The 60,948-nt window shown below is 46.5% G+C and overlaps 1 protein-coding gene across 1 annotated transcript; it reads left to right on the plus strand.

The window, feature by feature from the left end:
• Window positions 1-40,835: 40,835 nt before the first annotated feature.
• Window positions 40,836-59,398, plus strand: EXOC3L4 (exocyst complex component 3 like 4). Its single transcript, XM_030950254.1, has 11 exons — window positions 40,836-41,169; window positions 43,818-44,469; window positions 46,993-47,110; window positions 48,062-48,187; window positions 49,452-49,552; window positions 50,927-51,022; window positions 53,018-53,132; window positions 55,085-55,207; window positions 55,487-55,639; window positions 57,051-57,172; window positions 59,236-59,398. Exons 1-11 carry the CDS (start codon window positions 40,836-40,838, stop codon window positions 59,396-59,398), a joined length of 2,103 nt encoding a protein of 700 aa, XP_030806114.1.
• The last annotated feature ends 1,550 nt before the right edge of the window (window positions 59,399-60,948 follow it).

A 60,948-nucleotide genomic window follows, 5' to 3' on the forward strand; every position in this document is an offset into this window, starting at 1 on the left:
TGACTCCTTCTCACCATTCTCCCACCTTCTTAGCTGAGATAAAAATCCCAGGGCACACAGGAATGAAGGCACCTGATAAATCAGGGACCAAACTGGATGTGCAGAGACATCAGGAACAAATAAAGGCATTACCCACAGATAAGAAGAGAAGTGCCCCTTTTCCAGGGTTCCTGCCTTGACCCATGGAATCACCAGTGGGAAAGTCCAAGAGGCAGGGAAGACTCTGCCAGGCTGACAGAGTCACACTCAGAAGAGAAGCCTTGCAGCTCCAATTTTTCCCTAACCACTCCTCCTTGACTTGACACAAGGCACAGCACTTGGTTTGCAGATACAAAGCAATATAAGACATGAAGTGAAAAATCTCTTTGCTGGCTCTGTTTGAAGAAAACATCTGCTCCTGCTGGATCCTGAGGGAAGCTCCAGACGGGATCCAGAGCTGTGGTGATGTGCAGAAATGATTGTGAGGAACTGAGGCTGCAATACTGCTTTGAGACAGCCTCCCCTGCAGTGCACAGATGTTGTGGAATGGAGAGGTTTGAAGAAATCACCTGTGAAATACAGGAAATCTTTTCCTGTGCAAACTGTGAATATTTGAAAGTTCACTCATTTGGCTTCATTTAGGGGAATTTTTCACAGAGTAATACCATCTTGATACAAGACACCCATCAAATTTCAAATCACTCCTGCCATTCTTTCACAAAATGGGCAAAACTTTATGCTTTCTTCTGCTTTCTTCTCAGAAACTGCTACTTTAGGCTAACATTTTTAGGTATACAGTAAATATATTCTGACCTGTCTCAGTCAGAACACTCTTAATGTTACATTTTAGCCTAAACAGGAAAAGACTGCAGACTAGACAAAAAGAAAAAAAGGGTCTTATAATCAGAAGCTTCAGCCAAGCAGCTTGAATAAAGGGTAGCCTTAGCAGGACAGCCCAGAACAGAATGCTGGTGGGCCTTTCCAAAGAAAATGCTCTCAGCAAAAGTATTGCTTAACCTCCTGTAGGAGTATAAGAGCAAGAAGGAGGAACCTGACATTATTAATAAATTCTACTTATTTGGCTATTACATTCTCTTCCTGTATTCTACCAGAAATGCATAGGTATTGGTAAGACACTGAAAAATATCTTACTGTGTACCTGCTGGGAAGGACTAGTCCTACTTTTAAATAATTTTCCAGTGGTGTTGGGATCAGACTGGTTGTATAAGGGATGTTATATGTCGGCACCAACCCCACCAGCCCACCTTAAATTTATTTTATATAAAATAGACAAAATCTGTGGAAAGGGAGACTGAAAGCAGAAAGAGATCAGCATCTAACCTGTGAAACTCAACCAGTTTCAAACCCAGTTGGATCCACATTGCTGCTATGGGTCACTGTGCAAAGTTATTACTCCCCATTTGACCGTCCTGCTGATACCAGTTGGGGTTTTTGTAGAATTTAAGCAGTAATGAGCAGCAGACAGATCTTCAATAAAGACTGGGTCTTCTATTAACCCTTCCAGAGGTTATGACAAATTCTTGCTTTGCTGCTTGATCCCAAGATGTTTTCAGGAATTATCTGCAAGGGAATCTGGCTCAGGCAACACTGATCTCAGATTTGACCTGCTTGCCTTTGGTTACTTCACATCCTTATTTTATCATTCTTCGAAGGCAAGTGTATTTTCCCTGTAACAAGACCATCTTGTGCAGGGTTAGCACACAAAGGGCAGATTATGGGAGAATGAGGAGCAAAGCCTCTTGAGACACTTGTGCAAATTGCAGCTGAGGCAGATGGTATTTAAACAGAACGTGTGGGCACAATTAGGGGGAGAAGAGAAGGCACAGAGGACCTGGAAGGCAGACTGACAATACCTTGTAGCCTTGGCAACACCTTTTCCTGATTGCCCACATCAAATGCCGAGGATAGGGCATAAAGGGGGTTGCTAATCAAGTACCATCTTTGACAATCTTCTTAATTTCTGCTCTGAAGGGCTCCTGCCTTCCTCCCAGATGAAGGAGAAATGCTGTGCACTTGCCCAAAGGAGCATCAAGCAGCTTAACTACCACAACAAATAACTCTGAACCTCCAAGTTGCTCCATTAAATATACAGGACACACAAAACAAAGTTTTCAGATATATCTGTGGGCAGGGAGGGTTTCCTTCCACCTTGTTTGCTCACTCCTTGACCCATGGTGATATGCCAGGTGACATGAGGCTATTCTCTTTGAAGTCAGTGGGAAAAACCAGAGGTTTCTAGAAGAAAAATAATTTAATTTTTTCAGACTTTGGATGTTTAAAATTAAGATAAAGCATCTCACTGCATAAGAGTGAAACCACATGGAAAACTTGTGGCATTTAGGGTCATGAGGGATTTTCACAAAAAATGAAAAGAACATAGAAATATTTTCTCTCTACCTTCTCTGGAAAAATCACATTGGATATTGCATGGAAAAGCATTCATTTAGATGACAAAGAGATGATGTTTTTAATTTGATGTCACTACATTTCACCTGCCAACTTATCTAAAATGTGAAGCTTCAGTATTTTATCTAGGAAAGTGCTTCTAAGGTTTCTCAGCTAAAGAAAGCAGTGAAAAAAACAACCTGAACTCTAATGTAAGCAATTCTTATTACCCTGGAATTGTAGGAGGAGTAAATAAAAAGGAATATCTACTGCAAGGGTAATAAGCATTTCAGGGGAAAATGGGTAAATATGGAGCTGAAAAATCTGAAAGGAAAAAAAATACAGTTATTTTCAAAATCCTCCTCAACTTGCACAAAGCAATTGCAGGGTATATGAATTCAGCTCCCTTTTGCAGGCTGTAGTCCCTGCAGGACCAAGCAGCCACTGCTCCTTACCTCTGCTCTGGTACTTATGGTCCAGAACCTTCTGCCTAGCACAAAGATAAACCTCTTGCCTGAGATTTCCCCAGACATCTGTCTTTTGTCCTTCAGTGACATCTGCCCCGATCTGCTCCTTCTCCTCCATAAGCAGCACTTTCTCAGCAGTATGGATGAGCACCTTTTACATTCCACAAGTCCCAGTCAGGAAACCTTGGTTGGCATCTGAGCTCTGATCTTCATTGGGCACTTTGGCCTCACCTTTTAGGACTCTCCTGCAGCTCTAGTTTCACATGTGCCTTGCAGGGGCTGGGGGATGCTCTGAGCACACCTGTACCCCTCACCCCCTCAATACTTTAATGCTGTGCAGCCAGCTTCTAACAAAGCCTGTGAACATTCTCTAAGAGCCAATATGGCTGTTAACAATTCTTTTTCTCTCCCATTATGGACTATTGACACAGCTGTTCTCTTTCATCACTCAGACTATAGAGAAGAAGTACAATTTCCACATGAAAAGAATGTTAATAAAATTTTCACCTCTCCTCACAAAACTGCTCTCCCATGTTAATGATCTGTAGGGAGAGATTTGAACAAGTGTCAGTGCTTGCAACATCTGGAGCTTGGGAGACACAGGGATCCCTCCACAGGCAGCTGGGAAGTGATGGGCAGGACAGCATGGGAGCAGGAACAGAGGAGGAAAGTCTCAGAATATCTCCTGCAGCTCAGGGCCTGGCAGTGCTGGGCTTTTTGTGGCTTAAAACCCAGGGGTGAACTGAGGGGTGCTGCAAACCCCACTTTGATGTGGAAGCTCAACTTCTCCCTGGCAGGAGTGTCCTGGGGCTGTCTCAGGGGACAGGGTGAGGGCATGAGCCGTGTCAGGAGAGGGTGCTTGGCTGGCAGGAGGAGCTGCCCAGACACACCACACAGCTCATGGTCACTGTGGTGAGGCCAGGCCTGGCCACCACACAGCTCACGGTCACTGTGGCGAGGCCAAACCACAGCTCCTCTTCTGCAGGAGGATGATCCAAGGGCCTCCATGCATCCCACTGTGCCTTCACTGTCACAGCAGCTCCCTGGCAGAGAACATCCCTTCAGTCCTGGGCACCTGCCCTGCCACACTCAGTGCAACATCTGAGTCTCTGTCCCCAGGCTGGGGTAACGTGCTGCATCCCCCGGCAGTGGGAGCAGGGCCGAACCGGCACCATTTCCTTGATATCTTATCAGACTTTGTATTTTTAAAAGATGAGAATAATATTTCTCTTTGCCTGTGTCGTGAGCGTTCTGGGTGGGTTTGCAGCAGTGCTTCTGGGAGAGCATCCAATGTCCTCCGCCGTGTTTGGAAAGGGTGGCTCCCGCCAGCCCTGTGTTGATGACATTGGCAGCTGCGGCAGATTTGGCCCACGGACCTTGTTCTCCTCGCTGATTTTCATCCCATCTCTCGTGGTTTTTTCCACCCGACCTCCTCCCTGCAGGACAAAGACAATCATTTCCCTGACTGCTCCTTGCGGTTCCCTCGCTGTCCCCCCACAGCAGCTGGTGCCACATGTCCCCAGCTCAGCCACCACAGGCCCTGTTTCCAGCGCTGCCACTGCCGAGGGACGCACGGAGCTCGCTCCTGTGCCCATCCCTCCCCAGCCAGGAGTCTCCTGCTTTCAGCGGCTTTTGCAAGGCCGTGAAGGTAAAGCACAGCCTCTCCCCAGCCCAGGGCTGGTTCGGGAGTGCCCCAGTCTCTGGCTATAATGGTGTGGAAATGCTCCTAGGCTGGAGGCTCACGGCAGCCAGAGCAGCCCTATCCAGGCAGTGCTTGGCAGGGACACACCGTCCCTGAGGCTCTGCGAGGAGCCAGGGGAGCAAACTCTGGTGGAGAACCTGCAGCCTGCTCCTCCTGTTTGCTTCTCTCCCCCTCCTGTTCGCACCAAGAACACCTCTTTTGCAGCTCTGTTCGTGGCCTGTCGCATGCACTGAGAAAGGCATGGCAAAAGGAGCAGAAGAATTCCAAGCCCTACTGAAAAGCTGTTTTCAAAAGTTCCTTCCACAATGGTGAAAGGTTAAAGAAATGAGACAAACCCTTCAAATTCCAGCGCAATTGCCGTGACGAGGAGCAGCAGGGAAATATGGAGATGTGCTCCCTGCAGGTACAGTGCAGGGAGAAACACCAGGAAAAGTGGGTTAGCTCCTACACCAATGGCTCTGCAAGCCCCCTGTGAGAGCATGAACATGCTGCCTTCCCCAGGGGATGCAGTTGTCCAGGCAAGCACACACAGGGTGTCCAAGCCAGCTCTGACCGTGCCCATGCTGGTGGCAGAAGTGTCCTTGCAGCCTGATTGCTCATGGGGCTCCCAGCCACCCCTGTCAGACCTGTCTCCACTGGTGCCAGTGCCTCTCATGATAGACATGAGTCAGACAAATCTTGGAAGGACCCACCCTGCCCTTTTCCCCATCCTGAGCTCTACAAATACACAAAATTTGAGAGCCGGGTTTTGTGAGCAGAAGAGAACACAAACCCCTTCAGCGTGGAAGAAAATCAAAATTAGTCAGCATAGAAGTAAATTATCTTTTCAGTTCAGACTGCTCCTGCAAAGATGGTTTTTCTCCCTGGGTTTCTCCAGCCCAGCTGTGTCTTGCTGCATGGAGACCAATGATTTCCGGGGATCAGCCCTCTCTCTTCATCACCTCCAAGGCTGGGCTGTGTGTTATCCCTGCCCGTATCAGGCAAAGAGAAAACTCTGCCCTGTGCCCTCCCTTATACAATTTATAGGACTATGATAGGGGAACAGGCAATTCTCTATGAAAAGACCATAAATCTCCTGTCATATCTTTGCTGCACCTCAGCACAGATTTAGCCTGATACCTCCTGGTGTCTGAGTCTCCTCATCAGTGTAAGCAGTTTCCTGCATTTGCTGCTGCTGTGAAAGCACCTAGTTCTCAGATATTTGTATTTCCCATTACAGCAAACCCAGCTGCTTTCTTTCCCCACTTTGGCACTCAGAGCTGAACTAATCTATTGTCCAAACAGCTGAAGTCAGCATTGCTGTCCCCCTGTTTGAGGGGCAGCCACTTCTTGCCAACTGCTCAGAGCAGCTCAGCACCTCCAGGCTCATTCCCATTTGATGTGCAACAGCAGCAACACTGAAAGTCCCAAATCTGTCCTTCAGAACTGTGGAGGTGGCTTGGAAAAGTCAAGATATGCTACACTGGGTGTGATTCAAATATACATTTAAGTTCTTTTAAGTTTCATTTGAAAAGAAATTAAGCTTCTGCATCTAAGATCTGAGATTTTAAGAAAACAATGAATATTAAAATCACAGCAAGGCTGTCATTATTAACAGCCATTTTCTGAGAACATCAAGTGGCTGAGCAGCCACAGGCCAGGTTATGAGATCTGTGTAGCAAAGACATCACCCTACCCATAAAAACATGTCTTTCATAATTCCTTTTTGTGTGCCAGTTGGAAGAATGCTCTTGTAAGGAAGATACCTGGATTACTCTACAGCTCAGGATTTGATTTCCAGCTCTGCTGTGGTTTTTGTCCTTGGGCTCAAAGAACTGATGTTCAAATGCTCTCTGCTTCAGTTTCCCCATTTGAAAACTAAGGAAGTCACTGATCTCTCAAAATGGCCAAAGATTCTAGAACTTTCTTTTCTTTTATTCAAGCTTCCAAAGAACTTAGAAAAGTCACATAAACAGAACTGTAAATTACAAAGTATTATTTTTAAATTAACTTTGTCTTGAACCAAACTCTCCTCTTTGACTCACAGTCCTTAATTGACACTGGCACGTTCTTTCCTTCATGCCTTTAATTGCTTCAACATAAATTAATTAAAATGTAAATTAAATGATAGCTTGAGGGGAGATTGCAATTACCATGATTTCATCTTTCACTGCTACATCCCGTGGTACCAACAAGTTTGTGCAACAGGTATACCAATTAATAGCAGACAATAAAGATGTCTGCAGTCCCTTCCCTCTCTGCTGCAGGTTATTCAGTAAATGTTGTCTTGCACAATTAGTATATGAGTATCTATCCCAAATCTCCAGCTCCATCAGATTGAGAAGTGAGAGGATGAGTTCTTCATTCAGCAAGAAAAAAAAGAAAAAAGATGCCCAAAACGTTGGGCAAACCTTTAAGAAGCCGTAAAAAATGCTTTCCATGTGATAAACAGATTGTCATTGAGATAGTTAAATGAAGCAAAATATTTAAAGTTTTTGTTTTTAACTGTGCCTTCACCAGGGTCTACCTGAGAATGGAGCAGCAGCCTCTCCACTGTCCCTGTGTGTTCAGAGCCTTCAATGTCAGAATGTCTTTAGGCTGAAAATACCAAGTGTTATAAAGAATGTCAGTAATTAACTTGATTATTCCAAATCTGAAGACAGAGATGGGAGAGTTATGTTTGTGCTTGCTTACCTAGAAAAGGAAAACAAATTATTTCTAACAGCAACATGAAGAAAAATCACCAAGGCATTTCCAACAACTCTGAAATAAGTGCAGTTTATCAACAACCATCATAAAATGCATCAGTTTGTTTGAAAAGAAAAGGTAGTGGACACTCAAGTTGTTTATTGTCAGAAAAGCCCAGAGCTTATGATCTTCTCTGTCTGATAAGCCCTGGGAACAGCCACAGATCTGGCAGTGAGCCTTCAGCAGGGCAACAGCCACAGCCAGGGCACAGAAACTGTGTTGCTCAGGGCCACTCAGGTCCTGAATATCTCCAAGGATGGAAACACCACCACCACCTGAGCAACCTCTTCTGGTTTTCAGTCACAGTCAAGGCTGAAATCATGGGAGAGTGGGAAGAAGCAGCTGCCTTGTGTTCAAGACATGAAGAATGATAGAATCACAGAACAGTTTGGGTTGGAAGAGGTCCTAAAGATCACCTTGTTTCAACACCTGCCATAGGCAAGGACCCCTTCCGGTAGGTCAGTTGCTCCAAGGCCCATCTAGGTTGGCCTGGAACATTTCCAGGGATGGGACATGACAGCTTCTCTGGGTAACCTGTGCCAGGGCCTCACCACACTCACTGTAATGAATTTCTTCCTGTTTCAATGTGGCAAGAGGGTCTTGAAATCTTGCTGCCCCCTCAAGTCATCCTTGGAGCCAGGGAAGTGTGGTGAGTGTTCCCTTGTTCCCTGTGGGATGTGGGTTGTAGGCACAGCTGCAGCCTCTGGAGCAGGGCATGCAGGCAGCTCCAGCCACATCTCCAATGGCTCACCCAAAATAAGCCCTTGGTGTCTCTGGGTGCATGTGGAAAATCAGTATTTGTGCCATGGTGCTACCTACATATGCTGCAATTTGTCCAGTTCCTGCAGTCAAACAAGCCTATTTTTGTAGGGCTGCTGAAAACATGGCCCTTAATTACTGCCTTCAGCAGGGAGGGGGATTATCCAGCAGATGAGAGAAGCAGCCTTGCTGCTCTCTGGGATGACACATTGGCCAGCTGAACTCCAGTCAGCAGTCCTGCTCTGAGTCACAATTTGTGCCCTCTCCAAAAGTAATAGTGCTGTATTTTAAATTTATGGAAGAGTTTATCCCTTGTACTTTTGTAATCAGTTCATTCTTGGCTCTATACATGAAATGTCAAGGAAGAAAAAAAAAAAAAGGATTGGCTTTCATCCTGAAAATGAAAAATTCTTACTCCTGCTATGGTATGAAAATGATGTACCTAGTCCTACAGAGATGGGACAGAAAGCCACAGAGGGCCTCAGACCTGTCTGTGGCACCCCCATGAGAAGCAGAACCAGACTGAGGAGATACAGCCCATCAGAAAAACCTGCCCAGGGCAAAGGAAGGCAGGAAGAAGGGAGATTATCAACCCTTTTCAGATCGTGAATGTGTTTAGGCTTTGCCAACTCAGAGCAGAACATCTCCTTTTTGCAGCCTTTTAATGCATTTTGCTTTTGCAGTGCTTTCCCTTCTTCCCTGGTGCTTGCTCTTGGCCACTGAGTGACATTAATGTTAGTTTTTCTTAACTAGGATTCTCCTCCTTGTGTCCCTGCACAAGAGAGGCTCCACACATGCCCTAGAAAAATCAGCAATTTTTGTTTACACACGGTTTTTTTTCCATTCTTTAACTTTTTCAAATTGAAGTCTTGAAAGGTTAGACAGTGGAAAAAGGAAGATTTGGAAAAAATATCTGAACATTGTACTTTCCCTGGCAAGCATATGGAGGAAAAGTTGAGAGGAGGTGGTGATGAGGGTAGGGAGTGGAAAAGAAAAACTTGACTGAAAGGAAAAAAAAAGAAGAATTTTTTATTTTGAAAATTGACAATTGGAGACAAAATCAATAGTTTCACATTTCCTGAAATTTCTCATGAAATTGCTGTTTTGCCAAAAATGAAACTTTCCAGTGAGTGCCCTCCCTTTTGTCACAGTTATTTCACAAGTATGTTTCCATTGGAAAATATATGTGTATCAAATCCAGGATGAAGAACAAACTGGTGCTGGAGTGCCATGTCCAGGACACAGGGTGGGAGTAGTGGGGAGCTGGGATAGAAAAGATCCTTATTATATTTGCAAATAGCTCCAGCATGGGACACGCAAATCCGTGCTGGATCATAAATGAGTGTTAAGTTACCCCCTGAAATCATTAGAAAGATAAATATTCTGAAAAAAGTAGAATGAAATTTAATTAGGACAAGTTTGAACTCTCAGCTAGAGGGAGGAACAGGCTTTCCTGCTTATGGGAGATAAGAAGCTACTTTGGTATCAGCTGCGTAGGAAAGGACCTGAAGGTTTTAGTGGGTCACACCTTGACTGCAAATCAACATCGCTGCTGTAAAAAAGCCAGATACTGTACTGTGACATACAAACAGGATTGCAGCTGATAAGACACATGAAGTAATTCGAGTCTGTTTAACATCAGTAAAATTTTAGCTTCAACTACTGCATTCAGCTGGGAGACATTTTAAGGTCTTTAATTCACTGGAGGGAGTTCAGAGGAGACAACAGCTGGGGTGAGCAAGGACCCAAAACCACGACTTGACCTTGGGAAGGTCAGAAGAGGTGGGTATGTTCTTCTGGAAAAGGGAAGAAGAATTCAAAGGATGTGAAGAAAAGAAAAAAACCCACATTTTTCCCCATTACAGCTGTGGGTAGGACAAAAATAATGTGCTCAAGTTACAACAGGGGAGATTCACACTAAACCCCGCAGAGCTTTGGGTTGGTGCAGCTGGAGCTGCTGAGCAGAGGCACGTGGGGTCTCTGTCTCTGGATATTTAACAAGAGATTGGACAAGTACTTTAAGAAATGGCACAGCCATGGCATCTTGACAGTGCCCTTCCACCCAGTTTTCTGGGATTTTTAACAGTTCAGCAAGTAATGATTTTTAAAACAGCTCCCAAAAGACTTGGAGCTTCCTGAAGACGCCCAAACCCTCTCTCTTTCTGCAACCTTTTCCCACTGTCTTGTGTTTCCACTGGCTTCAGTGAAATGAGGATTTGCTGGCTGCAGCTCTTGGACCACATCAATGACTTCTCACAGTCAAACATTTAATTTACCTCCCAGCCATGTTCAGAGCCTTGGGAGTGAACAGCTATTTTTAAAGCTACCAGTCTGCCACACTGGAACATTTGGTCATCAGTAGAGAGTGTGCTCGAAGAAATAATGACTGCCTTTTTATCCAGAGACTATTACAATTTATGTTTAAAGTACACTAAAAAGCATGTTTCTGTGTATTGCTATGGAAGGTATATTTAAGGCAAATGTCCCTCCAATTCTACTCAATAAGCAAAGAGCAAACAGCAATACTCCACTCCTGACATTTTAAAAGCTCTCTGATGTGCTTTTCTTCCTTTAACAATGGGGCCAATTTTCCTTTCCTGGCTGCCAGCCTGCCCTTACTTTTTCTTTTAGCATCTCTTGAAATTACCTTGACCTCACCTTCAAACACTCCCTTCTCCAGGACACTGAGCTCAGTTGGTGTGGGAGGTGTTGCTGATGGAGGAATGAAAGAGCAGACATCACCATAAGCATGAGAATATTATCAGCACTTGCTCTAATGAGGACCCAGCAACCCCCTGGGGCTATCATTAATATAGATCCTGGGTCTCTCATCTGCTCTGTCCCTTCCCAGGACTGCAAATCTGTGATGCTTTCTGGCCATGGCTCTCCACAAAGGACTGACTGACTGCTCCTGTGTTTGGGAGGGGACAGAGTACTGACCACATTCAGTCTAAGCACCTTTCCAGCCATCATGGCACAGCTCAGTCTCTTGGTGTTTTGCTGCTGGCCTGACAGAGACAGATATTGATTGCTGCTGCCACACACATCCTCACCAAGGAGAGGGTATCCCCTTTCTCACAGCTGAAAAATAAGCAGTCTTCTCCTCTCACCTAGAGGTTTAAATGTACACACAAAAAATAATTAAGAGCCTCCCCTTTATAAAAAATAGAAAAGTCATCTACCAGCCCAAACCTGTGAGTGTGTCTGTGCCAGGGGAATTGCATTCCCAGTTTGTAGGTACAGGGCCAGAACAGCTCTCCAGCTGCATCAGCTTTATTTCAGGCCAGGTCTAACACAAGTTTGTCACTGCCCAGGACACCTGGATGATGGACTTTGAGACCAGGAGCAACCAGCCATGCTCTACCTGTAACTGCTTCAGTAAATCACTGCACTGAGTTCATCTTCTCATCAGTAAGCCCTGAGGGAACTAAAAAAAAAAAGGCTTCTGAAAAAAAATGGCATAGCCCTGAAGCTGGTGAAAGACTTCTCCTTTACAATCACTGTGAATGAAAGCCTCTATTTCTCTCTCTGACAGCAAACACCACTGATCCAACCCCACCAGGCAGCTCAGTCCTGCTACAGCAAAAGCTTCCCTCTGGTGCAACCATCCCCACTGGCTCCTAGACTGATTTTTGGGCCATGCCGACACTTGAAAGACAAATCAGATTCAAGTAGGGTGTTACTTGTAAGTGCAATCCCCATTCTTAAATAACTCATCTGAAGTTTCTTATGCTAAAACAAAGTAGGACATTCAACACAGAATAAAATGTCTCATACATAAAACCAGGTAACTGCTATGGAAAAAGCTATTCCTGGGTAATTCCAGACCAGCTCTGAGCACACCAGTGGCCTTGGAAAATGGCACATTTGTGAGGTGTCAGGAGACCCAGCCCATATCCATGAGACTGAAGAAACTTTGTAGGCCTGGAGGAAAAAGGTTCTGCACCCTGTTAACTCACAGGCAGTGCACTTCTGAAGGCTCTCTCCTCAGAGTAATTAGCAATTCCCACCTTGTCAAGGCTCAGACAAGTCAGGTATTCATTCATTTGAACATCCTGGCCCTTCGGAATTACTGCCTAGGGACACTGTCTACAGGCAGCTCCTACAGCTGGTTCACCTTCCAGCTGGCTCAAAGGAGGAAGGAGAGCTGGAAAAGCAGCAAAGCCACTTTGCTTCAGCTGGTTCTGTAGCTGTGGTGTGCCAGCAGTGGGACCAGGGCTAGCTGCCTCCTTTCTAGTGGGAAATCCCTGCAGGTGTGGCTGCCAGTGATCTGGGCAACTTTTAGAGGCAAGTCAGCTGCAGAGGGTCTGGATCTGTTCTCATGTGAGATGTGTGCCAGCAGCCAGCACAACCATGGAACTACAGACAACGATGGAAGAGGAGAGAGGACAGAGCCAGAGATCCAGACAGGACTTTCCCAGCTGCACAGTCACTTTGCCATGCCCTCAGCTCTCATGGAGTGCAAACACAAGCACTGCCCAACATGCACAGGGGCAGTAGTGCCACAGATAGGAAGGAGGCAGACAACCTTGAGAGACTGGCAGATCCACACAGGATGTGTGCTGTGGGGTAATGTTACGCCGTGGGTGACAGCAGAGACATGTTTTGAGGAGATTTGAGCAATGAGACTTCTGTAGGTTGATGAATCATCTCTCTTTCCAGTAGAGAGAGGCAACACCCCACTCCTGAGAGCTCAAATTAGGGCTGAGAAAATAGCTGAGGGTTTTTGGCTTTAATCCCAAATCAAAATATTTTAAGAAATCAGAACAACCCAAAAAAAATTGTTATTCTTTTGGGCTAAGTAGGCTGGGTTGAGCCACCCATCCCTCTCCTTCTGTATGGTGATACTGCAGAAATATTTGTGTATAGAAGCACTTATTTTGGTTCGCTTGAAGAAAAAGGAAAGAAAAATTAAAGAAATAAAGAAAAGAAAGGGCTGTCTTCCCCCTTGCTACAAATAACTTCAGGAGACTTCCCTCCCTGAGCTCTTCACAGCAAGTGGTTGGTGTCCTGGAGCTCTTGGCCCTACCAAGATGTTACCACAGTGCAGATCAGTGTCAGGAGCACCCGAGGCAGGGCTAAACTCACAAGTACACAGAAGGTAATGGCAACCTTGTAGGGCATCCAGAGAGGGGGAGAAATTGAGACTGACCCCATGCCTTAAAGGAATCCCTTGCTCACTCATCCAAAGACCAACAAGGTTTGTACTGCCGTGACCAGGAGCCATCACAAGGGGATGATACAGGAGCACTGCTGTGAAGAAGTCACAATTGAGACACCTGACACCTTGTCAGTACTGGGCAGGAAACCAAAATTCTTCTTCACAGCAAACATCCTATTTAAAAATCTCAAAAATAGGCCAGATTTCAATAAAAAATGTGAGTCAAATTCTCAAGAAAGAATTTTAAGGCATCTGTTTTGATATAAAAGCCAAATTTGAGAACAAAGCCTTTCTGACCTCTTCTCTATCGTCATCAATTTCACTCAAGTAATATCAGTAAGATTATCAAGATATAGTCATTTAAAAAAACCCTTTTCCTGCACAAAAATTAAATTTTCTGGTGGAAAATCATCTATTAGTACTTTCCCCGTCTTGTTCTAGAGCTAGGAGTTATTTGGTGTTCTCAGTGATGAACTGGGAACCCATGACAAATGCATGCATATGACCAAGTCCACAGGAAAATATTACTAGGAAGAGGGAAAAACAGTTACAATTTTTATTTGTTTTATCATGAGTTCTGGTTATTTTTATGGAGTAATAGGATGCTGGCAACATTAGTTTTTTTTTACATTATTAAAACAAAATTCAGAAAACAGTCCTTAACTAGTATTTATTAAAACTTGTTTTAAGCTTCTCCTTTAAAATGCAATTGAGTTTTCAAATTGAGGTCCCTCAAAGAGGCAAAAAGCTCTTCAAAAGCTATTTAGATTGTTTTCAGAGAAGTGTGATTTCTACCCTGTCAGCAGGCCCTTATGCTCTCAGGCAAGGCTTGCTCCAGCTGGAGCTTTGCAGTCCTGTCACTGCAAGACTGAAAAAGAGCAGTTTCTTCCCTTCTCACCATTCCAGTTGTGGCAATGGATGGTTAAAACTAAGGGAACAAAATCATTTTTCTTCTAAAACCCATCATACTCTGGTGCAGGAGACTGGTGTGAGGAGCACAAACAGCTTCATGCCTTCCCCCAAAGCAGTGTTCCTCTGCTTTGGTTAAATTTATTGACTCCTCTGGGACCTTTTCAACTGCAAATCCATCACCTCCTCTTCTCCTAAGCATTGCTGTTCCCCTTAGATACCTTGAATGGTCCCTGTACCTCCTCCCTGGGCACCAAAACTCCTTCCTGACCCTTAATTTCCTCACCTGGAACCCCCATCTACAATCTGCCCAACCTGGCCTCCTTGGTGTTGCTGTGCTTGGGTCTGCCCATGTACGCCACAGCCATCTGTCCCTCTTTTTGGTCCTTGTGGGACCATTTTGGGGAGGGCACATCCCAGCTGGGGCCATCTCAGCTCCTGGCTCCTCTCCCCTCACAGGCAGCCTGGCCCTGGCTGCCCCCAAACACGGGGAACACATTAGGAATGCCTTTCTGTCAGGAGACTGCCATACACAGCACCAATACAGTCTGAGTTACAGATAATTTTGAATTGGAGGAGAAAGGAAAAATATTTAGCAAAATTATGTAACTGAAGTTCAAAAATAGCCTATTGCCATCTGGTTGAGCTATTTTGACAACCAAAAAAACCCTTAAGTCTTTATAGAGCTAGATGTACTGTTTGCAAACTCAGCCAAATTTTTTACAAAATCTCAAATTTCACATGCTTGATTTACCTCTGGAGGGTTTTTTTTGAACCAGCTTTGCCTGTGCACGAGCCATGCCTAGTCATACATCTCCATTCCAAGTCTGCCATTAATATTTAAATGCTCTGTCATATTCCTGTGAAAGCAAGTACAAAATGTCAGGAGACTGCAGAGAAAAAAAAAAAACTTCAAGTAGAGTAAAATATAAAACAAAATACAAAAAAATAAAATGCAACCCTCTCAAACACTGTGGATTAATCCCAAACCTGCTGCCCTGCCTCCATTGGCCATCAGGAAACAGCTATTTTAGCAGCCCAAGTTGTAATGGAAACATCATTCTCAAGCTGTTCCATTTGCTAAAGCAACTGGGAATTGCAGAGAGCCTGAAACAGTGCCCAGACATGACCTTCCCTGTTAAACAGAGGACAAGTTGGTGCCATCTGCACCCAGCTGAAATGTCAGCAGGGAAGGGAGCGTCGCCCTTACACTCCCCCAGGCCACAGGATGGGGACAGAGCAGTGTGACAATGTGCCAGGAGCTGTGGTCACCCAGCCTGTCCCAGCTCAGCCACACAGCAGCACTGCTTAGGTCTGCCATTCCAGTGACTGCTGGCCTTACCAGCAAATCCCAGGAAACTGCCTTCCCACAGCTGCAACTGAATCTCAAAAGTTGTGCCTCAGCGAGAGCGACTTGTGTGGAAACCTTTAGAATTCAACATCAATTGTGTATTCTCCAGTACATGGAAGAAAATAAAAATGCTTTCAAATGGATTCCCTGTCATCTAGCATGAACCTGGTCCCTGCAGCAGGGATAAGGGGCAGCAGCCTACCTGCTCAGCTCTCAGACTTGCCCCTACAGTGCTGAGACAATGATTTCCTCAACCCATACAGCAGGGAAAGACTCTTTCCCTTCAGCAGTTTTATGTGCATTGCCTTTCAGCCTCACTGCGTAAGGTTAATTATCCCTGAGTTGCTTCCCCTGCACCACCTGGCATCACACACCTACTGCCTGCCCTGGTGCTTTACAGTCCTGAGCCCTTCTCACACTTGCTTTCTCTAGGGACATGGGGTGGTCCCAGCACACACCTCTGTCACCTCTGCAGACATCATCCATCTCCACTGATGCTCACAGGTGCCCAAACCTGGCCTGAGGCAAAGCCTGGGACCCATCCATTTGACTCCAGGAGCCTGCCTGAGGTGGCAAGGTCAAGATGACAATTCCAGCTGACAAGAAGTTTTAAAAAAGAACAAGGGTTTTAAACTGGAATTTCTGAAAACAAGCACTAAGCAGCATTTTTTGTTTTAAACAGATTTTTTTTCTTGAAAAGAAAAAGTCAAGAGGTGAAGAACGACACGGTCAGACAGAAGTTCCCCTCCCTCCATCTGTCTCCACATCATGCAGCCTTCACAGTACATCACCCTAAAGGCAGAAGAGGGGAGAATCTCAGTTACTCAATAAAATATTAAAATTAAGCAACCAAGAACTGACAAAGCACATAATGTGCTCATGGAACACCATCTTCCCAGCAAATGCTTCACTGCTGGTGGGGATTATTAAAATTTTTGATGAAGTTTCTCCTTTGGTCCAGGACAAAATCTCCCATCAAAGCCAAACAGCTTGGTTACTCTCAGAGCTTTCTAGTCCCCTCTGCTTTTAAAGGGCTTGATTTTGTTTCAGAAGGGTTTCCCTCTGGTTTCAGGCCAGCTGGAGTGCACATCAGCCCCATGCTCTGTCAGCACTGTGTACAGCTCTGTAAGGCACCGTCAGCTCCTGTGTGTGTAATTAAGACAAAGGAGCAGCAGTTAGCAGGGCAGAGGTTAATGGCAATTCAATTCACAGTACACCATGGGCAGTGGGGTGAGAAATGTAGCCACACTCTCATCCATCACCTCCAGCCTGCTCCCAGGGAAGGTGGCTGTGCAGAGATCCTGTCTTCCCTCAACTGCTTTGAGTGCTTCAGGATGGGGGCTGAGCAGGGTGCCACAGCCAGAGTTAGGGCTGAGCAGAGGGGGATCCCTCTCTCTTAACCAACTATACAAGGAACCCTGCTCCTACTTTCAAGACCACAGTTTGGTGACTAATAGCAGGCAGGATGACCTCAGGCCATGCACAAGGCTCAGTGTCCTATCTCCTATTTCCCAGCAGGCAGGATAGATCAGGAAACCCAACATTTAACTTGCAAGCTGTCAAGTTTTACTCTACAAGCTGCTCAGAAAGGACAGGTCTCCAGGACTGTTGTTGTAATGTAGTTACCAAGGTGATTTCCAGACAACAATCAACTCAGGAAGGCAGCAGCCACCACCTCCAACCTGCAAACTCACAGAAAGCATTTCTGGAGAGGGGCTCTTTGTACAGCCTTTGTGATGGGGAAGAAAGCTATCAGTGATGGGGGGGGAGGTTCACACATGCTTCCTAAAGTAATGACATTTCTGTACAGATTTGTGTGTTTAGCCTGGAGGCATTAGAGTGGCATCTGAGCTGACCTGGGACATCCCCAGATATGGGGCATTTGTCAGGTTGCACTATTGCTTGTGGAGAGGTTGCAATAGAAGTCAAGCTTGAAGCAGGTTTCACACAGTGGGATTAAAGGGTATTTGAGGAGAAATTGGAAGAGCAGGGGATGCTGACATTTCATTTTCCAGTGAATTGGACATGTGCTGAATTCAGAGATGCACCAGGTCTCTGCATTCCCCTGCTTACCAGATACTGAATATTTCGTTTTACTTTGCAGCACCTGATGAGTGTCTCATGAGAGACTGATGAATTCACAACACTTTGTTAAGAGGTAACTGGAAATATTGGTATTTCTTGACCATCAGTCAAACTATGATTGCAGCTGCTCTTTGAGGCAACAGTAGCATGACAATGAGCTTGTAAAGCCAATTCATAGGAGTGAATCTGAGATTGCCCATGCAAGAAGGCATCCTATGACATCCTTCAGGATGTCTAGAGACTGGAAACAAGGTAGGGGTGAGACCACCTCCCAGGCAAATCTGCTTTGAGTTGTCCCAGACTGTACCTGCAGCTTTGGCTGAGCAGAGACAGGTTGTGCAATGCGAGCGAGACACCAGAGCTGTTGCTCATTTGTGGCAGGTAAAGTCTGGAAAGAGGTAACAGCCTTCCTAGAAGCTGTGGTCTTATAGGTGAAGAAACTTGTGGACTTAAAAAAAATAAATTATAAGGTCTTCTTGGAGCTACCACTGCCTATATGTCCATGGGAACAGACTTGGCTAACTTCTCATGTGTGGTAGGAAAATAGACAGCTTGGCTGCTGTTAGGGGTTAGGGGCCTGCAGTGAAGTTTCCCAACTGATCAGCAGGTTTTAAGGAAAAAGAGTTTCTAGGCAGGCAAAAGAACCTCTTTTTAAAAGGCTGCTATTCCAGCTTCCTTCTGCTGGCTCTGGCCTGACATGTGCAAGCTGCTGCCCTGCACACTTGCCCAGTGACCCTGGCACAGGCATGGCCCCACACTAGGCAGGGACATTACACAGGGCTCGTTCAATTGTCCCAGCTGGGACCTCACCCTGAGGCTGGCCAGGAGCCTGGGCTGGGAGCCTCTTCCATTTCCTTCACACAGTGGAACAGGAGGCCTGCTCCCAAGCCCTGGGCACAGCCCATTTCACTCCAGCACAGCCTCTCCTGATCCTGTCAGGAGACTGTGGAGCACATGCTCCCTGCCTGCCACCTCCTGGGAAAGCCTTGGGAAGCCTGTCCATGCTCAACTTCAAAAAAACCCTCTACACCCACAAATTGCATGAGAAATGGTCAGTGCCTATAGAAACAATGCCTACAAGGAAGAAGCAGAGTCTTTGCTGTAGGCTGGTGTCACCGCCGAGGAGTTTGTCTCAGGCTCACAAAGACAGTATCTCCTTTGTGCCAAACATTCAGAAGCCTGGGAAAGTCCCAGTTTTGATGTCCACCCTAAAGAAAAGGGTCACATTGGAGATAGCTTGATACAGAGAGCTGCAGCAAGGCTGGTGGATAGAGCTGTAGCAGAGAGCCTTGGTTGCTTTTGTGAGAGTACACATTCAGGAAATATAGGCAGGGAAACAAGCTGGACTCATGCCCTGTTCTGATTCTTTGTGTATGAGAAGCTGGAAGTATTTTGTTTTCTGCTTTTTATACTTAAAAAAAAAAAGAATCCAACATCAAGTTGTGTTTTGGCAGAGGTCTCCTCAGAAGATCTAGAGAAGTAGAGTGGGAGGTTTTGCAGCTTCTAGTGAAACAGGGAGAGGAGGAGGTGTTGAACTGCAAAGATTTTTTTTCTTCCAACTGTTGGTTGGGAGTGGAGTTAGATAAATGTTAGCTAAATACAGATTGCTTAAAACATTTCATAGGAAAAGCAATTCAAGTTGAAATTAATCAGCTTTTACTTGCACTGTCATAATAGTATTAATTCTCTAGTGAACAAAAAACAAACAGGGCAGACAAGAGCTGAATTGCTAACGTAAAAACAAGAAACAAAACAATTCTTGTACCATCTTCACACAAAGATGACTGAGTGCTCATTTCTCCTTAACTTTGCACATTCTTTGCTACTTCTCTTACAATGAGCATAGAAGAAAGGAGTACCTGGGACTTAAACTTCAACCTATTGCCATACATGATGCCTCACCCTCTTCTCAATGTACTCACAGTGCACAGCACCAGGGGGATTTCTGACCTGACAGTGGCAGGGCTTTAGGAAGTACAATTATACAGGCTGGGCAAAACTGATTCCTCAGGCCTAGAAATGCAGATGAGGATTGGGGACTCTAAGTGGAGGACCAGGCTGACAACTCAGCCTGTCAGAAGGTATCTCTTAGATGGGGGAAGCATTCTGATGGTTATTTATGATCCTTGAACCAGTTAGCGGCCCCCTACCAACTGATCCTAAACAGAAGTCAGTATGATGAAAAAAAGCCGGCCTGGAGAAACAGACTGATTGAAGATTGGTTTCCACTATGAACCTTCAGGAACATCAGCTGGAAATCCAGCTTGAGTCACTAGCAAGGAGGAGAGAGCAGTGACCTGCTCTGCACCAGGGAGCACAACCAGGAACAGGTTGCACCACACTGAGGAGCAAGGAAGTGATGAACCTTTGAGGCACCCTGTCTGGAGGAACAGGGGACACTGCTCTGCCTCTGAGTGACACCAAGACACAAAGAGCAGCAATAGGTGCAAGAACCCTTGACATGGACTATGTTGTTGGAATCATGCAGCAGTACCCATAAACAAGAAGGGTGCAGACAGAAAATGGAGACAAGTGCTGTCATGTCATCCAAGACTTTGTTACAGCAAGGTTCCAAGACCAAACCTTCCACAGACAAGGTGACTGCACAAGTGAGGACAGATAGTAATGAACTAGGCAACATCAGTGGGCATCAGCAACAGCACTGGGAATCACTGGCAACTTCTCACTTTTCTCCTCAAGAAAAATTAAAAGTGAAATATGTATTACTAGAAAAATTTTCTCATTGTTACAAAGAGCTTGCATAAATGCACAAGGCAGCTCTGGACAGTATAGCCAGGAACCCAAATGCTTCTCCTGCCCTCCAAGTAATTGTGCAAAAAGCAACTAAATAAAACTTCTAAGATGCGCAAGAAAACTTTAATTCCAGCCCTCAGACAACTTATCTTCATGGGACCCAGTTCTCAATAAAGTATGCCAGGCACGTGCATGTGAATATTGCAGAGTTTTGTGATTTCATGAGGACAGGAGATAAAAAGGCAAAAATTAAGTCAAAATACCATAGGAGAAGTTCTCATGAAAATAAACAGGTTGCTCTGAATTCCATCACTATTAACAGAGAGAAGAAAAAGACTGATGAAAAGTATGTTCCTGATTGAAGCTACAAAAGATCAGCTAGAGAAAAATCTAAATGTTATTGACAGCTTTGCCCAGGAACATGAGATGGCAAGCACAAAGCAGTGTGTGATATCCTTCCCAAACCCCAAGTTCCATCACAGTGATTCAATCACCACTGACATGGAAATACTCTATCTGTGAAGGACAAAGAATACTTTAAGCAGACCTTTTAATTCATAGATATTACTTGAATCAAAATTCATTTTTATCATCATAAAGGTAGAATTTTATATTATGAGCAAATATCACCTTAGAGGATTTCAAAGTGATTGCCAACAAAGTACAGACTTAGAGAGCAACACACCATTGTAGTCCTGCCATTTTCTCTCAGCAGCTATGTAAAGAAATCTTTGAAACAAAGATTTATCTCCTCAGCTGAACCTGGGAAAGGAATCTACCCCAAGGATGGGGAAATTCAAAATTTCCTCAGTAGGTTTAATCTACAGCAACAATCAGAATGAAAGCATGCTGTTGCCTGTTCCAAGGCAATCCTTCTGGCAAACCAGCACTAAGCAAAGCCCACAACACTGTCAAGAATAGGCTTCTAATGCAACTTGGATTTTGTCCTATTCTTCCATTGACCATATTTTCCACATCCTTTAAACAAATGGAAGAACAGCGGCTATCATATGATCATTTCATATTGGCTCTCAGAAAGGCTTTGACAGGGCAGACAGAGACTTCACGTGGCAGATATTGTCTGACACCAGAGCAGTCACATGGAAGGTCCATCCAGCCCAATGTCCTGGCTCCAACAGCAGCCAACAAGAGATGTTTAGGGAAAGGACACAGGTATGGAGCATGCATAGAGTGATTTATTTCCCCCCACAAGGATGTCCCACTCTCATTTCCCACCCCAAACACCTATGATTTAAGGTTTCACTGAGCCAGAAAACCACCCTCTCATTTAATTGCCTTCAGTGGATTTTAATTTTCCTTGACTACCTACTCACTTTGTGAGTCCCCGTAAAATTCTGTCATCTACATCCCTTGGCAACGCAATTCACAGATCAACTGTGTGGAAAACAATTAACCTCTTTTACATTTCGAGGCAACCTCCTGTTAATTACAGTTGATGGTCTTCAGTTCTCACACTGACAAGAGAAAGGGTATGACCCTCACACATTCAACTCTCCCACTGCCTCCTGTGATTTTACAGACCTCTCCTATATTCCCCATTTCTGTCTTTCAGGCTGAAGATTTGTGATAAGCTAGAAATATTTAGTTATATAAATCTAGAGGAACCATCCAGACATCTAGAAATGTGCAGTGCTACTACTGTGTAACAGACCAAAGGCTTCTCTCTCCCTGTGCTGGAACCAATACTCACTCCTTGGAAGGAATTGGGTCTTTCTCATGGAAACTGCAGTTCCAGGTTTGGAACAGTGATCTGGGCTTATCTAACAACATTTATGTCCTGAGTGATAAACAGGATGCAACAGTATACCAACAGCCTAGTTTGAAACCAGCCAGCAGCAAACAAAATCTTAAAATCAGAGGGGAAAAAAGTCAGTTTGTCCTCAAAGGACCTCCTAGAAACAGGATTCTTGAGAGTTTCTGATGCATTTACTTAGCTTTGCAGCAGTTTTCCTAAATCTGGTAGCTTCATCCACTGCAGATAGCACTTTTGGTTGGGTTGGTTTTTTTCCCACTATCAGTAGTGGAATTCCAGCACTAAGCTGCAGCTCTTCAGCAGTAGTGCACTAAGCAGAGGTCAGAGGAAAGGTAAATCCAGCAAACAGCAGAGAAATAGCTTTTACCATGAATGCCTGCTGCAGATGTTCAGAATAAAGTGGTCAGGCACAACAAAAACTGCTCAGATCTTACAGTGCACAGGTCCACATGCAGCTGTACCAGCAGCAGGGGAGTGAAGAATCATCTTCGGTGTGTCCTACAAAACTTGGGCAAAAGGGTCTCTGAATGAACCCTGTTATAGGTAAACCCCAAGTGAAAACCAGCCTAGTGTCATCCCTGCAATATAAAAGCAAAGATGTCGATAATTTTATGCTGGAACAGGTTGAGAAAATGAAAAGCATTTGTCCATTTTAGGACTGCCTGGTAGGAAGAAGCTCTGCACCCTACATCTGGCAGGTGAGATATGTGTCAGGATGACCAGGGGCATGGGCTGGAGCTCAGCAGGAGTATCAGAACCAAACTGATGTCAAGTAAGATGATCCCTTCAGTATCAGCAAGGCTCTTACATGCTGCCTGAACTTTGAGGGCTGCTAAAGCCTCCTTACTGCAGCTTTTGGGCTTTGAGATGCCTCAATTCTGTGTCCAATCTAATGACACTCAGTGTTAATTATATCGTAATAAAAAGGGTTTCAGCTCTTCATATGGCCCAAGAAAAGGCCTGATTTTATCTATCTGTAAAGTGTTAAATGTAATCCTAAAACACCCACCTTTCTGCCTTTGAATTGGAGCATTGATGTTACTTTGACTTCTGTCTCCTGGTATAGCATTAGGAAAGCAAAGAGAGCCAATTTTTAAAATGTTTTCTGTTGCAAACTTATATAAGTTCACAAAATAATATTGCTAGACAACTTAGTGCACTAGTTTACAGATCTGTAAGCTTTTTAGAAGCAGTCCAAAACTACTGTCTCCCAATATTGCCCGACTTTGGAGGAGCCTTGCCAGTTTCTATCAGCCAGGAAATCTGTTCCTTGGGCTCATTCACAGAACATTCTGAGCATCTTTGGCAAAACATTTGGCTTGAGGAAGAGAAGTAGTCACTCTGAAATGAACCCCAAAGTAAGTATATAGGCAACAGTAAGCAAAATTCTACTGCAAATTCATTTTCATGTGGATGAACCAGCACCAAAACATTCACAACCTGACATTTCAACATCCTCATGCCCCAACACAAAGCAAAATAGAAAGTCTTGTTTTCTCATCCCAAGGTCCTTGCTTCCAGCTGCCCTTTCACACCAGAGCTTTCAGCATCTTTATGCACACATCTCCCCTCCAGCATTTAGCTTCAGTTCTCCTTCCCTCTGGCTCCTCCTGCCCTTACAGGAGGTTAGAAAAGAATCTCTCTGATCTCCAGAAGGTCCAAGGAGCATCACCCACAAGAAAACAAGCAGCATCACAATTCACCTCACACTTACACTATCACAAAGCACTAAATAAAGTCATCAAAGATGCCTTTCTGTTGATTTGCTTTACAAATTACTGTGCACAGCTGTGGCAAAAACAGCAGTGCCACCATCCACCATAGTTAAGGAGTTTTGTTGGCTCACATATTTCAGCTGTAAGCCATCAGCTGATCAGCAGTATTTACTTATCATTAGCACTTGTTAAATAATAACCTTAAGGAGCTCTTAGTGACACACACACAAAAAACTGTGAAGGGATTTCACCTGCTCTATATCACTTCTCACCTTCCAAAAATAATGTGGCTTTAATGACTCCTGCTCAGTGGGGCTTTTTGCTGCCCACTGCCAGTTACACTCTGGTTTTTCACAGGTGCCCCATGCAAAGAGAAGGATGATTTCTTGCTCAGACAAAACGAGATGTAAAGCCCCTTGGCAGAGCTGTTTCACAGGGTACCTGCACAGCAGAATTGCCTGCCAGAACACCCCATCAGCAGCCCGTCTCCATCCCCAGGGTCTGACACCTCCCTCATCCCCCTCCTCAGCAGTGGCGGGGCTTTGGGTACAGCCTCCTTGCCTGCGGCCTCTTTCCTGCTTTGTGTAAGGGAAAAAAAATCACGGAACAGAGTCGAGCTTCCTTTTGTTTGCCTCCCCCAGGATCCCTGAGTCACCGGTGGAGGGTGCGTGGTGCCTGCGGTGACACACCGAGCCCAGCACCGCGCCGGAGCGCGGCTTGCACAGGAACGCGGGAGGCGGCCCCGTACAAACAAGTCATGATTGTTTTCCTTGCGTTACAACGTGATCCTCACAAAGTAGCACAAAGCACGCTCTCCACCTCTCTGTTCCCAGCCCTCGTGGTTCTCCAGGTTACTGAATCCGTGCCAGTCTGTCGCTCACCACTTCCCACAGGGATGCTGCTGGACCCTCGCTCTGCTGGCCGTGTGTCACTGCTCCATCACAGGACAGGAGCACCTCACAGACCCCTCTGCTGAGGAGTCAGGTACCTGAGGGTTTGCCACCCACACAAGGTATAAACACAGCCCCATCATCCTGCATTCACAAAGCTCTTCTGGAAACCTTGAAACAACTCTGAGAGAGCCCTGTGTGCCTCACGCTTGCTTTAGATAGTATAAAAAATAAGTAAAATGTTTATGAGGTATCTGCTGTTGGCTTTTGATAGCCTGTTTCTCCAGCATAGATAGAAAGAATAAAGGGAGCTCTACAGGGAAGAGATTGCACTGAGGAATATTTCTAAATCACTGATCAGTGAAGGAAATAAAGGGCCTTAGAGCTTGTTGCTCACTTAAAGCAAACAAACAAACAAAAAAGATCATTGACTTTATTGAGACTCCTCTAGGCAAAGCATTTATCTAAAGTACAATATATTTTTATTGTGCCACTGGGAGCTGGATGCAAATATTTATAAATCTTCCTTTGAGGATGTTAGCACTGAGCTGTTTTAAATAGCTTTGTGTGCTACGAAAATCTTTAAACCAGACATCCCTCACATTTAAAAAATGCCTGCAGAGAGGCATGGGCCCACATTTGGAAAACACCAAATGTCCTCATGGATGAAGCCACCCTACCCAACAGGTTGCTGAGGCTGAATTACCCTGCAGCAGACCCTCAGTGGTGGGGTGTGGACGAGGACCCACTGGCTCTGGACCAGCCCTGAAAGGGCAGAGCAGAGCTGGGCATCAGTGGAACCCCCTGGGAAGCAGCTCCCCAACCCAGGTGCATTGGGTGCTGTGCCAGGCAGAAACACAGGGGCTCAAGGACACTGCAGCCTGGTTAGCAGCTGGCCACTTTTAACAGGAGCAGAGTTCCCTCATTTAAAACTCATTCAGGTATCTCTGCACTCACCATGCTCTCTTTGGGACTACAAAGCCAGCACACTGTTGGTAACATGCAGCTGTGCTAAGGCAGTGGCAGACCCAGGCTGTAAGTGAGGTAAGGAGTGAAGGAAAGTGTTATCTTATATTGCAACAGCTGATATGTTGGAACAACTGGACAAACCCTGGCCCAGAAAGGTTTTGGATATCCTACAACTTGTCTTTTTTGCAGTTGTGTTAATTTATCATCAAGGATGGAGCCTGCAGAGGCTGTGGAGAGCACACAGGGCTGGCTTGTGACCTGCTTGGTGCTGCTTAGCTGCACTGAACTGAAATCAGTGGCACTGGGGCAGGACAGCTCACTGTTCAGGCCACACTGTAATTTACAGGTGTCTTTTGAAACCATTTTCTCCTGTACACTGAAGGAAATATTCTTTGTCTCTTCCAGTACAGGAATTAGGGGCAGAAATTGAAGGTTGTTTCATAGTGAAGCCCAGCTTCAAAACAAGCAAAAGCAAATTGTTCTTCAGAGAGTAGATGGCCTTATGGGACCCCTTGCTGATGATGTTTTGTATGCTAAAAGTCTGCATTCAGGAGGAAGCAGGAGAAGTTCCTGGGAAAGGAACCTACAGAATGTTGCTACATGCACACTGCAAACCATGTTTAGCTCAGGAAGCCCTGAGCTGAAAATGGTTGGAGGCTGCAGGAGTATCTGATGTATCTGTTTTCTTCTTGCTTTTCTCTGCACACCCATTTATGATGCCCTTCAGAAACAGGATGCTGGGCTGGATGGACCTATGGCCAGGAGTGGTATTGCCAGATTTGTGGTCTTTTAAATCAAGCCACCCTGATCCAAGTCATCTTCACACCAGTATGACAGTGTCTGTACATTGAGACAAAAATAAACTACGTGGGACCCATGAAAAGGAAGAGCTGAAGGATGCAGGAATCTAAAACAAGAAGTGAGAAGAGAAGCCAGCTCCCAGGAGCAGCCATGCCATAGAATGCAAAGTTTTCTCTGGATGATACCCTGGCCCTTACCTTTCTTCCCTGGGCTCTGATGAGGACAACTGCTGCTGACCAGCTCCTGGACCAGGATGGTCACAGTCCCCTCACCAGCCCAGAAGGAAAGCCATCTGCAGGACATAAAAACACAGAAAGAAAAGGAGCAATTCCATTTTGGTCCAGGGTCTCACCACCCCCACTCCTCACAGGCAACCCTCTTTCTTTGCACTGGGCATTTTGTACATTTGTCTGGGAGAACCTGCCCTGGGAGAAGGAGCAGAGGAGCATAGCTGTGTGGAGTCCAACCATACAGCTAATCCTCAGCCATAAACATGGGCAAAATAAAGTATCAAGCTGCTTTCTCTTTTTTTTTTTCCCCCTTTTTTTTCCACATCTTTTGAAACTGGCAACAAGAATTGTTTTCCACTTCTTCTGTTCCCTGTGTTGCTGCTGCTTCCACTGAGCTCTCCATACCTCGGCTCTCCAGGGTAGCAGTGCACATGCCCCTTCTGGAGGCACTGAAGGAAGAATTGTTTGGCCAGCATCACTCTGAGGATGTCTGTCCTGCCCAGGGAGGCTCAGCAGGAGCACTGGAACCTCCTGGCCTGTTCCCATGGGCAGGGAAGGCTCAGAAGCAGGAGTTACTGGGAGTTACAGGTGCCCATGTTCGGCAGCAGCCCAATGGTCCCAGCATGGGCACAATTGAAACATTTTGACCTTTCAGGAATAAGAATAACAATGATTAAGTGTAAACCAGCATGTGGACATGTCCAAATACTGCTGGCCTGAAGGGTGTAACGTAGGAAGCCAGCAAATGTGTGTCTGGTGTCAGAGCAGCACAGGTCCGTCCCTGCACCACAGCGAGTCTCACCAAGGGCACCGAGTGTGAGTGAAGCATGAAATCCAGGTGACAATAGGCAGTCAGTCACAAGGAAGCATCTTCCTGGGGGCTGTTGACATTATTATTCTAGTTCAAGAAGCAAATCCTACATGTTAGTTACTTAGCAGATGAAGTTACCATGCCAACTCATATGCTACCTTTTTTTTTTTAATTATTATTATTGCGAGAGTAGGCAGCGCTCCCTTGAGATTTCACAAAAGGGGAGGAAAAATGTCAAAGTGCCAAGAATATAATGGAATTTCTAGCCTCAACCCTATTTTCCATAGATCTGTTTTTCAGCTTACATCCTGCTCCTTCTCATGGCAGCAGCGAGGCTAAGCCAAGAGACTCTGAATGGTAATTTAGTGGCCAGCCCACGATATTGTGGTGCTACACTCCAGTAATCCGCAGTTCTCTACCCCCGCTTCACACAATATTCAGGGAACTAATGCAAGGAGCTGGTGCCAAATGATTGCACAGCTTTCCCCCAACCTCTCCTTGACTTCTCTGCATTTCTTTCTTTGTTCACTGTTTCTCTTTGCCTTCCCATCTGTCTTCATTCCTCTGCTGAAAGGGTTTTTATTTCTGACAGCTATTTTCCTTTTTTTCCTCTGTTGTCTTTACTTGTTTTCCTTCATAAAATGTATTTTATTCTTGTCTCTTCCCCCCACTCAGTGCTGCCTCTTCTGCTCTCCATCATCTGTAGGGCCCCCTAACAGAGTGTGGACCCTCCAGGGGAGCAGATGTGGGGGCTACCAGAGGGATGCTGGAAGAAGGGAATTAGCTGTCCATACCAGTAACAATTTCAAATATGCACTAGTTCAGTCCAAACATGAGAAAGCCTTTGCCTGTCAGACCTGGTGTGTTAAATATTCCTGGAGGTAGGGCAAAAAGTCTCTCTAAATTTAGTGCACTTTGCTTTCTGTCTCGGGATTAAAAGCCACTCAATTCCAAGAAGCACGGGTGCTGTAGCCTCTCCCAGGGAAAATCCAGTGATGGAGCATGTATGAAAGGAGAGGGGCTGCAGGGAAGAGGTTGGGGGCAGGATGTGACTGCCAACTTCCTACACCTCTTTGGGAACCTGCGTGGGATTGGTGTGTTGAGGCACAACAAGACTCCTGAGCGCCTACAAAAGGAAGCAGATTCATCTGAGCGCAGCCTCTGCTGGCGGTGCCTGCTGGCACAGCCGGGAGTGCCTGGCACCGCGCTCCGCTGGATCCGCGCGGGAGCCACTCGTGCCCGCGGCTGCTGCTTGTGTCAACACTGCTGTGTGTTTGCTCCACACACGGCGGCGATGGGGAAGGGCTCCTGGCAGGGGCTGTGCACATCCTGCGGGAACGTGGGAGGGGTCTGGGAACTCGCTATTCTTGCAGCAGACGCGGGCAGGGTGACACCAATCAGCACTGTCAGATCTTGGTCCAGACCTTACATCCCCTGTAAAAAAACTTTGAAGCCAGGGTTTGCCTTCACCAAGAGTCAGCTCCACCTCCAAAGAAGCAGAAGCACTGTACCTGCACTAATTTCACACCCTATTTTCTTTAAAACTCTATGTAAACCAGAAGAACAGGGCACAGACCTTTGTCCCAAGTAATGGTTCTTTCACTATTTGCCTTTCGTGGCTTTATCCTGCTTATCTGTCCACAGTCCGGGTCAGTAAAGCTTAAGGATGTGATATGGGCTGTAACTCAGCAGCTGGCTTGTGACCAGAACCAAACAGGATGCATTAATTTGTCCTGGTCCACATCCATGGCCAAGTCCTGCTTTTTATCTTACTGAGAGATCTTGGCTATTGACCATTGTATTCAAATGCTGTCAGGTGCATCAGCCATCCAGAGGTGCTCCTCAGTTGCTGACAGACAACACAGGAGGTAAATATGCTGTTCTAACTTTCTACAATTTATTCTGATGCTTGGCTTTTCAAGGTCAGGTTTTAGACATCTATTTGACTTTTTCTGTTGCCACTGGACTCCATAACATGTGGAAGCCTGACTCAGTGATTTGTAACAGGACTTCCCAAAAGTGCCCAGTGTCTGGCAGCTGTGCTCCCACCAAAGCTGCTGGGCATGAGTCAAATCCATACTAATTTCATGCCACCTGCTCCTCAAAGATATAAAAAATTCATAGGAAGTATCAAGCTGAAGCAGAAGCTGTGCTTAGATTTTGGGGAGGCTGTTCACAGGGATGAGGACCATCCCCATGTATCAGTGCTGCTGAAGGCATGGAGGGACTGGAGGCTGTGGTTTAATAAATTGCACCAGTGCAATTACTGGTTTGCACATAATGACCTGAGTCAGGGCTTGTGGGGGAGATTATTTCCATCTCAGCGCGGTGCTGTAGCACCATGGGTTGTACAAGGTGATGCAGTGTGTAGTAAATCTGAAGCCAAACTACATTTGCAATGAGTAACTCAGAGCCCACAACTGCAGCTTGAGTGGAGTGGGAATTGTGTGACAGAATATGATGGTGAAAAAAACAACAAAACCTAATAGGGAAGGAACAGAGAAACCAAGTAAGGAAAATCAAAAAGGCTTATTGGTTATATTATTTCAATCTGATAAAAGTCAATAGAGACAAGTGTTTAATAGGTCAAAGAAGAGGAGATGACTGACATTTCTCTGTGATGTGGTACAAAGATAATCACCATAAGGCCATGTTTAGAAAACATCAGTCTAGCTATCAGATGAAGCTAGAGAGGCAATTAAAATGCGGGACACAAAATGTGCCATAGCCACAGAAGCAATACAAATTTAGCTTCATTGTTTATCCTTTGATTTTTCAGCAGGCTGGGGAAAATATTTGTGCTAGGTTTTAAAATGTGATTTACTGCTCCCGTTGCTACTTTGCAATCGTAGAGAGGGAGGATTTACACACCTTAGTGTCATCATCTCTCATCCTCATTCACACCTTCCAAGAAAATGTGTCTCAAATGGCTGATTAGAAAACAATGCAGAAGAGTCAGTGCCCTTGGAATCTAGTTAATTTAAACACATCTATGTTTGCTGTTCTGGAGAACTGCTAGATATGGACCAAAATCCAAATTCCTGCCTGAGAGAGGACTGAAGCCTGACTCAGAGCAAAGCTCTGTGGTTCCAGCATGCGTGCCAGGCACTGCCATGGGAGGTTGGTGCCAGTATCCCTTTTGGAGCCAACAAAGCAGTCCCTGGTGCGAGGCCAGGCAGCCACCTCTGGCTGGGCAACTTTGTACATATCTGGGTGAGGGTCTGGCTGCCAAGGTGTGCTTGCATAAAGGGGGACACCAGAGAGGACACCAGGCATCACCTGCCACCTCCTGCTGGCCAGTTCTAACCATAGAATGAAAGCAAAAAGTGGAGGGAGGCAGGAAAGATCAGGCAAGATTTCATGTAAAACACTTAAAAAGAACCAAAACAAAGCAATAAAACAAAATGAAACATTGAAAAATTTAAAATTTGGTTGAATCATAAATTGATTTCTCCCTTTCACCCATCAGATTCCTCAGTGTGGCTGCCGGTCTGGGAAATCAGGCAAGAGGATGTCCCTGGGCATGGCACCAGCCTGGCACGGGTGCTGCTGCTCCCTCTGGGACTGCCCAGCTCCAAGGTGTCCATCTGCATGGCCAAGGCAGAGCTCTGCAGTGCTGCTCAGTGCGTGGGATGAGTGTTTGAAGCAGCTGGGTGCTCAGGAAGGAGCTGCTGCTTCCCTGCAGGGAGAAAGGAGAACAGCTCCCTCTGGGAAGGGATGCTGCTGACAGCCACCAGGAGCCAGCAACTCATGTGGGGCTCCATAAAAACAGACAGAGAGCTCAACTCACTCCCCTCTGATGAGCTGAAAAATTATTTTTTAAATTGTTATTTCTTTCCTGTAGTGGCAATGGAAAAGCTGTGTGACACTGGCAGCATTGAGAAGCAGCCAAGAGTCCCAGGCTCATCCCTGGGGTGGTATGGGTGCTGTGCCCACAGCAACGTGCTCAGCAGGGACACAGGCACCACTATAAACTGCAGAGCTGGCTCCAGGACACTGCCCAGGCAGTGGGAACAGAGCTCCCTGGAGAGCCCAGCTCCGTGGTGGCACAGCTGTGGGGGCTGCATTGACACAGCACTGAGAGCTCCATCCATCTTCCAGCTTTCCAACTCACACCAGACTCCCAGCACACCCTTGGCTCTGCAGAGGCGAGTTTGGCTCAGTCCTAGGAGGGATGGGAAATAGAGTTTTCTGCATACCAAGGCTGTGCTGTGACTTGTAGGGCACGTAATGTCCTCAAAACAGTGTCAGTAGCATTAGGTCAAATTAAACTACATCTGCTGATGAAAGAGGAGAGAAGTTGGCAGGGTTTGCCCAGCTAGGAGGTGGTGCAGATGATGCCAATTGCTCCATCTCATCTGTGCCACAGCGTGTTTGACACCGCAGGAACCTCACAAAATTGCCTGTAAGAATTTTCTGTGAGCTCAGGGATAAAGCCACGGCTCTGTTGCCTTGAAGTTTGAGCCCACCTCAGCAGAGTGGTCCAAGGCACTGTTGGGCACGAGGACTAGGAGAGCAGTAGGGTTTGGGCTGTCAGGTCCCTGAGGAATGCGGGTCTCTGCAACCTATACCTTTGACTCTTGTGCTTCTGCAAGTGCTGGATTTCATCCCTTTTCCACAGAGAAAAGTTGAGTCTTAAGTTTGTATCGTGGTTTGCTTCCATTCCTGCTAGATTTGTTGGGCAAAGTCAGACTGACCTTCAGTGACTCTCAGATGCAGAAGCAGAAGATGTCTCATGAACACTATACAGAGATTAAAATAAAAAATTATTTTGTGCTTTAATCCTCACTTTGCTGGAACTAGAACATTGCAGAAGGAAAGAAGCAGAGAGAGACACTACAGGAGGGTGAAATGTTCACCACAAGAGTTGGAATAAAGGGAGATGGGATATCCTGGGGTCCTTTGCTGTCTCCTGCATAGGCACGTGTGTGAACACAGCCATCTCTCTGCAAGCACATGCAGACAGGTTACAACTACAGCATGCATTTGTGTGATGTAGTGGCATGTGGAGGTAGGGAAACACAGTAAACCTGAAGTCTTTGTTTCCCAAGTTGGAAGAAAGTCGGTTTTGTCTCCCCAGGTCCAACAATGCCTCACTGATTTTTGATGCTGAAGCAGATAGAAGCAATTAAGCACATTTTTTACTTTCAGGTTCTGGCTGCAGCATTGCGAGGTTTTTGCAGGAGCACCCTGGGAGCCGGGACACCCACACACCCCAGTGGGAGCTCTGCCCTCCCAGCGGCACGAACCCCGCGGCGGAGGCAAGCGCACTCCCGGCAGCTTCTCCTTGTTTCACCCTGGATAAAGCCCAGCCTCCCGCTGACATACTCACACAGTCAGCCCAGCACTGCAGAATTACATCTGCTCCACTTGCCTTCTTGTTTTTTTCCCCGGGGAAATGGGATGTATAGGCTTTCTTAAAGGGGCACACGGGAACCCATCGCCGGAGCCCGGTTTGGTGCGACAGCCGGCGCCGCCTGCGGGGCTCAGCGGCCAGGGCATCGCTGCCGCCGGCTCCCGGGGCTGCTCCCGGAGGAAAGGCAGGCACGGCCGGGGATGTGAAGGCAGGGCCGGCTGAGCGGCTTGCAGGGTGTTTGCCACGGCAGCGATGGCGGAGGAACCGGGCTGCTGCTGCTGCTCAGAGAGGACAGATGCGTGGGAGCCCGCGGGCGAAGGGGGGCCGTGAAGCACGCAAGGGACGGCAGTGCTGGTGGTCGCGCTCCCCACAAGCAGCCAGTCCCTGTTCGGCAGCAGGGTGGCCCATGGCCCCAAAAAGCCAGCCAGTCCCCATGGGGGTGCCTGCACACGAGTGGGCTTCCCCTGTGTCCCTGCAGCTGGAACTCGATGGAGACACGGCATCTGGCTGGCACTGGCAGCCTCTCCAGTGGCACGTGTGCTGCCATTGCACCCATTTCTGCAGGAGCCACAAGGAGGGGGGACATAGTCTGCCAGCACATATAAGCAATATAAGCATATAAGCACATATAAGCAATGCTCAGTGTTCCTGTCACTGTTTTAAACCAAGTAAGACCCTACAAAAAAGAAGATGGTGTTTTTGCAGCAGCACCTGCTATGCTTCTGCAATTAGGGATCCATTATAGACCCCCACACCAAAAGGTTTCAAAACAAGGCTATATAAATCCCCTTGGACTGGGGAAGAAAAACACTGCCAGTGAACTGGCTCCCTTGAAAGGACAAGCAGGATTGACACCTGTCAGGGCCGACTGCTTTGGGGCTACTCAAATTATATACCTGCATCACTTGACTGCCATGAGGACATGCAGTTTCCCACCTATTTCCTTGGCAGCAGCCCACACTCCTGCTGCTCCAGGGGATTCTGGCACTGTTTTCTACTGGTCTCCAGTTTTCCATACAGATTATGCATTTATTAAAATAAAGGACAAGCTCCTAGGACTGGTTTACAATAGCGTCATTAGACAGATTCCAGTAAGCCAGAAGAGGTGCCCAGTGTTTTGCAGCAGCAGGAGCAAGGGTTTGCAAACACTCTAATAACTGGTTAGGAGCTACTGCCTTTGTTGGCTTAATAACCAGCTATGGCTTAACCAGTTCACTCTGAACAAAATGACATCATGATTTCTGCACCAGCAGGTTCCACCCACCCCACCATCACACAGAAATGATGCCCAGCTCTCTCCATGATGGGAAAGATTCTGAAGGTCAGAATGATGGACTGCACATGAAATAGTCTGGAGACTATCAGCCAAAAAGAGTGTCTGGGCTCTAATGTTCACTGTGAGCATAGCTGGGTTATAAAACCTTCAGCTGCCTCACAGAGATGAGGCCCCTCTGCCATCACTGACCACCCACTCTCACAGGGGCAGCTCCTTAAGTGAATTATCTCTGCAATGATGAGCCTCTGTAAGCATTCATTAGCACAATAGATTTGAGCGGTTTCAGCAGATTTATGGGTTTAGGGTTTATGGAGTCATTGATATGTGAATTAAGCACTGACTGACTAACTCTTCAAAAGGAGTCATTATAATCTCTATAGAAATATAATGATTACAGTGACAACATCTTCAATGCAACTTCAAAAACACTAATTTTAAAAAAATGGTACAGAAGTATATATTTAAATAAAGCACTAGTTCTCAGTTTTTCCCATCCACCAAAGGTAAAGAAAATTCAGATTTCCAGAGGTCAGGCTTCATCCAGGTAGATGTTCAGGAAAAGTTGCTTCTCCCTTCTCTGGGGCATTGCTATAGGCACCAAAACTCACACTGGTGTGGGCAATAAAAAGGTGTGATACAAGAACCCTTCAGCACTGGAAGAAAGCCAGGGACTCAAAGTGTTATTCAGATAAGCACCTTTCCTCCCTCTATCAAACCAAGCCTAGGATTAACTTGGAGAAAGTTCAGCTGGGTAAATAGCAAAGAGGCTTCTCCCAAAGCTCCATTGATTTCTCTCAAGGTCCTTGTGCATTAGAATGTCCTGCAGCAATGTGGCAAACAACTGCTAACCTGGCTTTGACAAAGTTTTTGAGCACTGTAGAGTGGAAATTTTGGTGCAGTAAAGCAAAATCCCACAAAGGAGAAGCACAAGCTCCTGCTTTATGCAACTTCCCTGTCATCTGCAGCAGAGGCAGTGCTGAGCTCCCAGCTCAGTCCTTGGCCTCAATGACACATTTTCAACAGCAGACATCTAGCTGTGGTGACAGGCACAGCAGGCAGGTGCCTTGGCTCCAGAAGTGGTCTGCTCTTAGTCACCTAATTTAAATGACAGAGTAGTCTAACTTTTCTTGAATTGCTCAGCAGGACTTTATTCCTGCTCAAAGGCTGCTATCCACTGGGAACATTCAGCCCTAGCCAGCTCCAAGGGGAAATTTTCACTGTTTAGTTCAATGCCCCATCTCCAGGAGTGGGGCTAGTTACGCCTTGGTCTTTTGGACATCAGACTCCATCCCACTGAAGCCAGTGGAGTCGCACCACGGTGAAAAGCTGTGGTGGCAGGCGGGTGTTTTGGCAAAGCATAGGGTGAAGTAAGAGCAGAAGCACAATCACAGATAATCCACTGTCAGTGCCATGCACAAAGAACTTCTGCTCTTTGAGTTCTGCTTTGGCAGCTCCTGTGATGAGAGGGATGAGGGCACCCTGCTCAGTAGGACACAGCAGCTCCCACCTGAAGCCAATAAGCTGTGACATTTCAGTCTTGAGGCTGGGCTGATGGACTCCACCTGGCCTTGCTAATGCCCACTGCAAACCAGTGCAAACCTGCACAGCCAGCTATTAGCAATTACCATCCATCTACCCAGCAGCTCACAGCAGTCACAAACAAGCAGAAGGAAATGCTCACCACAGTGCATCCCTGATGCACCAGCTGAGCATCCCCAGGAGCACAGCTGCTGCCAGGCTGGAGGAGCACACAGGCACTGCCCCAGCCCTGGCTGCACCACACAGCTCTGGAGCCAGTGAGGGCTGGTCTGTGCCTGCTGGCAAAACGTGCTTGTGGGGTTGTTGCAGCAAGAATCAGGAGAGTGGCAAAGCCTGTCTCCCAGCCCTGCCATTCCTGTTAGGCTTACATGAGTCCTGGCATGCTTCAGCACAGCTGGCATAGCACATGGGGCTGGCGGCTTGCTGAAGGTGTTAAAACAATTTCACTTCAAAAGAAGAAAACCAATGCGAGAGATCCTGCTTGAACAGGCCTGTTTCAGACCTTTTCTAGGAGAAGAGGAAGGAAAACTTTGATGTCTAACTTTCAGAAGGACCTAGGATGGACTTCCACAGAAGTGGCAGCCTTCATGGAAAATCCTCCTAGGCCACCTTTCTGCAAAGGTGAGCACTTGTGATTTTGTTCCCTGGTGTGATATGTACTAGTTCAAGTGGTGTCCTCCCATGGCTACACAGGAACAGTGTAGGACATGGTCCTTAGGTCTGGACCACATCCTCTCCCAGATGTGGTAACACTCCTGTGTTTCACAGAAATGCACCTTCCAAATTCTTCCACTCAGACCTGGGGGCCAACATCCCTTCTGTAAAAACTAGCCTCTAAATCACAACCTGCTTCTTTCCTGCAAATGGACTTTTCAGCTTAAGCTCAAACCTCCCTCAACCTAAAAGCAGAAAGGAAAATATTTCAGGTGAAACAATATCTCTCATTTCCTTGCAAACCACTCCTCAGGAGGAAATGACTGCAGAGGCATGTGCAGCCTCCAAGCATGTCTTTGCCTCATCCATCATTGCCCATGCTGTTAAAAATATCAAACCTCACTGCTGCAATAAATTACTGCAGCTCTGGGGTCTCTTCCACCCACACAGGGTGAGATTTCAAGTGAAAGCTGCAGAAAAGGAGTGGGTCACAGCATGCCCCACCAGGGCTGTGCCAGTTGGGTTGCTGAGGCTGTGAGAGGGCATCTGGCGCAGCTTTCTGCCCATGCATCATGTCAGTATTCCCCTGGAGCCTCAGCAGTATGTTTTTCTCCTGGTCTTTGGAGCTGATGACAACCTCAGTGCTATGGAGGGAATTGCGGGACTCCCCAAAACCACTCTCCCTGCCCCTCACCTCTGCCAAGGAACACTGCACCTCTGGAGTGCTACACTGCTCCACAGCTGTTATTGCAGGAAAAGAAATGAGAAAGACAACAAATATGAGCAAAAGACACAGAGAAGAGATGAGGGATCAAATAAACCCCAAACCAAATATTCCAAAGGGTCAGGAGGCAAAGCAGCAGTTGAAAGCCTCACCACGGATTGTGAGTGCAGGGCATTAGGGAGCTGTTAGACAGTAACACCCCTGCAGATTTTAATGCTTCTACAACTTGACAGAACACTTTGCAAAGCCATAATTGAAGAAAAATGGAAAACAACTGCAAAACCTAGTATAATTTTCATTTCCCATGACCTTGTGTGGACAGACACCTAGAAACAGCATTGCCCTGTTGGCATTTCCAGGAACAGGAGCGTTCCTTGAGCTATTGCTAGGAGAGAGCAACAGAAAGGCTTGTAGGGAAAGAGGTGACCTAGACTGTGAGATTCAGAGCTCCCTCAGGATTCTGTCTGACATCCCAGCAGGCCCTGGTGCTAGCTGTGTCTTGGGGTAGTTGACAGCCCCCAGAGAGGCCCAGATCAGACCCCATCCATGCTGGACCTGCTGCCTGCTCTGGCAGCACACCAGTCACAGTGAGCCTGTCTGTACAAACCAACACCATGTAAATATTTTGTGAATGAGGCAATTAAAACCTGGATAGAAAGAGGTTTAGTTGGACTTTGTGTCCAAAGGGGCTTTCCACCCCTCAACCTGTGTCTGAATAAATAGCTCATTCCTTTGTTCACATTGTCAGCCTGCCAGGTGGCAGAAGCATTATCAGTAATGGTTTTCTCCAGTACAGCAGGGCAGTCTCTGGCTTACACATGACTTTGAAGAGCCCAGGGACAGAAAGCTCAGCACTGGACTGCCTGGCCGAGGGAAGCTTCAGGCAGGACTCCCCCTGCACCATGGGGCAGCCACAAACAATGCTCTGCCCAGTCCCATCTCACCATCAGGGCAATTTCACACCAAGTCCATGCTGCCACACTTTCCTGTTTAATATGATCATAATTATTCCCACCCCACACACTTTCCATCTCCTGGACACACAGTCTCTCCCAGAGGTAGAGGAGACTGTTGTCCTCCACTCTCTCCCTCTATTTTCCTCTGCACAGCACAAAGTCCAAATGCCATTTATTGCATCTATCAATCACTAATCTCTTTTATGTCCCTTATCACAGGGACAGGTGGCATGCTGGCAAGCTTCTAAAGCAAAGAAGTGTGCACTGCTCATGGTACGGTGGCTCCTCCTGATATATCCCTTTTGCTTTAACACAGGACCCTGGACACCTGGCAGCCTGACTTGCCTCTATCTTGGCACTAAAGGAGCCCCAGGGTTAAATCATTTTACACAACTCCATGACAAACCAAGTGACTGTGTTTAGTGTTGTTTAAACCTTCAAGGCCCCTTTTTTGTGCTCTTTTGCTTTGAGGTCCCTCTAAGGTTCCCAGATGCTCTGAGAATGGAGAGATCCAGGGCTAGCACCCCATGAAAATAAGTACCCCCAGGGCAAAGTGAGGATGTGAATATATAAATATTTAACCAGGGGACACATTACTCCCGGTCCCTCACCCAACTCTGGCAATCATTACCACCTGTGGACCAAACCACCCGTGACCTGCACAAACTCTGACCTGCAGAAGGGGGTGAAATGCAGCCATTCCACATAGGAGCTCTGGAGCTGCTTTTGAACCCCCTACCCAGATAATGTGGGGCTTCAGCCCATCAGGACAGGACTTCATCATGAAATGCTCCTTCCCTTCACTGCCCTAGGCCATCTCAATGCAGCAGCTAACCCCATTGTAGAACCTCAGGCTAAAGGCCCTGTCTCACCTTGTAGGGTAATAATTAATCAGGAATTTTTTTCCCCACCTCTTCTTTTAAATGCTGAGTGTAGTGAAAGTGAAACAGTGCTGAGTCTTTTCCAGAGATCAAACAAGTGAAGGTGCTGGAGCTCTTGGGCAGGAGCAGACAGAGTTTTTTCCCACTTTCAACAGCCTTTTTCAGAGGGTAAAGGAGGATGGAGAGCAGCACCACTCCCAGAGGGAGCCCCTCGGCCAGCACTTGTGTGAGGGATGGTGCCTCAGTCAGCTGAGGTGGCTGAGCTGGCCCGGAGCTCTGTCCTGCAGTGCTGCTCACCTGCCCTGCATCTGTCCTGGATTTCCTGCAGCACGGAGCTGCTCCAAGGTTCTGTGGAACATACCTGTGCTATCCCAGCTTGCTGTGGAGGGGATCACTTCTGTCAGTACTGGGGTATGTATTCCTTTCCTTTCTCATGGGCTCACACCTTTTATTCCTCTTCCCCTGGCTCTCTCCACCACGTCGGTCACCCCTTTGAGCACTGCTGCTGCTCCGCTCTGTCTGCAGAACCCCCCTACAGAGTCTGAACTGAGATCTCAGCCTCCTTTCACTGCAATCCCTGGGCACTGGGGTGCCCTCCTCTCCCTCCCACCCTCTGTGTGGGCTGTGATGGGTGAGCTCCTGAGCAAGGCAGTGAATGGTTAAATACTCCCTCCTGTGAGAGTGTGTGAGGTGGGGTCTGAGCCCCACTGGGTGAGCAGCTCAGCAAACCCATGGGAAGATGTCATCCCTGCACTTCACAGCCTGTGAAATAACCATGCACAAGGGAGCAAAACTCTGACTGAGGAAGGATGAGATCTATTTCTAGAGTCCCAACATGTCTATTGACTGCAATTATTTTTCAATCTCTGGCTTCTGTGGGCTGGACAGACCCAAGACAGGCAGTTCCTGTGTCACCTCAAGCAATACATGTTTCTAATCATTTGAACGGTTCACTCAGATGCCTTAAGCCTGCTCTGGAGAAATGTGGCATTTTCCATTCTCAGGGCACTGCAATGTACAATGGCTCTGTGAATGGGCTGTATTAGCTGGTCTGGGAGCCCTCTGCAAGGGAGGGCAGGCAAAACTTCTCTCCTCCCTCTTCCCAAACACCTGGGCAAACTGAGCAAGTGCAGAGGCTGTGACTGCAGCCCAGCAGCACTGACAAGAAATCTGGAATCTCCTGCAGCATGCCCTGTGGCCTGTGCAGAGTTTGTCTGATGCTGGAGATCCCCATCCTTGGCACACTGCGATGCAGTGCTCTGAGGCAGGATGAGTGATGAGAACCCTTCCTGCCTTGTACTGCCTCCTGTGCTGTAACCATGACAATTCAGAGTGCAGAGACTGCTGTGGCTTTGGTGGAAGGGGCTAGAGCAGAGCTCAGACACCTGCTGGGAACCACTCACCCCTGGGCCTCCCCCAGCAGCAGGAGCAGCTCAGGGTTTGAGCAGGGCAGAAGTAGCAAAAAAACCCAAAGATGCCATATTCACATCAGAAAGTGGAAACGACCCAGTGAGATTCAGGAAGATTATTATTCTTGCATGGCTGGAAATCCACCTAGAAGAATGGAAAGTAAAACTCTATCTGGTTACTCACTGAAATGGTATGTTTACACAAATTTCAACATCTCTGATATCTCACGATTCCTTGGTGCTGGAGAAATAGTTGACACTTGCCTGTTTTATGGAGTTAAATGAAGGTTTCCAGAGCACCAGGTGGAGGCCAGCATCTGCTGTCTGTGGGTAGAGAAATTGTTTCAGCAGCTACAGGCTACAACATCTTGCTCTGGCCTTGTATTTAGGCACAGGAAAGGAATGGGCCAGATTTTCAGTCCAGGACTGACTTTGGAGACATAGTAATACCCTCTTAAGGACATCTCTAATTCTGCTGTTTTGTGCATTTCAGTGATTGCCATCAACCTGTTTGGTAAACCTCCTGTTGAAGGACCAGATAAATGAAAATATGGAGTTAGACACAAGGAGTGTGACCTCAGAACCAGCCTCTCCACTGAAGAGTCCAGGGGAGGAAAAGATGGAGGTCACTTCTGAACTGAGCAGCTCAGATTGGCAGAGCAGGGACAGTGGGTTCTTTGAAAGAGGCATTAAAACAATGTTGAGCATCCGGAAATCAAAACGAAGTCTGAAGAAAGAGAGAGGGAAGGAAGATACTGGCACTTGGAATGCAAAAAGGTTTCTGCAAACACTCAGGAGCTATGAGGAGAACAAACCCACAATCTGTAATAGCATGGAGAAGGTTGGTGAAAAATGTGAGCCCATTGAAGCAAAACCTCTTTCAGGTAAGACACAAAACCACCAGTGCCATTTTCCTGGCAGGATAAATGTAACATTAATTTACTGTGCTCTGTAGGGTGCTGCAAGGCCTAGAGGGGAAGAAAGATGGTTTGGCTCTGATTTGGCTTAGAAGCTCCACTTTGGTTCCTCATCTTAGAGATTGCCTTGCAAATAGACTTCCACAGATATTTTGCTCTCTTGCATTGTCTTTCCCCCTGTCCTCACAACAGCAGTGTTGCAAGTATTTGATTTTGATCTTCCTCAGGCTGGTTGCTGTCATGTGTTTTGTCAGAATTTTATAGATAGGTCTCAGACAAATTATAACAATTCCCTTTAGCACAGCTCTCACCTTTCCCCAGGTGTGAGCAGACTGCAATGGCTTTGATAATGGTTTGAGTGCTGCTGTCCTCCACCTTCTCAAGGCAGAGGTGCTACAATCCATTCACCTGGAGATAGACTGAGGTGAAACATGACTTGGCCTTTCCTCAGCCTAAATTTCTAGAAGGAAATTCTTGGTGCACTGCATAGGGTGCCACAGGGATCAGATGCATGGGCTAACACTGCCTCACTGCTGTAATGTGCTCTACTGTGCTGGGAAGTGATTTACCGCTCTACATTGATACATTGTGAGCTTGGTAAGCTGGATCTGAGCCCATCTTATAAACTTGGCTGGTCTGATCTCCAAGGGTCAGAGATGAGGAGTGGCAGAAAATGTTATCACAATCTTTCTGATCTCCAGAAATAAACGAGCTGAGAAATAGCACCAATAAGGCCCATTCTCTGCCCAATAGCTTGTGTTTGGCCTGGACTAGAGCAGCTCTGTCAGAAGCACATCCCATCCTGAGATAATATGGCAAGTGATGGAGATTCCACCACGTGCACCATTAAGCTGCATAATAGTTAATTGCCTTTCAATTGTCTTCCTTCAACCACCAGCTGGCTGATCTTGTATTGCTGAATTAAAGATCCATTTAGCACCCAACATCACCTCCCTGTATAATTATCCTAGACGGTGATTAAATGGTGTTTTCTCACTTTGATAAACAGAACAGAATGTATTTCTCTAGTCTCTCACTGCAAGCGTTTGTGTAAACACAAGTTTTATATTAATTTAGCTAGAAGAGAGTAAGTTAATTGGTAGAATTTCCCTCCTTTCTGAGTGCAGAAGCAACTGTAGCACCATGTAGGCACTCAAAGATCTATGTGTTCTGCGATGCATCAGTAGTTTGGTTTTTTGGCATATTTCTGTCTTCATAAAAATACTCTTATGCTACAAAGATTACTTGGTACATATGGCATAACACCTGTGTGCAGACAAGCCTAAGGACAGAAATGATGTGCTATGAACTGGTCCTTCTTTGAGTGCTCTCCAATTTTTCTGTATCATTTTGTATGTGTATGTGCCAGAAGCAGTGTCCACACATGTCTAAGGGACACCCTTTCCCTTCTCTTTAGTATTTTTCTTATGCCCAGTGTCAGAGTGGGATCTCCTGTTCAAAGCATCTGTTAGGGAGATGGAGAGGGTGAGAGCTTCCCGGGCTCTCTCAAAAGCTAACAGTGCTCTTGGATCTCCTCAACACATGGCAAATACTTTTTATCTTACTGGCAAATAGGCAGTGGTTCTTGTATGAGCAAGACTTTACAAAACAGGTGGGAAACTCAATAGACCTCAGCCATTTTGGGAGGAGCAGTATTGGGTGACTTCCCCCCAGCCAACACCAGCCCGTTCTGGCAGTGGGTGCCAAAATCAAAGGAGTGGAGAACCATGTGAGACCTGAGTACCAGAGCACCACAGGTCCAGAGGTTTAGATGCCCCTACAATGTCCACAACTCCCCAAACCTCTGAGGAACAGCAGTGCTCAGCACTTGGGAAAAAAACATCACTGATGTGAGACAGTGCTTGGCACCTGACTGCGGGGCTTACAGACAGGAGGTTCTCTCAGGGCCCTGGTATCTCTGAGGACATGCTTGTGGGTAGGCTGGGACTCAGCCATGGAGAGAGAGATCTGACCTAAGAGTTCAGGACACCCAAAGGGGTCTGTCCTGCTGTGCTCCCCTCCACTGCCCCTGCCAGACCCCTGGGCACTCTCCCTGCCCTCTTGGGCAGCACACTGAAATGCCCTTTCAGCCAGAGGTGTCTGAGCTGGGCTACACCACTATGGCCAACACAGCAGCAGAGCTGTGCTGAGCACAGTGGGCTGCAGGAAAACAAGGACACCCATGCTAAAGGAAATCCTGCTGGTAAGGCATATCCTGAACAATTCCTGCTGCCAGTTCCACCTCATCTCCACACCAGCAGAGGGACAGAGCCAGAGGGGCAGAGTTTTATGCAGCCTGAGCCTCCAGTGTCCCTCTGTACAGGCTCACCAGCCATTGCTTGAGGCCTTCCTGCAGCGCTATCAGCAGGTTTTTTGGTATTTCCTGTCTCTGTAACCAGCTGTTTGGGGATGTGGCTCAATTTGCAGTGATTGCTTTCCCACTGTTTTCCTCTCCTGTGTCCAAGAGGAGCTGAGGAGATCAGGGGGGCCCAGGGACAGTCTCAGAGGCACTGCTGGGACCTGACTACTGTCCCTGTTGGGCATCTTGTCCTGTTACCAACCTGTCAGTAACCTAATGCCTGCTTTGTCCCAACCCCTTCCCCCTGTTTCTGCAGTAATGGAAATCAATGAACTTATTCAGAAGAGACAACTTTTGGAAGCATTTGCAAGTATCAAGCTAATGGAAGATGAGACCATCTCTGAACGGGATTCTGAGAAATACAGCGATAACCCCCAGGAGCTTGTACGGAAATCCAAGGATGTGGATTTGCTTTATAACTCCATCACAAATGCAATCAAGTCCATAGTGGAGGAAACGCTAGAGGATCCCACTTTACAGCATACCATGCTGACCTCCATGGTGACTTTAATTGCCCTTGAAGAAGCAGCTCATTCCAGCACAGACAATGCTGCTCATCCTGGCTCAGATTTGCTGGGCAGGCCCAGAAAGTGGAGGGAGCAATGGAAGGAAGCTGTCAACGAGAGTGCAAGAAAAAGAGTCCTGAAGGCACCCATGGCATCAAGGGAAGAAGAAACTTCTTGGCTTGATCTCCACTTACATTTCCTCCAGGAACACCTGAAGGAAGATTTACTGAAAATCAAGTCATCAGTAAAAAAAAGCTATCCAGAGGAGTACCAGGTGTGTGACACATATGTGGAAGCTTTTCACAATGCTATTGCCTCACATTTGCAAGAACTCTCCCAGGGACCACTGGACATCCACGAGCTCTACACCTTGCTTAACTGGGTGGCCAACACCTACCACAGGTGAGCTGCTGTGTTTGCCACAATGCCTCTGCCTCCTACAGGGAGCCGTGGAGCTGTGGGGTACTCCAAAAGCACCAGGCCATTTTCAGTTTTCCAAGCAAGCAAGAGAGATGCAGTGACTACAGGGGAGCCAGATAGCAAATCTATTAATAGGTGGGGGACAAAGGTCTGTGGATTATGCACTCACTGCATTTCACAGATCTACATCACCCCATTTTCCCCTCCCTCTCCCACTTGTAGTTCCCATGTGCCAGGAAGCTCCTCCCAGCATTTGATAAACCTGCTCTGATAAATGTGCTACTTTCTGCATATATTTTGCAAGATCCAATGGCTGTTCAGTGACTTTTCCAGGCACAGGCAAGGGCCTGTGGGGGATGTCTTCTTCCTGTTTAATTAAAATTGTGATACGTTTGGAAATGGGCCACATTAACCCCCATGCATGGGGTCAGAGTCCTCTAAAAGAGGAGTCAAGTCATCATCAAAGGTAATTAGACACATGAAAACAAAGGCTCTGTCTCAGATGTGTCTGTTGGTCGAATGGGAGGGCTTTAAGACATAGTTCCTTGCAGTTCAGGGGTCTGGAAAATAAGCATAGGGAAAACAGCTCTGTCAAAGCAAAATTGTGTCTGTCCTGGTAGCTGGCCTCCAGGTATGGCCTGAACCAGATGTTCAAGGAAGGGAGAAAAACAAACCCATTGGCAGCCCTCAAATAAAACAAAGAAGGAGTGAAGGCAGGAGTATCAGCACTGAGCCAAACAGTGGATCAAAATGGTCAGAAGGAGGCAGTGACAGAGCAAGGCAAGCAGCAGCACACTGCTGCCCAGAACACCCCTAGCCTGGGGTAGCTTTTGGGTAAGAAACATTTCCATTGCAGGTCGCCCTTGTTTTGAACAGCCCTCAAGAGGTTTCTTCTGTGAACTTAACCCAGTTGCTCTTAAAACCCCACCATAATAATGTAACCCCCTCAGCATCACAAATCCCTGTAGATCTCATCTGAAGGGAAATTCCTGCATGGCCCCATCCTGGCATTGCAGGATAGCAAGGAAAAAAATGAGCTTCAGCAGTCAGATTCTGTACCAAGGAAAAGTGCCCCTGCCATATTTCTCTAAATTGCTGTGAAAGGGTTTATTGAGAGTTTGTAGTTGTTTTGGGCACTGCTTGCAGTCACCTGGCTGTTCTGGGCTATTTCCATATGATTTTCCCGTTCAAAAAAACTTCATTGTCTCTTGGAATAAATAATCAAAAAGGAAGAGATTGACCGACCCAAACTCATTTTGATGTTACAATTCAAACAAATGGAAAAAAAAAAAAGAGGTGTGAACAGGCCCCTTGAGTACACATTTGTCCTTTCAGTTGTGGTGGAGAGTCCATATTTAAATCTGTGTTCTCCTTTAAAAGGAGCAGCTGGGTTGTGCAATGCTCCACGTGTGGAGATGTTAATCTCTGGGAATTCTGAACCATGACCACGGAACCATTGACTCCAGGACACTACCAGCAGGCTGGACTTATTTTATGCTGAGCAGTCACTCTGCAGCAGCCTGACCTTGTACATTACAGTCCTTGTATCTGAACCCAGCTGTGGGCTCAGTGCTGGTGTGGCAATGGGAACTCCTTTTGGTGGCTGAGCAAATGTGCAGGCTGTGTGTAGGACATTGCAGCCGTGCTCCTTGATTAACAAGATGACAGCTCAAAACTTAGGCCCCACCACCATCAAGAGCATGAATTTTTTCTTCTTTCTCTTTTCCACCTTCACTGCCCTGTAAGATGTGGTGCCTCCACAGTCTGTGGCAGGTTGCAGGAGCAGCACATTCAATTGTAGAGCCTAATAACATTTTTCCTGCTCCAGAGAGAGGAACACAGGCACTCCCTCCATTCCCCTGCTTCTGTGCTAATCAGCTGGCCTGATTACATGTCAGTCCAGAGGAAAGTGAGCAGCGAAGTATGGTGTCAGCTGAGCCCTCTTTGGAGTCAGACACTGTAGCTCCACGTCCACTCACCACTTCCATCTGCAGCGGAGCATGGCTTGTGTCCCAGGCATGGCAGTGCCCTCCAGGTCCTGCTCTGCCACCTCCCCTGGATCAGGATAGTGCACAGGGACAAACACAGGCTGGCATGAGCTGTGATGTGACACTGCAGGGGAGGCAGGAGATGGGCTAACTCCAGAGCAATGCACTACTACAGGAATTACCCTGAAAGGCATTTTGCAAGCTTCTAGTCAAATGAGTCAGCTTCACGTTGTTTATTTTAAAAAGTAAATTCTCATAGCACTTTTCATGTCCAAACAACTCAGAAGTCTCATGATTTCTGAAGTGGGCTGGAACCTTAGATCATTTTGGGTTTGAATAATTAGGATTTTGAATAGAAAGGAAAGATTTTCTTGTTAAACCTTGAAAACAAGTGGCACAATTTAAGCTTTAAGTATATTTCTCATGGCTTAGTAATTATGTAGCTCATGCTGCATGAATATTCTATCAGTTTATTCACACTCTGAGGCATTACAATTTTTCATTTCATTCTTTCCAGTGAATTCTTTCTGGGTCATCCTGAGCTCAAACCAGAGGTTAAGACAGAAAACCTGCCCTTGCTGTTAACACCAGCTGATTGGGATAAACTAAAAAATGACTACATTGCTTCTGCAAAGGTAAGAGTTTTGACCTAGTCCCCACGTGCCCCCCAGGGAAGGTACAGGAGCCCCAGCCTCCCAGACAAAGAGGAGTGATTTCCAGCCCCACCAGGTGCTGAGTCCTACTGGCCCCACACAGAGTGGCCTGTACTCTAAAGCAAAAAATTCCTGAATGCCACCTTGGGCACCCAAGCAGAGCCAACAGGACTGTACCAGAGCCACTCAGTATGGCAGACACTTATAAAAGATCATTGCTGGGCTTCAGCAGATTGTACTTTGCATTGCAAAGTCAGGGGCAAAGGCATTCCAGCAGCTCGTCCCTGTGGGGGATCTCCTCCCGCCCAGCTGAGGTGTGCTATTGGCAGACTTTGGCATCCCCACCAGAGAACACACTCATGGTTTGTGTCCTCTGATGAAGCCCCTTCCGTTGTCTTTCTGCAGTCCTTGTCTGGCACCCTGTCTAAGGCTCTTTGCTGGGCTCAGACATTTTGTTGCAAATCATTTCTGAATCAGGGCACAACTCAAGGTGAGCTCAAGGTACCCAGCTGAATGAAATCAGTATTGCTCCACCACGCTGGTGAAAGATTACTTTGTTTCACCAGCAACAAGATGGATTTATCAGCCAGAACTGAACAGCGCTGCTGCTTACCTGACTGGCTGTACCCTGGAAAGGACTCGTTTGACCTTTAATCCTGACCTGGTGCGTTCCATGTGCTGGAGGACTTTGCAATCAAACAAACAGCTGATCCACTGTTTCCATGCCAGGAGAATGACTCTCCTTTGATTTGGGAGTACCTGGCACACAAACAAAGCACAGTTCCTGGTTTCTCCTGAGGTCTGGAGCAAGGCCTGACTCTGCTCACCTTATCATGCCATGTGTGCTGATGGAGCAAAATGCAGCGAAGTGCTGCACTTGTGTTTGCTTCATTATCCTGAGCTGCATGTTTCCTTCCTATGTTTAACATTTAGGAGAAAATCAAAAGTTGTTTTGGAAACATCCTGAGACTGGAGGTCACGGAGAAGTGGGAGAAGGAAGTTCATTTAGAAGAGAAGGAAAACCTCTACCACACCTCAGTCTCTTTTGATATTCAAACGGTATTTAATTAGCTGGGGGAAAGTGGGGGGATGGCGGGGGGAGGTGTCTCTGTGGCTCCAGGGAAACTGGATCGTTTCCTTCTGGGGTGGAGGTACCGCCTCCTGCGATAATTTATGTAAGTCACACACTGGCAGAATAAATTAGAGCAGAAAATGCCGTTTATTACAACTTCTAGCTCTCCCGCTTGCCTTCTAGCTGCGAATTAAACCTGCAGTCAATTGTGTCAGCAACATAATAGGCAACTGATTTTAAAGTCCCTAAACCTCTTTGATTAGGGAGAAGAAAGAGAATTGGTAAAAAGGTGGAAAGAAAAGATTTCTTTGAAAAAACCTTTGGCTTAAAGAGCAACTTTGTCCCAGGGCTGTGGAAGCTGGGGAAAGGCTGTAGGCAGTGACAGCCACTCCAATTTAAACAGTACAAAAAACAAAAGCCCCTACTAGCTTAGGGACTACAGGGTAATAAAGGCAGGAGGGGTTTGGATTAATTCTCATCACTCAATTGGTTGAGTCACTTCAATTAAATAATACTAACAGAAAAAGAGAAGGACAGAGAAAGAAAGAAAGAAAATCAAAGAGTTTTGCCCACTGATGTGACTCTTTTTCCATAGAGGAATATGACACATTATGTGATCACAGGGAAGGCAGGTCTGAAATAATTTAGCAGATGGATAGGAAGCCACAGGAAGCACCAGAGTAGTACTGCAACACACCTCAGTCCAGAAGTGCAGCTGAGGTTGTGAGAATGGGAATCTGGGAGGGGTTCCAGTGCAAACAAGAGTTGAGGGTGATGCCTGACCCTCTGTTGCTGCCCTGGTATCACTCCTGAGAAGGGGGCTTGTGTGGGCCCTCAAGAATGGGGCTTATAGTCACTCTTATCATGGGGTCATACATGGGGACAGCTCAGCTCCCCTTGGGCTTAGGGTTGGGGGAATTCCAGCAATTTCCCCCAAAAGAGGAGGATGACACCAGGACACCCCAGAGCTACAGCCAACATTGCCTCTAACTCACACTCAGACAGCAGAAGGGCATGAGGCCATTAGGGGTGAATGATGACACCACAAATCATTTGGTGCTTCTTGGCCCATTCTGCATTATAATTTTTAAAACTGCCAGAGATTAATGAAAACCTCCTGGCAACAAGTTGGCTGTTTGCCCCTTTGCTAGGTGAGCCATTCTTACCAGCCAAAGCTGCCTGAGGTCTTTGGGAAGGATGTTTCACCAGTGCTTGTCCCACTCACTGGAGTTTCTTCATTCCCTTTTCTAGATCATTGGGGAGCACGTGAAGTCATCTGGAGCTATCAGTGGAGGCCTGGAAACAAAAATGCTTGAGTTGTGCATGGCAGAGCTGCTTGAATTCATACCCAGGTCATCACTGCTCTGGGCAGTACTTTCTTTCTAAATGAGTTCCACACTGGTAAAAAACGCAGGAAAGAGGTCCAGGCACTGGACCAGACACTGGCACTGAGCAGGTACAAGGCTGCTCCTGGGAGAACTAGAGATCACAGTGAACCCAGTAAATAGCAAGCTGCAAAACAGCTTGGAGGGAGTCATAAATAGACCCAGATGGGACTCGGTGAGTCCAAAAATCTAATGTCAAAGGTCTGGGAAATAGCTGCTACCTGGAAAGGGATGGGATCACTGCAGTCTCATCAGCCAGGACTTTTGTGACATTGGACACTAGTCACTTGCAGCTTCAGTCATGAGAAAGCAGTATTTATGGACCACTCAAACCAAAAGCCTGTTTGCCCAAAAGGGTATCCTGGGATGAGTCCTGCTGAGTGGTTTTGTCTGGCTATGAGCATAAGAAAGGGCTGATGAGACCCTCTCTACTATATCCTGGCAAGACACACAGCTGGGCTGCCTCCCAAGTCCCTTAAAATCTACCCAGTGTCCAAATGAAATTGCTGAAATAATGCTTTTTCTTTTTTTTTCCTTTGTTCTTCTTTTTCCCTTTTCTTTGTTCTCCTTTTTATTTTTTTCTTTATTTTTTTCCTTTTCTTTATTTTTAATTTTTTTTAAACCAAAAACTGCATAAAATGCAAGCTGTAGCAGACAGGGCTCTCAGATTAAGGGAACACTGAAACTTAAGCTTTCACTTAAACAAACCTGAGATGCAAGTGGCTGGGGCCAGCTCAAGCAGGTTTCTTTACCCTGACAAAGAATGGGACCACCAGGCAAAGCCTGCCTGAGCACACAGCCTCCTGCCTTCAGCGTGGATCTGGCTGTGAAACAGCTGTCAAACCCATGAAATTGGTGCTACAAAAAAAAAATCCAATTACCTAAAAACCATAGTGAGGTTTTGGGGGGAGGGAAGATAGGTGTGCTGCCCTATTCCTATACATCTTCTGTTATAAAATCAGCCCTGTGTTCTCAAAAGGCACATAATATATTGCCCCAAAAGCCAGAAAAATTAAAGCTCAGACTTACAAGCCTGTGTACCACACCTGCAATTAAACCCTCAGCATGAAGAAAAGTCAGAGATTTGGCCTCCCAACATCCCTGGCATCTCTCCAAAAGTGCTGTGTACCTGCTCAAGCGAGCACATCCTAAACCCACAATTATCTGCCATCTATTCCCTCCACTGCACACACTTGTTATGACAGCTGGAAAAAACTTGTCTGCATACAGAGGGGACAGGTTGGGCCAGCCATGGGCGTCTCCTGACACCACCATGTACACAGAAGATGAGGCATCCTCAGCGCCACACCGTTAGTGATACCTGGCTGTATTTTCCTACAGGTTTGAGCAGGAGTTCATGGCGTGGAGCACTGCCCAGGACAGCCCCAGCTTTGTGCCCCACCTTGTTGCCTACATCAACAGCTTCCATGACCTGGTGTAAGTCTGCTCCCCCCGGGCTGAACTGCTGCTTTTCTGGGGTCTGGGGGGGTTGCAGGATCTGGAAAGGAAAGTCCAAGCTCTCCTTGAGGTGCCCTGGTGGGTGCTCAGCCTCCAGGGAGGGAAATCCTCATGGGAGGATTTCCCCCAAGGGATGCAAATAAAAGCCGCAAGTGTGAAGAGACAGAATTATGGATGGATGCAGTGCTTGCATGAGAGTTTTGAACTCATTTTCAGAGCATCTTTTTCATCATCAGGGGAGGTTTTTTTTTTTTTGTTTTGGAGGTTAGCAGAATAAATTCAGAAACATGGCCTCAAGGCTGCCTTTGGCACTGGGCTGGAGGAGGTTCCATGAAAGCACTCAACCCAAAAATAAATGCCTGCCATTGCTGCTGGCATCTGGAACTTCCAGAGCTTTGTATGAATTAGTTACTTCAAGCCACATGTTGGAAAGTGCCTCTGAAGAACAGGTATCCTCAGGCTGACTGTCAAAGATCCAGCACTCCCCCATAAATAGGATGGTGCCAGTGAGTGCATGTCCCAGGGTCTGGTCCATCAGCCCCGTGCTGAGGTCCAGGGGCTCATCAGCATCTGGGAACATCTTTGCTATGCAGATGTGATGCTTTTGTTTGTCAGCCCGGCAGAACACCACAGGATTAGTGCGTGGGCTCTGGCCGCCCGAAAGACTGGGGTGTGATTTCCAGCCCCAGCTGCTGCACCGCTCCGGCAGGGATGCATATGCCAAGAATTACTCGGGGGATGGAGGGGATTTCGTGCTGCGGCTCGCAGGAGCCGACGGCTCCATCCGCAGCGAGCACTACCGCCAGCAAGTCTCTAGATGGCACGGTCTCCCCAGCAATGCTCACATCGCCGAGGAAATGGATTTCCCTGCCTCCTGCTGCCCCTGCGGGACATTGCTGCCACTTCCCTGCTGGGCAATGGAGAGGGGCTGAAGGGAGACGCCAGCCCCAGGCAGGGAGCTGGCAGTGTTTGGGTGATGAGTTTATTCCTGAGTCAATTAAACCTTCATCAGCCTGGGGTGATGACTTGTGGGGCAGAGGTAGGTGTCCTAACAGCACAATTTCTTGGGATGCTGGACCCAGACTTCAGGTGTTCAATCAGAGTTACAGTCCTGAGCTCCAGCCTGGGATGACAGGGATGGTGTTGGGTGCCTTGCAGTCCGGCCAGGGCAGCATCAGACACATAAATCTGGGCAGTGACAGGAACCTGCTGTTCTCTGTGGTTACAGCAGTGGATGTGGCACATCCAGGGATGCTCAAGGCATCACAGGTGATGCCTTTTTTTTTTTGTGGTGGTGCTGCCTCAGTTCCCCTCCTTACCAACACTGAGCATGTTACAGTGGGACAGGGATGGAAAGTGAGAAGAAAGCCAGGAGGTCACAATGCTGCTAAAGCACACACACATGCAAGGAATTTCGTTAACCTCTCAGAAATTTTCTTTCTTGTAAGGTGAAACATTGCAGAAGTATGCACTGTCCTTAGGAAATTCCACAGGTTTCCATCCCTGTCGTTACCATCCAGCTGATGCTGATGGACATTGTGTGGAGTGAATCAGACAGGCTCTGGGGGACACGGGGTCAGCAGCTTTCCCTTCTCTGGCTTTATTATTTACTTTCCCCCCACAGCCCCCAGTTCTCTCCCAGGTACCTGGAAATCATTTTGCAGAGATGTTGCTCAAGTGAAAAAGCAACTGGCCTATGCAACTGCTCTGCATGGCTGCACTGTCACTGCACCTGATGAGGAAATCTGAGGGGGTTTTTAACCACAGTTACTCATCTATGAATAATTTTCAGTGTACAGGATTGTGCAAAAAGAGCCATTACTTGGACTCAGTAAGTGTTTCCAAGAGGAAGTAATAGAAACACAAGTTTATTTAAAAATAATATCCAACATGCCAATCCAGATAAGATGCTTAGGGCCATGTAATAGTTTACATTTTAACCTTAACTCATTGGTGATCTCTGTCTCTCTGTAGGTCAGGGTTGGAAACAGCATTTAAAGTCGATACTGAGGAACTGCAGAAGATTTTGGCAGCTCTGACAAGGAACTTCACAAATATTTTTTTAACAAAATTAAGAACAAAAACACAGGTAAGAGGATCTTGGCCACATTATTTCCTTATGATAAGGGTTATGTGCAGCCGCTGAGGGTCATTGCCCTTCCCTTGTCTCACCAGCTAAACCTCATTTTGCAGCACATGACATTATGGTCCTTCCAAAATGTATTTAACACCTGTGGAAATCCCCCTTAAAAAGCAACACTTCCAGCATCCTGGCAATTTTTTGCTAGGAGTAATGATACATTTTTCGAGCTGTTACTAGCAATCAAAAGAAAAGGATATTTAGCAGCTTCCAGTCTCTCAAGCAAAGCAGTGGGGAAAATTTTATCTGAAGTGAAGCACGGGAGAGGCCATCTGAACACCACCAATGGGACACTTTTCCTTTTATCAAATAATTTGGATTTTTCAGGACTTTGACTTACTGATTCATAGATCTACCATCACAGTCTCTCAGAAACCTCTTCAGATAGGACAAAATTCATTCTGGTAAGGGTGATATTTCCAGGCTGTTTCCATGGTGACAAAAGACTGATTGCTCTAGAATGAGAATGCTAAAGGTCTTGTGTCAACTGATAAAACTCTGATAAAATTTGACTTGTGTTAAGAGGTGTAAAAGGCAACATGCTGCAATGAAGTTTGTGCTTCTCAGGTGCTGTAGATGAACCTTTCTGCTCTCAGCCACTTGGGGTCTGCTAGCTCCAGCTGGTATTATAGAAGAGATGGGGGAAACAAGCCTTTGGTCCCACCCCTTCTCACTTATCCTAATTCACTTTCTAAATCCCCAAACATAACTTCCAGAAACTAGGACAATCATGGAATTTCTCCAACCTAAGCCAAGCCCTCCTGGCCAAGGGGACTTTCCAGTGACTGCAGATCTTGTTTTGGAGCCTAAGCAGCAGACAAGGAAAGGCCCTGAGCCAAGGCATTGAGCAAGAGAGCTGAAATGTCGTGAGAACTGAGAGAGGCAGAGTCAAAGCATTTCTAAACAGCTCTCAGGCAGGCTTGGAGCACAGCAAGGGGGGAGATAATTGGGAAGGAGACTGCCAGGAGTCTAAAGACAGAGATCATGAGAGCTGGGAAGAGAAAAAGGGATATGCCAGAGAAAGGATATTTTGCATTTGACCTTTAGGGAAGGGTATCCCAGGTGCCAGAAGTCTTTAGCAGATATTGCTGTTTCTATATGAAGGTACATTAGCTCTAGGGACCCAACAAAAGAAAATAACCTGTTAAGGACACTTAGTCAGAGTACCTTGTACCCAGGACAGATGGAAAACAGTGCCATCAGTCCCATGTCATCCCTAACCATGAGGCATAAAGCTGGAGATGCTCCCAGCTGCCATTCCCCCCACCACCACATCAGAGCAAGGAGCAGAAGGAAAATCCCAGCAAGACTTCATACAGGTCTGCAGGAGTACACAGAGCCTCCTGGAAGGACTGTGAACACAAACACTTCATTTCCTTATGGAGAAGGCTGTAGAGGTGATGGATTACTGGGCTAATTTCCAAGAGATTCACTACTAAGGGAATTTTCGTTTCCATGTAACACTGGCATGGTTGCCCACCACAGCCTGTTCTAGTCATGCCTGAGTTGCTTGTGATTAACATTCTCATCTCTTTCTTCCCCAATACATTAGAAAAACACATTTATTTACCTAAAGAAATAGAGTTGGTGAATCAGAAGGTGGCACAGAGCAAGAAAATGAGGTATCCTAAATAAGCCTTTAATGCCAAAACAATTCCTGCTCAGGGTGTGATGCTTCTCCTCTCTGCACTGGGACGCCTACCCAGGAAGGGGAGACATGGGTGTGAATTGCCTGGGGTGGAGAGAGAAACCCAGCCTGCTCCTCGTGTGCCTTCATGCAGAGGGGTGCTCTGTGCTTTCAGTTCAAGCCTAGATCAGGTGTATAGCTGGGTGCCTTCAGCTAGGCCATCACCAGCTACTCTGAACATACCTGTGCCATCAGTGAGTTGGTCTTTTTTCAGCCACTCCTTAAGAAAATCCTGACCAAGAACTGGATTTTGGCAACGGAAAGGCCGGACTCTCTGGCATCGGCAGTCTCGCAGTTCTCAGAGCACCTGCAGCACATGAGGGAGCCCCTGGGGCAGGTAGGCAGTCCCCCACACCTGGGCACAGGAATGCTGAGAGGCCACACCATCATTTTCAGGCTGTGGTAAGACCTGCAGACTCCTCTGCAACAGTGGTTTCTCTTTATAACTCTGGGGGCTGCAGGTATGAGTGAGTGTATACTGATGGTGTGCTGCCTTCCTGTACCTCCTCCATGCCCTCAGGTTCTGCCAAAGACCTGAGGGCTTTCCCTGCCCTCTCTCACTGCCTTGGTCTTGAATGGACAAAAAACCCCATGAGGTTTGCTTCTTTTTAACCAGGAGCTTCTACATGAAGTTCATAAATACGTGGTGAAGGAATATGTCACACAGATCATCAAACCCAGATGGAAAATGAACAAGGATACATGTCAGCAAGTGAGCAGAAAGATGAGCCAGGAAGCTGCAATCATTCACAATGAACTCATTGATCAGGTATGGAAGTTGTCTCCTGGCATTCCCTGGCTGCCCCACTCCCAGAGGTGCAATTTTCCCACTTGGCTTCACAGAGACCAGGCAGAGACCACCTCTTGAGGAGGACAAAGCCACAAGAAACAAAGAAGTGCTGAAAAAAGAGCAAGCAGGACAGTTACTGCAGGTTCATGGTGTGGGTTTCCAGCCGGGCAGCCTCTCTGCATTGGCAGCTTGTGTACGTTCAACCAGCAGCTCTCTGATGGCAGCACCTGGTGTTTTAACGTGTTCCCAGGGAGCTCAGCATAGGGTGGTTCATGTCCTCATGGTTCATCACACTTATCCTGTGGCAGCTTCTTCCTGGGCCTGTTCCCTCAGGCCATGGGATGCACTTTGTCACCAAAGGATCCCTGACCTGGATACAGCTCATGGAGTTGAGTCCCATGAGAAGTTCCATCTGGGCACAGAGTCTGTGTACAGCAGGGTGTGGGGAAAAAGTGGTGGCAGTCTGAGTGTTTTGTGACAGGACAACTGTTACAACCCAACCATGAAGGTGGGGTAACTGAGGTTCCTGTTAATAAATCCCTTGGGCCAGATTAGAGTGGCACAACACTGAATGACTGGTGTGAGATATATAGATGTAGATAGATAGATAGATAGATAGATAGATAGATAGATAGATAGATAGATAGATAGATAGATAGATAGATGATGAATGGATGTGTGTGTGTATGTCTGGTTTATTTTAAAACAATTTGAATACAATAAAAAGGAGGTATGTAGCCATTTTGGTCATTATTACCTCTAGTAATATAACATTATAAAAGTGTAAAAATATCACTTAAGAAAATATATAAGGAAAAGAAAGAAAGGATAAAAGCAGATAGCAGAGAGGAAGGTATCACCACCTGTAGATCCAGCAACAAGACTTGATTGTTGCAGTTTAGGGGTCTGTAGGTCAAAAACAATGATTGCAGTTGGTTGAGTTGTTAACCTTTAACATTTCCATCTCTCACAGCAACAGTCTGGGATTTTCAGGGAAGTCAAAGCTGAATTAATTGGATTTTTGGAAAGTCAGGTATCCAGGGCACTAAATCCCATCTCAGAGATGAGGCACATAAAACTATCAGGCAGCAGGAGGTGAAGTCTCTGGCATCCACTACTATGCTGGACCACAGCCACAATGCCCTGCTCGGGGTCTGCCTTGCTTGGGTGCTCGTGGGAATCAGGAAGTGCAGGGTCAGGTCTGGGAGAGCCCCCAGTGGTGCCCTGCCATTGCCACCCAGCACCCTGCTGCCTGCCTGAGGCAGCCTGTCCTGCCTGCACCAGTCCTGGTCACTCCACTACATCCCACTGCCCTGCTCTCCCTGCAGGGAAAAAGGCATTTAGCAGGTGCTGCTGTCCCTGATGTCCCCGTGTGATTCTTTGTCCACAGGGCTCCAAAGCTGACTGGCTCCTCCCTGTCATATATCACATTGCCAGTATCATTGGGGAGAAGAAAAAAGACAAGATCAAGGCATATGTCAAGGAGCTGTGCCAGGACTATCCAGATATCAGGTATGTGTATTGGCAGATGCCAGAACTGTTGGGCTCCATCCCAAACAGCACCAGCTTTTCCTGTGCCTGGGCTGAGCCCTTCAGCTTCTCTTTGTGAGTAGCCACACATTAGAGATCAGGATGCCAGCAACAGTGGGAATCCCAACTTATTTTTCTCTCTTTAGGGCTGCATACTTTTTCTTTTTTCCCCCTGTGTGCTGTATCATATAATGCACACAAATTACCTTCAAAGCCTTTTCATTTTAGAATGGAATGGAATGGAATGGAATGGAATGGAATGGAATGGAATAGAATAGAACTATTTCAGTCTATTAGGAAGGGACTTGCAGTGATAATCCAGTCCAAGCCTGCTCCAGCACCTCATTTAGAAAATGCTTCATAATGTCAAGTCTAGAGCTCCCCTGAAACAGTTTTGAACCATTCCCATGCATTCTATCACTGAATTCCATTTTATTGCTCTAAATGAATCGTATTTCACAGTGAAGCTCCAGTTTGCTTTCCACTACGTCACCAGTATCACTTTGCCAATTTGCAGGGTCCAGATTTGGAGCAAATAGTTTGTCTCCCGTTCCCAGGCTCAGACCTCAAAGTGTGGCAGCCATTGACACAGTTCAGCTGCAATTTCTGAAATGGCCTCAACACAACCATTAAATTTTGGAATAAATTACAAATTCTTTCTTTTGTACTTTCCATTTTCTGTTCCAAGGCTGCATCTGGAAAATTTAAAACTCCTGGAAAAGTAAAGAAAGTGACTAGCTCTGTGCATGGCTAAGCAGCTGCAAATGAGAAGTTACCTTCTCTTCTACAGCTCTTCTTTCAACCACTGAGAATGAGTATCAGTAGTACAGACTGCAATAAATTCCATTTCATCAGAGTAATTTCAGAAAAAAAGAAAAAAACCTGAACAAAAAACACCAAAAGTTTCAGCACTGGATGACATTTATGCAATCAAAATAATCCATAAGATTTAACTAATTGCTAGAAGACTGTAGTGGATCTTCAAATATTGAGAAAAAAGATCACGTTAAATATATTCACCTCTCCCCAAAACTGAGGCTCAAAATTTTTCATAACTAGATTTAACTTGGGTGATTCAGGTATTCTTCAGGCTTATCTGTGTGGGGGAATTCAAGACATGGACATGTAAAGGAACAATTGTTCCTGAGCAATTTCCTCGGTTATCATACCAATCTTACAAAAATGATAGGTACAAACAAAAAAAACCAAACAAAACCAAACAAATAAATAAACCCCAATAAGGGTTTAATCATAGTGGCTAGACTAAGATGAAAGAGGCAGTGCCTGTTCTGGGAAGGATGGGGGAGGTAAATGACGGCTAATCATCAACGACGGCTATTTGAAAACAAATTTCCAGTCAGAAAAGCCATTTACAAGGCCGTGATTTGTGCTACTTTTTCATCATTAGCCTCAGACCCAACCCAGGTTTTAAGGCTTGTCCTCTTGGTTTACTTAATTTCTGCTTTTCCATTATTGAGTAACATCATTTTAACAATGAAGTTTGGAAAACAAGGCGGAACCTGCTGGACCTGCATTGCTTCCTGTTCAGGTCCCTGTTAATTTTTCCCCTGAGCTCCCAGAGACCTTGCTGAATTTGTATACACTGAGATTACTGGAACAGAGTATATTTCCAAGCTGGCTTTCCAGCTCTAATCTAATTAGTGTCTATCAGCTTCCTAAATATTAGCACTTCCATTAGTCATCTCAAAATAATCATTACACAAAAGGTCCACAGCCACTCTGGAAAACACGCAAAGGGCATCACGGGTGTGGAGAGAGAGGAGGAAATTCCCTGCAGCACCAGCAGCAGGAGGCTGTCCCATCAGTGTGGTGTGGCAGGAGCTGCTGCTCGCTGGTTTGGTACCTCCAGAGGCTGCAGACTCCCATCCTGGTGGCTCCTCCAGTGTGGTGAGGGGTTGGTCCCTGGCACTTTGCTAGAGCCTTACTCTGTCTCCAGCACAGCTGCTGGTTGCTCACAACAACCAACTTGCTCTGGGCTGGTTTTGCTGGCCAGATCTGAGCCAGGTCTTGTTTGGTTTCTACAGGAAGGAGCACATCCTGGCCATCCTGGCGCTCCGGGGGCTAGGGCGCACCAGGAGAGCGGCGATTTTGCAGCAAGTGTGCCAAGCACAGGAGAGCTCCAACAGAGGGAAGGGCGGCACACTCTTCGCTGAAATTGATGTTCCAGTAATCTGCAGCTGCTTCTAACACAGGACAAAGTCAGCATCCTGCCTTCTCCTACACTGCCTCTACACATGATCCAAAATCTGCTAACCCACCTTGCTCCTCTGCAAACCCAAATTTTTGACTGCTGTGGAGAAAGGAGTGGTTTCCTGAACTTGCTACCCCGAGTTCAAAATCCAAAGACAACAAATGCACCAAGACATCAACCTCCTGTTAGAGCTCCTGGGCAGCAGCTCCAGCCCAGGCACGGTGTCCACCTCATGTTCCATATGGATTCTACTGCTAGGAGGCTGCTCCACTGTTTGGTATAAGATTAAATATATTTTCAAAGAACAGGAGAAAACCAAAAGCAGCTCACTCAGGGCTATATTAAGGCCTCAGCGCTATATTAAGGCTTGGACTGTGCTCTGCATAATTATACAGCAGCAGAGCAAGAGCCTCCCTCATAATTAGTGCCCATGAGCAACTGAGGGGCAGAGCTCGGGCAGGGATGTGGTAGGAGCCAAGTTTTATTTCCTTCCCCACAAATCAACTGGCTGAGCTGGCATGACACAAGGTCATGACGCTGTGACCTGAGGCCAGAAACCACGAAAACCACGACCTGCCTGGGGAGGAAAACACTGGGTAACCAAACCCCATGGCCAGGACCTGCAGCACATGGAAAGCTCTCCCCTCCAGGGTGGCCCCCATGGCCCCTCTGGCCTTTCAGCAGATTCTCCTCAGTCAAGGGCTGCCTTGCAGAACTCCTGTTGGAGTAAAGATCTGCTCATGCCATCACATCTCTGTGTGTACGGGCATGTCTGGATCGGATATGCCATGTGGAGGGTAGGCTCCAAGTTCTCCTTGACTTGGGGAAAGTGCCACCATGCCTCCAGTCCATTTTCTTGAGTGTTTAAATGCATTTTAAGAAATCTGTTACAGTCTGACTGCAGTATGAAACCAAATGTGAGGTGGACAGACAGTGCTACAGATGAGATCCTCATCTGGTATAAACCAGCATCATCCCATTGATGGGCATGGATCACTACAGGGTTAACTCCATGAAGGATCCAAAGCATTACATCCAGCATCTGCAGGGAAGACTGAAAGAAGCATTCAGCAGCCTAAAGCTCTATAAATCTGATTTTATTTAATTCAATTTATCCTTTAGGTTGCCCTCCACAGGATTTAATCTAAGACTTTACAGAGATGGGTTTATGACCTACTAAACTGATAAATGTGGACATAGCATAGCCTGGAACATTATTTTTTTCTGGCAGCAGAGCTTATGGCATCAGCAGTGAGTCTCTTTTGTTTGCTTTGCTTTGGGTTGCACGAGTATAAATTTCAGCCTGGGTGAGCAGCAGGCACTGGTGACAGACCAAGGGAAAAGTTCTGATGAATAAAGAAGCACAGAGTGCACCTTTAATTCACAATCATCATATGAAAATTTCTCTAAGGAAGACTTGTTACCTCCACAGTCAAGATAAGGTGTTTTTCTAAAGATGGCTTTGAAATATCAGGTATAAATTGAGGGCCTGGAGCAGGAAATCCTGGGCGGAATTTCTACCCTGCATCACTCTTCAATACATCTC

This window comes from Camarhynchus parvulus, chromosome 5 (genome assembly GCF_901933205.1).
Source record: "Camarhynchus parvulus chromosome 5, STF_HiC, whole genome shotgun sequence".
In the NCBI taxonomy this organism is placed as follows: domain Eukaryota; kingdom Metazoa; phylum Chordata; class Aves; order Passeriformes; family Thraupidae; genus Camarhynchus; species Camarhynchus parvulus.

Excerpts from the sequence above, each read along its gene's own strand:
- EXOC3L4 (XM_030950254.1), top strand. The coding sequence starts at position 40,836 with ATGGAGTTAGACACAAGGAGTGTGACCTCAGAACCAGCCTCTCCACTG. Across the intron at positions 44,470-46,992 it reads GTGGCCAACACCTACCACAG|TGAATTCTTTCTGGGTCATC; the intron begins GTGAGCTGCTGT and ends CATTCTTTCCAG. Across the intron at positions 55,640-57,050 it reads ACAATGAACTCATTGATCAG|GGCTCCAAAGCTGACTGGCT; the intron begins GTATGGAAGTTG and ends CTTTGTCCACAG.